Source organism: Hemitrygon akajei, unplaced genomic scaffold (genome assembly GCF_048418815.1).
Source record: "Hemitrygon akajei unplaced genomic scaffold, sHemAka1.3 Scf000189, whole genome shotgun sequence".
NCBI lineage: Eukaryota > Metazoa > Chordata > Chondrichthyes > Myliobatiformes > Dasyatidae > Hemitrygon > Hemitrygon akajei.
In genome coordinates this window covers 347203-419134 of record NW_027332075.1, presented here as the reverse complement: position 1 = coordinate 419134, position 71932 = coordinate 347203, and the positions used below count along the sequence as shown (strand labels likewise).

The following is a 71932-nucleotide window of genomic DNA, read 5'->3' as shown; positions in this document are numbered from 1 at the left end:
GAAACGTTTTGACTAAGCTCCCAAGTGGAATCTTGGCAAATGCCTTGCTAAAGTCCACGTCGGCAGCATCCACTGTCTTGTCTTTTATAAGAACGCTGAGGCTCGACCTACCAGGCACAACGCCATGCTGACCATCCCGGATCAGTCAAAGTCTATCCACATAGTCACAGATCTGGTCCTTTACAATAGCTTTCAATGACTTTCCCACTACTTACATCAGGATTCCCGGCCTCCAATTTCCTGGTTTATTTTTGGAGGTTTTCTGAAGCAGTGGAACAACATTATCTATCTTCCAGTCTTCCGCTCCCTCACATGTCGCTGTGGATGATTTAAGATCTCTGCTCGGGCCCTGCAATTTCTGCGCTTGCCTCCAAACCATGCAGGGGAGGACCTTGTCAGGTCCTGCAGATTCATCGTCCCTAAGACAGCAAAAACTCCTTCTCTCTAATCTGTATGGGGTCCATCTATTACATCAAGTCATTTTACAGTATGGGCGTCCCAGTGCATATGAGAAAAGTTAAATTCACCTCCCATCACAAAGTATGTTTCTACAACAGACTGCAATCTCTCAGCAAATCTGCTCCACTAAATCCCACAGAATGTTGGGTTGTCTGTAATATAGCCCCATTAATGTGGTCGTATCTTTCTTATTCCTCAGTTCTGCCCATAATGCCTCGCCAGAGGAGTTCTCCAGTCTTTCCTGACTGAGCACTGCCGGGACATTTTCCTGCCACCCCTCCCCCATTTCAAACAATGGAAACCCAGAGCAGCCAGTCATGCCCCTCCTGCAACCAAGCCTCACCAATGGCTACAATGTCATAATTCCACGTGTTGATCCATGCCCTGAGACCATCGGCCTTTCCTTCAATACTTCAGGCACTGAAATGTACGCAGCTCAGAACATTATTCGCACCGTGGTTAACCTGCGATTCCTGACTTTGTCTGTGGTCCTAACAACATCTGTCTGAGAAACCTGGATAAGTACATGGATGGTAGGGGATGGAGAGCAGGTCAATGTGTCTTAGCAGACTAATAGTTTGACAGGAAGCCTGGGAACCCAGCACAGCAAAAGGCCCGGTGTTGGATATGATGATTGTGAATCATGTACGGTAAAGCTCCCGGATTGGGATATGGTGATTGATAATAGCGCTTAACGAGATAGAGAGACTGGGAATCGCGACTGTGCCCATGTGGGTTACGGAGATTGGGAACCGTGCATGGTAAAACACCCGCTCGGGGATGGAGACGGGGAACAGTGTGCGGCAAAACTCCCCATGAGGAATCGCGAGACAGGGAACTGTAACCTCACTGTGGATTTGTTCAGTGATGTGTGATAGACCATGACTAACATCCGTGCCTCTGTGAATGGATAAATAGTTTGTCTGATAATTCTGACCAGACTCAGTGCCTCTCTCACTCATCCATGTCTCTCTCACTGTGGTCTCTTCTATATCCCTCTCCCTCTCCCCTCCTAACTCACCACCATTCACCCTCACCCCTGCTTGCTCGTACTCACCTGCTTTCTGCACCGCACACCTTCAGTCCTACCTCGAACCCTTCCTCACCCCTCTTTCATTGGCGGCATTCTCACTCACCTATTTTTCTTCGCCGCTCATCTCAGTCACCCTCCATCTTCACTGCATAGTCCACACGGCACACGCCTGTCAACCATCTTACTCATCCCTCTCTCCTCACCTCCCCAATCACTCAGCCCTTCGTGCACACTACCCTGTCCGTCACCCATCCCACCACACCCCCACGTACTCAACACTCCTCCCTTACTCCCTCTCTCACTTCACAATCCTCAGCCCCTCTCTCTAACTCACACAATGTCACTCCATCTTTACTCCTATCCCTCACACTCTCCCTTGGGTCACACACAGCACCTTATTCCTTCCTCTGTTTCCTCCTCTCTCCCATTTCTTTCAATCTCCACACCTCTCTCCCCTTCTCACTCAACCTTTCACCAACCGCCCACTCCATTTCTCTCCCTTTATCGCTCCCCCTCGCCAGCTCTCTCTCCCATCTCTCTATCTCCCTCTCCCTCCCCTTTTCTCTCTAACCCTCCCCCTCTGAGTTTCTGTCTCCCTGCTGTCTCCCCTTACACTCACTTTCATCTTCATCCTGTTCACACCTCACTCTGCTCCTGCCCCTCACCCTCACCTCGACAGCACTGAAACAATTCGAGGAATCTGTAACTGGGAACGCGGCAGGTTCCAGCTCCGAAGTGATGTCCTTCACATTAAGGGAAGTCGCGATTGGGAGAGCCATGGACTGATTTATTTAAAAGATCTTTGGAGATTTTTTAACCCAACTGCAGACGATGCGAGTCTGAGGTAAACACAAGATGCTGGAAAGTTGCAGCGAACAGGGCAGCAACTGTAAATGGTAACCTCACGGGTTCGAGACACTAGGAAATGTTCTTTAAAACACGTTAAAGTTTCTAACACTCTACCCTGCGGCTGAAATGGTTAAATACAATATATAAAGTGACCTTGTTCACACCCGGAGGAGAGCGAATTGTTAAACTGATTAGATTTTATTTCAGAAAAGAGCCCTTCCCTGTTCTGAGGAATGTGCCCGGACCAGCAGAGCGGGAACGCAGACCCTGAGCTCAGAACAACAACCCGCATCGTCCAGGTCAATGATCTGGTCTCTTCCCCCTTCCTTTCCAATTCCACAGAGGGATCTCGGCCCGAAACATCAAATTATTATTCAGTTTCATAGATGCTACTTGACCTGCTGAGTTCCTCCAAAATCTTGAGTGTGTTCCGTGGGTACGAAAGATCGGCGAGAGGGAGCGTGTGGTGCAGTGGGACGGGCAGTGTGAAACGACTTCAAGCAATCTGCACTTTTGGAATATTCTTGGGGAATTAGGTGTGAATAATTCAACTTTTGATAATTATTCTGGGCCATCATTTAATCAGTCTGTTGTCTGCATTATGGATCGGAGATCGAGGAGTCAAAGAGTCATAGAACAGTACTGCACAGAAACAGCGCTTCGGCGGAGGAATTTAAACTGCCTAATCTCACCGGTCTGAGTGTGAGCCACAGTCCACCATAACCCTACCCACCAAACGATCGCTTAAACAGCGACATCGTTTGCGCATGCACTATCCTTGCTGGCCGCTCCTTCCATAACCGTCTGAGCCAAGAGGTTTCCGCTAATGTTCCTCTTAAACTTTTCATCTTTCACCCTTCACCCATGACCTCTGATTGCAGTTCCAGTGGAGAAAGCTTGCTTGCACTTATCCTACCTATCTGCCTCATAATTTCGAATACCTCGATCAAATATCCTCTCAATCTTCCAACCTATTCAATTTGTCCTTTAACTCAGGTCATTCAGACCCGGCAACATCCAAATAGCTACAGTGTCATGTAGATTGTTGCTTTCGATGACGAAGACCAACCGAGCCAGCACTGATCTCTGCAGCTTTTATTAGTCACAGGCTCCAGTCAGAGAGGTAACCAGATGTTGCTACTCTCCGGTTTCTCCCACCAAGACAATGTCTCACCCAGTTTACTGAATGCCTTGTGACTGGACCGTCTTGAGAGTCCACCCATGCGAGACCTTGGCAATTCCTTTCTAAATTCGATGAAGAATATCTCCACTGGCTTGACTTCATCAACTTTTGTGGTAGCACGCTCAAAAGTATCTATAAGATAGCAGAGGCAAGACCAACCACTTACGACGCCATGCTGACTATCCATAATCAGTCAATGTCCATCAAATAATTCAAATATCCTATCCCTTAGAATAGCTCCCAATATCTTTCCCACTACTGATATCAGACTCACCTGCCTATAACATTCTCACAGAGCTTTAGACCTTTTCTGAAACAGAGGATCCTCTCTAATCCACATAGGATCCAGGACCTCACGACATATACACACTCTGTATCGTTGTCCCGAGTAAATTCAGATGCAGGAAATCCATTTCTTCCATCTCTTCATCTCCCCATTCTCCTTTGGCTGCATGTATGGTTTACTGTTCTGATCCTTCAGAGGACCAATACTGTCCCTTGCAATCCTTTTGTTCTGATCTGTATGATCCGTTAGTACTGGCCTTCACCCAAAGCGTTCATTTAGCACACTTGATTTCTTTCTAAGTGTTAACTTGCATTTCGTACACTCAATCATTACCTATCTGCCCATAACTACTGTGGTGGGTATGGTAAAATCTGTGGTACTGTATGGGTATGGTAAAATACTGCGGTGAAATCATCCTTTTATCGCGTAACCAGAGACTCAACATCTCTCTCTCAAAAAAAGATTCCTCAAACCACTTACCTTTTATTGTGATAGGCACATACATACTTCATACTCTCAAAATTTTACCTTGGTATGTCCCCGCTTATTAGAACGCCTTTTCCAAAAAAATGGCCTGTCCTTTCTACAGTGTCATTTCCGATACCATCAAAATTTTCCCTTCCAAATTCTAATTTGAACCCACGCAGATACCCTTTTCCATATTTGCTTTGAATCTGGTGGCATTGTGATTACGAGATGCAAAGAGTATCCCTACACACCCCTCTCTCCTTGCCGCCCACCTCACTCATTCCTCTCTCCTATGCGTCCCAATCACTCACCATTCTTGCTCACTGCAGTTCTCTGTCACCCTTCCCACTCGCCCGCCTCGTCCACAACCCTTCCTCTCCCTCACCCGACCCTCCTCTTACCCCTCTCCAACTTCTACACTCTCATCCTGCCCCTCCTCCGCCTGCTCACTCCATCAAACCGCACTCTCCTCCTTTCCATCAGCCTCTCCCTCCCCCTTACACTCAAGGTTACAGGAAACATTTAAAAATTACTGACAACGGTAACTGGGAACATAGCCAAGTTAATGTTGCAGTAAGGAATGCCACGGACTAACTATTTGAAGGGATCCTGAAAAAAGCTTGTAGAATACTTGCAGATGATGCGAGTCCGAGGGGAACGTAAAATGCTGGAAACTCGCAGCAAACACTCGCAACACGGTAACGGGTAACGTTGCGGGTTCGAGACCCCAGGTTCTTAAGAAAAATTAATGGTTCTATCGGCCTTCCCTGCAGCAGAAATTGTTAAATACATTATAAAAGTGAATGATTTCACACCTGAATGACAGTGAGTTGTTGAACCGGTTGGATTTGGTTTCAGTAGAAAGGCCGCTCCCTGTTCCGAGGAATGTGCGGGTCCAGCGGATGAAAACACACAGACCCTGAGCTCCGAGTTTCACAGAACAACCACCCGCATCTTCTAAATCAGTCCATGATCTGCCGCCTTCACTCTTCCTTTCCAGTTCCCCACTGAAAGTCTTGGCCCGAAAGTTCGACTTATTTATCAGTTTCAAAGATGCTACCGTTCCTGTTGAGTTCCTCCACAATTTTGTGCGTTACCATGGTTACGAAGATCAGCGTGTGGTGTAGCAAGAAGTGGCAACTTGAAAAGACTTCAGAACATATACTAGTTCTTAGAATATTATTGGGGAATATAATCTGTGAAAAATTAAATTTCTGCTAACTTTTTCTGATCTTTGTTTAATCAACCCGTTTCCTCTGTTTTGAATCAGAGATCATGGAGACATAGGAACGTAGACGGGACTTGAGAAACTGAGTTACAGAGAAAAATAGATAGATAGATAGATAGATACTTTTTTCATCCCCATGGGGAAATTCAACTTTTTTTCCAATGTCCCATACACTTGTTGTAGCAAAACTAATTACATACAATACTTAACTCAGTAAAAAATATGATATGCATCTAAATCACTATCTCAAAAAGCATTAATAATAGCTTTTAAAAAGTTCTTAAGTTCTGGCGGTTGAATTGTAAAGCCTAATGGCATTGGGGAGTATTGACCTCTTCATCCTGTCTGAGGAGCATTGCATCGATAGTAACCTGTCGCTGAAACTGCTTCTCTGTCTCTGGATGGTGCTATGTAGAGGATGTTCAGAGTTATCCATAATTGACCGTAGCCACGACGAGGATGAATGGGTTAGGAATTTATTCCCTGGAGCGTAGGAGAAAGAGGAGTGATTTGACAGAAGTGTATAAAATTATGATGGGTGTAGATAGAATAAACGCAACCAGGCTTTTTCCACTGAGGCCAGGGAGAAAAATAAAACAGAGGTCATGAGTTAAGGATGAAGAGGCAAAAGTTTAAAGGGAACGTGGGGGGGGGGGGGGGCTTCTTCACGCAGAAAGTGGTGGGAGTGTGGAATGAGCTGCCAGATGAAGTGGTGAATGCGGGCTCACATTTGACATTTAAGAAAAACTTGGACAGGTATATGGATTAGAGGGGTTTGGGGGGATATGGCCCAGGTGCAGATCAGTGGGGCTAGGCAACAACATGTTTCGGCACAGCCAAGAAGGGCCAAAAGGCCTGTTTCTGTGCTGTAATGCTCTGTGGTTCAAGAACCACGCCTTTCGGCTCAGCCACTTAAACTGTTTCATTCCTTCGAACTGTACCGAGCCAAAGCCCTCTTTTTCCCTTCCATCCAAACTATCTCTTCATGTTGAAATCGAACTCGCATGGACATGTGTAGCTGGCAGCTCGTTCCACACTCTCACGACCCGCCTAGTGAAGATGGTTCCTCTCATGGACTCCTTAACCTTTTCATCTTCAACCCTTAACCCATGACCTCTTGCTTGTAGCTCCACACAACCTCAGTGGAAACCGACTGCTTGCATTTATGCTATCAACACCCCTCATTTTGACTACCTCTGTGAGAGCTTCTTCATTCAGAGGAATGCAATTCGAATCTATTCAAGAAATGCTTAAATACAATATTAAAGTGATTTTGTTCAGAGTCGAATGAGAGCGAATCGTCGAACAGGCTGGATTTGGTTTCAGCAGAAAGGCCGCTCCCTGTTCTGAAGAATGTGCAGGGCCAGACAGCTACTGACACACATACCTGAGCCCCGATTCTCACAGAAAAACAACCCGCATGTTCCAAATCAATCCATCATCTGGCCTCTTCCCAGATCGGCGAGAGGGAGCGGTTGGAGCAGTGGGCGGGGCAGTTTGTAACCACCTCGAAACATACCCAAAAATATCCGCGAATTTTCTTCGTGAATTTAGGTGGAAAAATTCAACTTCTGATATTTACTTCTGTGTGATCAACCTATGGTCTGTGGCAAATTAGCGACCAAGGAATCAAAGAGTCAGAGTTAAAGTGTCAGTGAAAAGTACAGCACAGAATTAGGCCCTTCGGCCGAGCTTTTTAAACTGCCTACTCCCATCGACCTGTACCGGGACCATACGACCATACCCCTTCCTTCTAAACTATCTCTTAAACGTCGAGATCGAGCTCACATAAACCACTCGTTCCGGCAGCTCATCCCACACTCTCATCACCCTCTGAGTGAAGAAGTTTCACATCGTCCCCCTTTATGTCTGCACCTTACACCGTAACCAAACACGCCTGGTTGTAGACCAGACCCACATGAGCGGACCAGACCTCTTTTATGCATATTTACTTTGAGTCTAATGGCATTCGGATCACTGACTGGAAAGTGTCCCCTACGCAAACGTCTCTCATCGGATCTCTCTCGTTTCCTAAAAACAGATCAAGTATTGCACACTCTCACGTTTCTGACTTCCAGGTTCTGATGTACTAAACTAACCGGAACACATTCGACCAACTCTACTCTCCCCAGTCCTTTTACAGTGTGGGATTCCCAGTCAAAATCTGGAAAGTTAAAATCACCTCTCATCACCTTTTGCTTCGTTCAACAGTTTGCGATCTCTACTAATTCATTCCTCGAAAACCTTTGGACAGGGAACACCTCACTAGGTGAGTTCTCCAGTGATCTGGCAGTCTGGTCGCATTCCCTGGTTATTAAAATTACACCACCTCACCCCCCCCCCATACCTGGCGTGCAGCACTAACATACCTTGCCGCTGGGACATTACTCTCCTTTCAGTTCAGATGCAAGCCGCCTTTTCTGCACCAGTCCCACCGTCACTGAACCTATTCCGAGATATAACAAATGACTCCTCTGTATAATCCTCTATTTCACTTTCATTCAGTGGTGTCGCCTAAACTCCCGTAATCTTTCAGTCAAGTACACCGGCTCTGGCAGCATGTGCGAAGCCCGGAGCATTCTCTGTGTAAGCGAAAGGGAAAAAAAAGCCTTACATCGGAAATCCCTCTACAATTTCCTCCAGTTACCTTAATGTTATATCCCTCGTATTATCCATTAATGGATTAATGGCCGGCAAAACATTGTCGCCGAAGGGCCTGTACTTGTGTTGTATTGTCGTATCTTCTATGATCATCATGACTGGATACAAAGAACACCCTGCAAAAACCTCTGACACCTGACTTGTTTCATGCCCTGGTAGGAGATTAAGCGTTGTTCTCTCTCGTTAGGACTTCTACGTACTTATTACGGAATCTTCCGCTGAACATGTTTGACAAACACTGTCCCACTGGTCCTGTTTCAGTATGGGACTCAGTCAACAGGTGGAAAGCTGAAATCACCTCCTAACACAATCTTACTTTTCCTGCAACAGTCAGCGATCTCTCGACAGATTTTTTCCTCTTCTTCCAGCGGACTGTTGTCTGGTCTATAATGTAGCCCCATAATCACCGTCATACATTCCTTATTCTTCATTTCCACCCTTGAAGCCTCACCGAGACGAGTTCTGACTGTGCACTGCGATGACATTTTCTCAGCCCTGTAATGTCACCCCTCCTCCTGTAATTCCTTCAGATTACTCATGTCTAAAACAGGGAATCCCGAAATGTCGTGATTTCCTGCTTGCTCCCCCTACACCCAATTCTCAACAATGTCTACAATGTCATAATTCAATGTGTTGATTCATTTCCCCAGCCCTTTCTTTAAAGCTTCTTGCTTTTAAATATACGCAGGTCAGGGCACCAGTCGCATCATGCTCAAACTTTTGATTCCTGTCGTTTTCTGGGACGGACTCAATAGGGCGGGTAGGGCTGTTGTTCTTTCATTTAATTGCAAAATCCCTGATCTCACTTTGCAGAACCACCTTCCTATGCATACCGATTTCATTGTATCGATATGGAACAGGACATCGTGCTGCTCACTCACCCACATGATAATCATAGAGAGTGAATGGTGTGCTGAGAAAACAGGATGGAAGGGGAGGAGTGTACAGGCCAGAGAAATGGGTCAGATTCAGCTTTTGGAGCAGAACGTGTAAGTTGCCATTTTCCTGCTCACTATCTCTGATTGGACTGATTAAAAGCCGAAATCCACTGACCCATGACTAGGAGTCAGAGACAGAGCGAGAATCACTCCATACAATCCCATCACACTTCCCTGGTAACATACACTGAGTAACGCTCCCCTCCGCAACGATCCATCACGCACTGTCGGCATTAGACAGAGAGTGCAGCGCCCTCCACACTGTACCAGCACTCACTCCGGGGTCATACACAGAGTGAAGCTCGCCCACACCGTCGCATCACAAACTTCCAGGGTCACATAACCAGCAACGCTCTCTTAATATTATCCCATCACACTCCCGGGGGTCAGACATGTGAATTACCTCCCGCACCATCGCAGCACACTCTACTAGAATCACAAAAAAAGTACGAAACACTCTCCCACCTCCCTTCTCCCCACTCACCAACACCCAGCCTTTCGGCTTTCCAGTAGTCTTGAATTGTGGTGCGTCTCTCGGAGATGGTGTGTGTGTGTGAGCGGATTGTGTGCTGCCGTTAGAGGAAGGAAGGGGAGGAGAGAGGAGGCCAGGGAAAGGGTGGTGAAGTTGCAGACACTGATGCAAGTGGTGTGGAACCATTCGATCGGCCTGTGCCTGTCAAGCTGTGGAAAGGCTCAGATCCTGGTAATAGATATCCGGTGTAACGGGGAGGTGTAACTCCAGACGTCAACTCTCCCTCATACTCCCCAGAATTACCTGTGACAGAGTTCGCTCGGCAAAAGACAGAAGTGCCCGGAGGCTCAAGGTGTGTGTGTGTGTGTGTGTGTGTGTGTGTGTGTGTGTGTGTGTGTGTGTGTGTGTGTGTGTGTGTGTGTGTGTGTGTGTGTGTGTGTGTGTGGTGTGTGTGTGTGTGTGTGTGTGTGTGGTTGTGTGTGTGTGTGTGAATGAATGTATTTTTACTGATATCCTGCATATGAATGCTATCTTTCTATTTATGCATAACACGTACAGTTGACGGCAGAAGGTTACATACACCAGAGCCAAATACATTTAAACTCAGATTTTTTTTACAATTCCTGACATTTAATCCTAGGAAAACATTCCCTTCCTTAGGTCTGTTAGGATCACTACTTTATTTTAAGAATGTGAAATGTCAGAATAATAGTAGAGAGAATGATTTATTACGCGTTTTATTTCTTTTACCACTTTCCCAGTGGGCCAGATGTTTACATACACTTTGTTAGTATTTGGTAGCATTGCCATTAAATAGTTTCACTTGGGTGAAACTTTTTGGGTAGTCTTCCACCGGCTTCTCACAATAAGTTGTTTTGTTCCATTCCTCCAGACCGAGCTGGTGTAACTGGATCAGGTTTGTAGGCCTTCTGCCTCGCACACAATTTTCAGTTCTACCCACAAATTTCTATCGGATTGAGGTGAGCGTTCTGTAATGTCCACTCGAATACCTTGACTTTGTTGTCCTGAAGCAATTTTGCCACAAATTTGAAAACATGCTTGAGGGTCATTGTCCATTTGGAAGACCAATTTTCCACCAAGATTTAACTCCCTGGCTGATGTCTTAAGATGTTGCTTCAACATATCCACATAATTTACCTTCCTCGTGATGCCATATATTTTGTGAAGTTCACCAGTCCCTCCTGTAGCAAAGCACCCCAACAACATGATGCTGCCACCCCCATGCCTAACGTTTGGGATGGTGTTCCTCGGCTTGCAAGTCTCACTGTTTTTCCTCCAAACAGAACGATTGTCATTATGGCCAAATATTTCAATTTCTCTTTCATCATACCAGAGAACATTTCTCCAAAAAGTAAGATCTTTGTCCCCACGTGCACTTGCAAACAGAAGTCTGGATTTTAATGGCGATTTTGGAGCAGTGGCTTCTTCCTTGTTGAGCATCCTTTCAGATTATGTCGATATAGGACTCGTTTTACTGTGGATATAGACACTTGTCTACCTGTTTCCTCCAGCATCTTCACACGGTCTTTTGCTGTTCTAGGATTGATTTGCACTTTTTGCGCCGAAGTACTTTAATCTGCAGGAAACCAGAATGCGTCTCCTTCCTGAGCGGTATGACAGCTGCATGGTCCCATGGTGTTTATACTTGCCTTCGACTGTTTGTTCAGATGATCGAGGGAACCTTCAGGCGTTTGGAATCAGACTTGTGGAGGTCCACATTTTCGATTCTGACGTCTTGACTGCTTTATTTTGTTGTTTGTAAACTTCTGACCCAACTGGAATTGTGATATAGTCAATTAAAAGTGAAATAATCTGTCTGTAAACAATTGCTGGAAGATTTACACATGTCATGCACAAAGCAAATGTTTTCAACGTTTTGCCTAAACTGTAGTAATGCGAATATGAAATCTGTGGAGTGTTTAAACAATAAGTTTTAATGACTTTCACCCGAGGTGTATGTAAACTTGTAACCGACTGGGTGAATTATCGAACCTGATGATCTCCAAAAGCCCAAGCACATCCCTTTCTTAATACCTACAAGCTCAAGTTTTCCAGTCTGCTGCAAGTCATCACTGCTATCACCAAGATCCTTTCGATAGTGAATACTGAAGCAAAGTTTTCATTAAGTACCTTTGTTATTTCCTGCGGTTTCATTCACACCTTTCCACTGTCTCACTTGATATGTCCTATTCTTTTCACGTCTTATCCTCCTGATCCTCATGTACTTGTAGAATGTCTTGGAGTTTTCGTTAATCCTGACCGCCAAAGTTTCAGATGGCCACTTCTGGCTCACCTAATTTCCCTCTTAAGATCCTTCATGCTAGCCTTATAATCATTTAGATATTAGCTAGCCTTCGACACTTTTGTAAATTTCTCTTTTCTTCTTGACAGAGTTTCGCCTCTCCCTGATCTCTTCCGAACGAGACCAGCTGACTCATGGGGGAACAATATCAGGAGATGAACTGGACCCGGAGCCAATATCGACTAAACGTCCTTGAGTTGTATTCGACCCTTGAATCCAGGACAATCGTGAATTCCCTTCGGGACCTCTGCCAGAACACCTGTCTCAGGAACTGTCTCAGGAATACGTGCATCCTGAACAACAACAGCTCTATCCCGAAAGCAAATTATCCTGCCAACTGTTGACCAGCAGGAAAGGTGAGGTAAAATCCCACATTCCCCCGCTCCTACTCTCAAGGAGAGAGAGAGAGAGAGAGAGAGAGAGAAAGAGAGAGAGAGAGAGAGAGAGGAGGAGAGAGAGAGAGAGAGAGAGAGAGAGAGAGAGAGAGAGACAGAGAGAGAGAGAGAGAGAGAGAGAGAGAGAGAAGAGAGAGAGAGAGAGAGAGAGAGAGTGAGAGAGAGAGAGAGACGAGAGAGAGAGTGAGAGAGAGAGAGAGAGAGAGAGAGAGAGAGAGAGGAGAGAGAGAGAGAGGACAAGAACCACTAGACTATCTGAATGGTGTCAAGTTAGGAAAAGGGAAGTACAATGAGATCTAGGTGTCCTTGTTTATCAGACACTGAAAGTATGCATGCAGGTACAGCAGGCAGTGAAGAAAGCTAATGGCATGATGGCCTTCATAACAAGGGGAGTTGAGTATAGGAACAAAGAGGTCCTTCTGCAGTTGCACAGGGCCCTCGTGAGACAACATCTACAGTATTGTGTTTCAGGTTTTGGTCTCCAAATTTGAGGAAGGACATTCTTGCTATTGAGGGAGCGCAGCATAGGTCACGACGTTGATTCCCGGGATTGCGGGACTGTCAGGTGTTGAAAGATTGGAGCGACTGGACTTGTATACATTGGAATTTAGAAGGATGGGAAGGGGAATCTGATTGAAACATATATGATTATTCAGTGATTGGACACGCTAGAGGCAGAAACATTTTCCCGATGATGGGGGAGTGCAGAACCAGAGGCCACAGTTTAAGAATAAGGAGCAGCCCATTTTAGAACGGAGTTCAGGAAAAAAAAATAACCCAGTGAGTTGTGGTTCTATGAAATGCTCTGCCTCAGAAGGCAGCGGAGGCAATTATCTGTATGCTTTCAAGAAAGAGTTAGATTAGAGCTCTTAAAGATAGCGCAGTCAAGGGATATTGGGAGAAGGCAGGGAACAGGGTACTGATTGTGGATGTTCAGCCCTGATCACATTGATTAGCGGGTGCTGGCACGAAGGGACCAATGGCCTACTCCTGCACCTATTGTTTACTTTCTTAGAAGAATAGAGTATAGGAGCAAGGGTGTTTACTTCTAGAAGAATAGAGTATAGGAGCAAGGGTGTGATGTTGAAGCTCTATAAGGCACCGGTAAGATCTCACTTGGAGTGCTGTGTGCAGTTTCAGACTCTTTATTTAATTAAGGATGTGCTGATGTTGGAGAGGGTTCAGAGATATTTCACTAGAGTGAGTCCGGGAATGAGAGGGTAACATTTGAGGAACGTTTGATCGCTGTTGGACTGTACTCCTTGGAGTTTAGAAGAATGAGGGGGGGACCTCATAGAAACATTTCGAATGTTGAAAGTCATGGACAGAGTGGATGTGGCAAAGTTGTTTCCCATAGTGGGGGAGTCTATTACGAGAGGGCATGAATGAAGGATTGAAGGGCGCCCATTCACAACAGAGATGCGAAGAAATTCTTTTAGCCAGAGGGTGTTGAATCTCTGGAATTTGATGTCACTGTAGGCAGTGGAGGCCAAGTCATCGGGTGTAGTTAAGGCAGACATTGATAGGTATCTGAGTAGCCAGGGCTACTGGGCATCAAACGGTTATGGTGAGAAGGTGTGGAAAGTGGGACTAAATGGGTGAATGAATCAGCTCATGATAAATAGCGGAGCACATTCGATGGGCCGAATGGCCGACCTCTGCTCCTGAGTCTTATGGTCTTAGGTGTATCCAGCTGCAGCTTCTAACACTCCGCGTTGAGGAGTTGAAAATGGAAATGGATGAACTCAGGGTCATTAGGGATGCCGAGGGTGCGATAGGAAGGACATATTGGTATAACGTTAACATGCAATGTAATTCCAAAACAATCGAAAACACTTTAACACCCTCCCTCTGCAAAATCCCTCTAAACCCCGTCAAACTTTCTCCCCTACACTACTTCCCGTCTCCGTCACCCATCCCTCAGTTCCAAGCAACCCCATCTCCGTGACCCAAAACTCCTCCTGCACACTTCCCCGTCTCCATTATCCCATACGTACCCATACGCCCCTCCCCGTCTCGGTGATACTCTCCATGTGCTAAACGCTCCCCATCTACGTCGTCCCTCCACTCTCCTGCCACACTGTGACACCGGCAATTGTGGGGAGTATGATGGAGAGATGATGGCTGGTGTATCACCTCCCACCGTACCATGGCTATCGATCACCAGGATCTGAATCTCACCACAAATCTGCATGCACAGGCCGGTCATGTGCTTCCACACCACTTGCATCAGTGTCTGCATTCTCACCCCCCCCCTTTCCCTGGCCTCCTCTCTCCTCCCCTTCCTTCCTCTAACGGCAGCACACAATCCGCTCACACTCACACACCATCTCCGGGAGACACACACAGTTCGAGACTACTGGAAAGACGAAAGGCTGGGTATTGGTGAGTGGGGAGACGGAGGAGGGAGAGGATTTCGTACTTTTTCTCATTCTAGTGAAGTGTACTGCGGTGTTGCGGGAGGTACTTCACATGTCTGACTCCGGGAGTGAGATGAGATAATATTTGGGGAGCTTCGCTGGTTATCTGATCCTGGAAAAGTGTGTTGGGACGGTGTGGACGGATCTTCACTCCGTGTATGACCCCGGAGTGTGTGATGGGACGGTGTGGAGGGAGCTGCACTCTGTGACTGACCTCAGCTGTGTGTGATGGATCATTGCGGAGGGAGCGTTACTCAGAGTATGTTTCCAGGAGTGAGAGATGGGATTGTATGGGGGGATCTCGCTCTGTCTGTGACTCCTGGCCATGGGTCAGTGGATTTCGGGTTTTAAACTAACTCCAAGCAAAGATAGGGAGCAAGAAAATGGTAACTCACATGCTCTGCTCCAACGGCTGCAATTTTTGTGGCCCCACTCTCCTCCACTTCCTTCCTCTTTTCTCAGCACACCATTCCTTCTCTGTGATTCTTAAGTGAGAGTGTGAGCAGCATATATGTACAAATGTAATCGGTATGTCCCGGAAGGTGGTTTTGCAAAGTGAGGTCATGGATTTAGCTTTGAAATTAAAGGACAGGACCACCACCCGTCCCAGTGTGTCCAGACATAGGAAGACAATACAGATTAGTACGTGGTGTAAGCGGGTGGGATCTAAAATTTGGAATCATTGTATTTTTTTCCAAGGAAAGTGGGATCTGCATATAAGAGATGGAATACTGTTTACACCGGAACTGGAGGGGAACTGAGATCCTAGCGGGAAGGTTTGTCAGTACTGTGCATGAGAGTTTTTGGGAGAGTTTCTTAAGTCGAGTTGCAGGGGGGTGCGATTCAGAACTCCAGAGCAAAGAGCGGAGTCGCTATGGAGATAGATGATGTTAAGATCGTAGAAAAAGTCAGATATCAAGAGTTTATACATAATGCGACTGGTGCCCTGAGCTCCGCATATTTTACTGCAGGACGCTTTAAAAAAGGCGGTTGAGCTCAGGGAATGAATCAATACAGTGAACTATGACATTGTAGCCATTGCTGAGAATTGGGTGTAGGAGGAGCAAGCAGGAGAGCACGATATTTCGGGATTCCCTACTTTTAGTCGTGAGAAAGAGGAAGGAATTAAAGGAGGAGGGGTGACATTACTAGGCTGAGAAAATGTCACCGAGGTGGGCAGTCAGGACAGGGAAGACAATTCGTCTAAGTGAGGCTTTATGGGTGGAAATGTCGAATAAGAAATGAATGGCAATGTTACAACATAGAACATAGAATAGTACAGCACTTTAGAGTCCCTTCGGCCCACAATACCGTGCCGACCCTTAAACCATGCCCTCCATATAACCCCCCAGCTTAAATTCTTCCATTTCCCTGTCTAGTAGTCTCTTATATTTCATTAGTGTATCTGCCTCCACCAGTGACTCAGGCAGTGCATTCCACCCACCAATCACTCTCTGAGTAAAAATCACCTTCCTCTAATATCCCCCTTGAACTTCCTATCCCTTACACTAAAGTCATGTCCTCTTGTATTGAGCAGTGGTGCCCTGGGGAAGAGGCGCTGGCTGTCCATTCTATTTATTCCTCTTAATATCTTGTATACCTCTATCATGTCTCCTCTCATCCTCATTCTCTCCAGAGAGTAAAGCCCCAGTTCCCTTAATCTCTGACCATAATGCATACTCTCTAAACCAGGCAGCATCCTGGTAAATCTCCTCTGTACCCTTTCCAGTGCTTCAACATCCTTTCTACAGTGAGGCGACCAGACTGGACACAGTACAGTAAGTGTGGACTAACCAGGATTTTATAGAGATGCATCTTTGCATCGCGACTTTAAAACTCTATCACTCGACTTATGAAAGCTAACACCCCATAGACTTTCTTAACTACCCTAACTACCTGTGAGGCATCGTTCATGGAACTGTAGGCATGTACCACCCCTCCCCCAGAATACGCTACTCCTCCCCACTACCACGCCTCCAGCCATTTACTTTGTACTCTGCCTTGGAGTTCGTCCTTCCAAAGTACCACCTCACACTTCTCCGAGGTGAACGTATCTGCCACTTTTCACTGGGAAATGAATAATCAAGCGTACACGTCCTATTGAAAGGACAGACAGGTGGGCAGAGGGGGTGGGCTGGCTCTGCTGGTGAGGAATGAAATTCAGTCCCTTGCGAGGTGTGACATGGAATCAGGAGATATAGAGTCAGTATGGATAGAACTGAGAAATTGTATGGACAATTTGTCATCACCTTTGTTTCTTATGTTTCTTGCATTGTCGTACACGCACTTTAGCCCTTCTACCTAAATACCTTTACACCCTTTATTCTGTTTCTCTTTCCTGAATTGATAGATCTGGCTTTACTCCATGTACTGTACTTGCAGCTCTCGCATGAGCTTTATCCTTCCCCACCTCACCATCTGCTCTAACACTCTGTTTCCCCTCTCCCCGCAAATCTAGTATAACCCCCCGGTGCAGCACTAGCAAACCTTCCGGCAAGGATGTTAGTCCGCCACCAGTTCAGGTGCAAACCGTCCCGTCGGTACAAGTCCCACCTTCCCTGGGACAAGGCCCAATTGTCCAGAAACATGAAGCCATCCTTCTTGCACAAACTCCTTAGCCATGTATTTAGCTCCATCATCTTCCTATTTCTGGCCTCACTAGCACGTGGCACGGGTAGCGATCCTGAGATTGCAACCCTGGAGATCCTGTCCTGCAACGTTGCACCTAACTACCTAAACACTCTTTGCAGGACCTCCTCCTTCTTCCTATCCACGTCATTTTCCCTACATGGTCCACGACATCCGGCTGTTAACCCTCCCTCTTGAGAATACTGAGAACTCGATCCGAGATATCGCGGACCCTGGCACCAGGGAGTCAACAGAGCATCCGGGATTCTCGATCACTTCCCCAGAAACTCCTATCTCTCCCCCCACCAACCATCGAATCCCCTATCACTACTGCTCTCCTGTTTTCACTCCTTCCCTTCTGAGCTGAGGATCCAGTCTCACTGCCAGAGACGTGACCACTACAAATTGTCCCTGGTAGGTCGTCCCCACCAACAGTATCCAAAACGGTATACTTATTATTGGTGGGAACGGCCGCAGGGATGCTCTGCTCATTCTGTCTATTCCTCTTCCCTCCGCTCACAGTCACCCAGCTACCTGCCTCCTGACATTTAGGGGTGAGTGTCTCCCTGTAACTCCTGTTTATTTCCCCTTTTGCCACCCGAATGCTCTGAAGTTTATCCAGTTCCCTAACTCGGTTTGTCAGGAGCTGTATCTGGATGCACCTTTTGCAGGTGTGATCATCAGGCACATTTGTGCTCGCCCTGACTTCCTACATACTGCTAACGGAGCACTGGACTGCCCTAACTGCTACCTCCATTACCTACTCCTAAAACAATTAGATTAATTGAAGGAGATTACCTGGCCTTACCTCACTGGGAGCAAGCTCGTCCTCAGCATCTGCTCGCCGAAACCTGTGGAGCCAAAACATTCCTACTTTGTCCCCCACTCCGTTAATCTGCTCGCTTTTTAAACTCTTCCACTGCCTCACGGGCCAACTATCACGCGCTTGCGCAGTCGTGCCCCGTTCAAATTGCCGAAGTAATCCTTTGTAGGAGGCGGGATTTATGCACATTTGGGGAGGTATAATATGTTTAGCAATAGACAGCATAACTTTGTCAAGGGCAGGACGTGCCTTGTGAGCTTGATTGAATTTTCAGAGGATGTAACTATACACATTGATGAAGGAAGAACAGTAGATTTAGTGTTAAAGGATTTCGGCAAGGCATTTGATAAGGTACACCGTGCAAGGCTTATTAAGAAAGAAAGGATGCATGGGATCCAAGGGGACATTGCTTTGTGGAACCTGAACTGGCTTGCCCACAGAAGGCAAAGCGTTGTTGTAGAAGGGTCATAATTTCAGAAGGCCTTTAACAAGGTGCCGCACATAAGGCTGCTAAAAAAGATAAAAGCCTATGGAATTACGGGAAAGTTACATACGTGGACAAAGCGTTGTCTGATTGGCAGGAAACAGAGAGTGGGAATAAATGGATCCCATTCTGGTTGGCTGACGGTTACCAATCGTGTTCCACATGGGTCCGTGTGGTGGCCACTTCTTTTTACTCTGTATGTCAACGATTTGGATTAAGGAATAGATGGCTTGTGGCTGAGTTTGCTGATGATACAAAGATAGGTGGAGGGGCCGGTAGTGTTGAGGAAACAGAGTGTCTGCAGGGAGACATGGATAGATTGGGAGAATGGCAAAATAAGTGGCAAAGGAAATACAATGTTGGAAAGTGTACCGTCATGCACTCTGGTAAGAAATAAAGGAACAAAATATTATTTAAATAAGGAGAGCATTCAAAATTCTCAGATGCAACGGGTCTTGGGAGTCCTCGTGCAGGACACCCTTAATGTTAACCAGTGTGAGTCGGTAGTGAAGAATGCGTATGTAATGTTGGCATTTATATCTCGAGGAATAGAGTACAGCAGCAAGGAAGCGATGTTGAGGCTCTGTAAGGTACTGGTAAGACCTCACTTGGAGCACTGTGTGCAGTTTTCGGATCCTTATTTAAAAAAAGGCTGAGCTGACTTTGGAGTGGGTTCAGAGAAGCTTCACTGCAATGATTTCAGGAATGAGAGGGTTAACATATGAGGAGCATTTGACCGCTCTTGGACTGCACTCCTCGGAGTTTAGCAGAATGAGGGGGGAACTGATAGAAACATTTCTAATGTTAATAGGCATAGGCAGAGTGAACGTGGCAAAGTTGATTCCCATGGTGGGGGAGTCTATTACGAGAAGACATGACTTACGGATTGAAGGGCGCCCATTCAGAACAGAGATGCGAAGATTTATTTTTTATCTAGAGGTTGGTGAATCTGTGGAATTTGTTGCCACGGGCGGCAGTGGATTTCAAGTAATTGGGTGTATTTAAGGCAGAGATTGATAGTAATCTAAGTTGCCAGGGCATCAAAGGATAAGGTGAGAATGCGGGGCAGTGGAACTAAATGGGAGAATTGTTTAGCTCATGATAAAATGTCGGAGCAGACGCGATGGGCCGAAACGCCGACTTCTGCTCCGTTATCTTATGGTCTTATGGATGCAAAACTGGGCTGAGAAGTGGCAGATTGCGTTCAACCCAGGCAAGTGGGAGGTTGTTCATTTGAGTAGGTTTAATATAATGTCAGAATATATTTCTAATGGTAAACCTTGCAGTGTGGACGATCAGAGGGATCTTGGAGTCCGAGTCCATCAGACACTCAGAGCGGCTGCGCAGTTTGACGCTGTGTTTAAGAATACGATGCATTCGTAATCATCAACCGTGGAATTGAGTTCAACAGCGAGAGGTAATTTTACACCCTATAGCACACCAGTAAACCCACCCCCCCCCCCCCCACTTGTAAAACTGTGCTCAGTTCTGGTCAACACACTACAGGAATAATGTGGAACCTATAGGAATGGTACAGAGGAGCTTTACAAGGATTTTGCCTGGGTTAGGGAGCATGCCTTCTAGTAATAGTTTCAGTGAACTCGCAGTTCTCTCCTTGCAGCGACGGATGATGTGAGGTGACCTGACAGAGGAGTATAAATGATGAGAGACATTGATCGTGTGGATAGTTAGAGACAACACCACCAACATTACTCTCTTCGGCAAGGTTATTAACAGCTCCTTGTACATTCTCATACAAACCACCATATAGCTGAACGCAATCAAACTGCTCAGAGAGGTGTTCGCGGGTTCCACAGCATCCTCCAATGTAGTCTGCAAACTGGACCTTATTAAAAGCCTTCTTAAATTCCATGAAAGTTACATCTACTATCCGTGCGTGATCTACCTTCCCCGGTCAAATCAGACCGACAATTCTCCCTGCGTCTCACGCCATCTGATACCCCCCTCCCCTTCGATGTTCCACGCTCCCAATCTCCTCCTCTCTTTCCCTCTCTCACCACTCCAGTTCATCTCCGTCTCTCCCAACCTTCCATCTCCCAGGGTGTCCACCATCTGGGATATTCTTAATGGTCAAGTCTATGTTTATTACACTTACCAATGCAAAAAATGGGTCCTACACAATCAAATCAACCGGTCATCTCTCCCTGGGACCCACATCATTATTCTCGACGGATTTACCCTGTTTTACCGAATTGGATTGTAAAAGAACTTATCCCGGGATCAAACAGAAATAAAGACACAAACATCGGTGTACGGTTAACCCTTCAATAGGTGATCCCGTTGCCTTACGACTCCGCCAATATCAGGTTATCTCTTAAATTTATACTGTGAATTTTAGGCAATAGCCAACAGCCAAATATACTCAATGAGCGATTTCAAGAAGCATTTGTTGGATATCAGACAGTCTACGAATGCTTCCGGTCGGTGCACAAAATTAGAACTGCACGTCTGCAGTCAGTTCCTCTTTTACCAAGACAGTGTTGGATAAAAGTTAACACTACCTCATTCTTGGTATGCAATGCTGCTAGCTTTTGTCAGCTCGCACAAGCAAGTTTCAACAAGTTTCTGCATCTTATCCTGTGACCTTCGTGACCTCAATCTTCAGCTAATCCAGCTTGGCAAAAACATTTATTTTTTTTCACATTCAGACAAAGTAACTTATCATGAGAACGTAGGATTTAGAAGCAGAATTAGACCATTTGCCCCATAGAGTCTGCTCCACCATTTAATCGTACCTGATATAATTTACTGCTCAGCCTCAATACCCTCCCTTTTTCCAGTATTCCTTCAAGCCCTGACCAATCAAGAACCTCTGCCATAAATATATAACAAAAGAAAGCTTTGACCTCCACGGCCGCCTGTGCCAAATAAATCCACAAATTCACCACACACTGGCTGAAGAAATGTCTCCTTGTCTCTGTTCTAAAAGGACGAGCCGCTCTTCTAAGTCTTTGTCCTCTGGTCTTCGACTCCCCCACCATAGAAACTATCCTCGCCACACTACCTCGATCAAGGCATTTAAATATTCAATAGATTTCAATGGGATCACTCTTCTTCCGTCTAACTTCCAGTGAGTGCGGGTCTAGAGATATTCAGCACTTCTAATATGACGCCATTCAATCATGGATTCATTTTTGTGAACCTCGTTTGAACCCTCTCCACTTTGAGCACAATCTTTCTAAGATAGGAGGCCCAAAACTGTTCACAATACTCCACGTGAGGCCTCACCAGTGCTTTATAAAGTCTCAGCATCTCACCTTTCCCTTTATATTCGAGTCGAAATGCTGACATGCATTTGCCCTCCTCATCACAGACTCAACCTGAGAAGGTTAGAACACCGGCACAACATTGTGGGCTGAGGGGCCGGGAATGTGCTGGAGATTTCATTCTTCAACCTGCAAATTATCCTTTAAGGAATCCCGCACAAGGGCCTTAAAGTCCCCGTGAATCTCTGATTTGTTTTCCTTCTGTTTTCTCTCCATTTAGAAAATAGCAAACCCTTTCATTTTCTCCCAAACTGCATGACCATGCATATTTGAATACAGCAGTACATCTGCCATTACGTTGCCCTGTCCAAGTCCTTCTGTAGCCTGTCTACTTCCTCAAAACTACCTGCCACTCCACTTATCCACATATCGTCTGCAAACTGTGGAGCCGCGTTCATAGAGCCACACACAATATCTCCAAACAAGATCCCTCTGCTCATTGATACGGTCTTCTCTTTAATAGTGTGCTGTATCTTTCTATTTGCGCGGGTTGAACTCATCTGCCATTTCTCCAACCATATCTGCAAGGGAATTCAGCAGAGCAGCAATGGCTTTCGTTTCTAGGAAAAGATCAGGAAGGTGCAGGACATGTGTGTTCCAAAAATAAAGAAGTTCTCAGAGTTCAGGAAATATCCAATTCTGGCCGAAAAGGGAACTCAAAGCTCCTGCAAAAGCTAAAGAAAGGGCTTACAAGAAAATAAAAATTAGTGGGAATGAAATCATCGGTTCGGCTCCCGGCTTCATCCGGGTGATGGTAGCCGCCGTCCCGAGAAACTTACGAAATCTCGTTTGGGTGGACGTTGTACGATGTTTACAAAGAGTACACAATATGCTGGTAAACAATTCAGCTTTATAATTTGTATATATGGTTTGTAAAGCGACATGTAAAAGGGGCACATTCTCATGAAACAGTCTAATGTGCAAACGTTGGAGCTCACAGTGTCGTCCATTTGCTCCCGTCGTGCTTTTGCGAGCTTAGCCGACCTTCGGATCCACTCTCCTCAGACAACTCCGTCCAGAGGTCATAGAAACATAGAAACACATAATTCCTACAGCACAATAGAGGCACATCGGCCCACAAACTCTGTGATCATGTCCTTATCATTGAAATTCTCCAGGGTTACCCATTGCCCTCTATTTTTCCCTGAGCTACATTTAGCTGCCCACGAGACTGTTAAAAGAGCCTATCGTACCGGACTCCACCAACATCGCCGGAAGAGCATTCCGCGCACTTAACACTCTCTCCGGACCCATGAATTCCCCTCTGTACCTACTGCCAAGCACCTTAAATCATTGCCCTCTAGAGCTAACCATTTCAGCCCTGGGAAAAACCCTCTGACTATCCACAAGATCAAAGCCTCTAATCATCTGTTGCACCTTATCAGGTCGTCTCTCATCCTCCGTCGTTCCAAGGAAAAATGGCTGGGATCACTCAACTTATCCTCATAAGGCATGCTCCCGAAACCAGGGAACTTCCTTGCAAATCTCCTCTGCATCTTTTCCATCGTTTCCACATTCTTCCTGTAGTGAGGCGATCAGAACTGAACACAGTCCTCCAGGTAGCGTCTGGCCAGGGTCCTATAAATTTGCAACATTGGCTCTCGGCTTCTAAACTCAGTCTCACGATGTATGAAGGTCAATACTGTGTACGCTTTCTTAACCTCAGATACAACCTGTGCAGCTGCCTTGAGTGTCCTATGGACTGGAAAGGCAAGATCCCTCTGATCCAACACACTGCCAAGTGTCTTACCATTAATACCATATTCTGCCATCATATTTGACCACAAAAGTAACAGCCTTACTATTACCTGAGTTAAATTCCATCTGCCACTTCTCCGACCAGATTTGCATCCTATGAATGTCTCGCTGTAAGCTCTGACAGACCTCATAATTGGGGGTATCTACAACTCCCCGAACCTTTGTATCATCCTCAAATTTAAGAACCACAGCTCCAGATCCCCATCCAAATCATTCATGCAATCACGTAGAGTTGAGGTCCAAGAACAGATCATCGAGGAACTCCACTGTTCACCGGCTCCCATGCAGAATATGACACGACTGCAACCTCTCTTTGCCTTCTGTGGGCAAGCCAGTTCTGGATACACAAAGCAATGTCTCCGTGGGCCACATGTCTCCTTACATGGGATACATTATCAAATGTGTAGTTAACCCACAAAAGGAGAGGTTGCAATTAATTTGCTATTGGGAAATAAACCACTCGGAGAGATTTTTGGAGATAGTGATCATAATTCTATCTCCTTTACAACAGCATTGGAGAGAGATAAGAATAGACAAGTTAGCAACTCTTTTTGTTGGAGTAAGAGGAAGTATCAGGCTATCGGAAAGGAACCTGCAAGCTTTAATTGGATACAGATGTTCTCAAATAAAAGTAGGGCAGAAATGAGCAAATGTTCAGGGGTTATTTGTGTGGAGTTCTGCATAGGTACGTTCTAATGTGACGAGGAAGTTATGGTAGGGCACAGGAACCGTGGTGTACAAAGGCTGTACAAAACCTAGTCAAGAAGAAAACAAAAGCTTACAAAAGTCTAAGAGAGATAGGTAATGCTAGAGATCTGGAAGATTATGAGACTAACAGGAAGGAGTTTAAGAAGGATATTAGGAGAGCCAGAAGGGGCCATGAGAAATTCTTGGCGAGCAGGATTAAGGAAAACCCCGAGGCTTTCCTCAAGTATGTGAAGAGTAATAGGATAAGATGAGAAAGAATAGGACCTATCAAGTGTGACAGGCTGAAAATGTATATGAAACCGGAGGAAATGGCAGAAACTTAAATAATATTTTGCTTCGAGTATTCACTGTGGAGTAAGGATCTGGGTGATAGTATCAATCACTTGCAGCATGTTGATATTAAGAAAGAGGGTGAGCTGGAGATTTTGGAAAGCATCAAGTTGGTAAGTCGCCGGGACCGGATGAGATGTACCCCAGGCTACTGTGGAGGCGAGGGAGGAGATTACTGAGAACCTGGCGATGATCTTTGCAACATCAAGGGGGACGGGAGAGGTTCCAGCGGATTGGAGGTTTTCGGATGTTGTTCCTTTATTCCAGAAAGGGTTCGAGATAGCTCAGGGAATTATAGACCAGTGAGTCTTAACTCAGTGGTTAGTAATTGGATGGAGAAAATTCTGAGAGGCATGATTTATTAACATGTGGAGAGATTTAATATGATTGGGAATAGTCAGCATGGTTTTGTCAAGGGCAGGCCGTGCCTTACGAGCCTGATCATTTTTTTGAGGATATGACTAAACACATTGATGAAGGAAGAGCATTAGATGTAGTGTATATAAATTTCCGCAAGGCATTTGATAAGGTACCCCATGCAAGGCTTATTCAGAAAGAAAGGAGCATTGGGAATGTAAGGAAGTATGGAATCCAGGGTGGAAGGAGAAGTGAAGGAATGTGAGTTGGATGAGGAAATATATGGGAAGTGGAGGAAATAAAGCCGTTAAGGTCGGATACAGAAAGAAGGTGTAGAGGAGAGAGGAAGTGGAGAGGGAAGGTGCGTGATAGGGAAGTCGTTGAGGTGGGGAAGGTGAGTGGGGCAGAGGGAGCCAGTGCCTGGCGAGGGTGGGAGAAGGAAGAGATTGATTGAGGGAAACTAAAGGAAGAGGAAGAGTGGGAGAGGGAAGGAGGAATGTGTGGTGGGAGAGAACAGGAAGCTCGGAGGTAGGATGGGAGGAAGGGTGGAGAAGGGACGGGGAAGATGGGATGAAGGAGAAGAAGGCGGACATTCGGAAGGGAGGGAAATACAGAAAGCATCTGTGAGTATGTAAGCACATCTGCGTGTCCGGGTGACAGGAGTGTTGGTCGTGGAGAGAAGAAAAAGAGAGGGGAAGATGTGGGAGGGTGTGGAATAAGATAATGGGGAAGAGGAAAAAGTGGGGCAAAGGTGGACAAGAGGAGGTAGGAAAAGAGCAAGGGCTGAAGAGGGGAGGAAGATGGGATAGAAAGAGATAGAATAGGCGGAGGGAAAATAGAGAATGAAAAGGGGAGCGTGGGGGAAGCTTGTCGAAGAAGAGACACAGAATTCCACGGAATAAGGAGGGAGAGAGAAAGTGCGCCACTGGACGAGAAAGCGAGGAAAGCCTATGAAGGGACCGTGTTCCTTCCGCCCTCTTCACTGTACTTACCCCTTTTCTCGCTGCCTTCTCCCCAGTCTATCCATTGTCACCCAGATCTCTATCTCTACCCGACCCCGAATCCTCCCCTCTTTCTCCCCACTCACACTACTCTTCCCCCAACCACTCTCATTTCTCACGACCACCCTCTGCAACACCCTCAATCTCTCTGCTCCCCGCACTTCCTCCCCCTGCTCTCGGTTCCTCAGTTCATCAGCTCTTCATCCGGCGTTGCTTGGTACCGGCCTAACCCACTTGTTAACACAGGCTTCCTCTGACTACGGTTGATTCCCCCTGAGCTCAGAGACGCAGAGACTCCTCGGCAGGATGGACCAGAGCGTGAGCTACATGACTGTGAAGTTGGGAAAAAATGACTCACGGTCTCCTTCCCGAGGTGAGTGCGGCAAAGAGACAGGCGACTGATCTGTTCTGCAGCTTATCCTGGTGTGTGTGATCAGGCTTATGGAGGGAGTTTCACACTGTCTGCCCGGGAGTGCGTGATGAGTGACTCTGTGTTTGACTCTGGGAGTATGTGACGTGACAGTGTGGAGGGAGATTCACACTGTGTCTGAACCCGGGAGTTTGTGATGGACGGTTTGGAGGGAGATTCACTCTGTGTCTGATCCCGGGAGTGTGTGATGGGACGGTGTGGTCGGAGCTTCACTCTGTGTCTGAACCCCGGGAGGGTGTGATGAGACGGTTTATAGGGAGCCTTATTCTGTCGCTGACACTCGCTGTTTTGTCCCCAGCTGAACCTGATATATCGTACGCGGAAGTTAATTTCAAGACCCCCTCGGCGCCCCGGGTCCGGGCTGATCGAGGTCAGTTTCATCTTTGTTGGTTTCACCCTGTTTAGCTGATACGTCGAATCCTGTCGAGAGATCTCAGGGCAAACGTGACTACTGATTCCCTGTTTGAGCATAAGACGGATTGAACACGTGGGAGAGATGATGCAGGGGGTGAACTTTGTGGGAGGGACGGTGGTGAGGCTGCTGTGAGGAGTGAGCTCCCTTGGAGGGGCGGTGTAGAAGGAGCGCCGTGGGACGGTTTCAGGAGAGTGGGCTGTGAGAAGGGTCGGTGAGGAGAGATAGCACGGGATGTGCCGATGAGGAGCGAGCGCTGTGGGATGGGGTTGCGGAGGTGAGTGAGCGCCGTGTTAGTGTGGTGAGGAGGGAACGCGGTATAAATCCATAACCGCTCTCTCACTTTTCTTAACTCCACTCACATTTCTTTCTTTCCACTTCTCTCCCCTTCCTCACCTCCTTACACCCTCTCCGCTCTCCCTCTTCCCCTGCTCCGTCTCCCCGTTTTCCCCACTGTCTCCCACTGTCACGTTCTCTTCGCCCTCTCTCATTGCTCTCTCTCCGTCGCGTCTCTCCTCTATCACAGTCACCGTCGCTACCACTCTCGGTCTCCCCATGGCGCTCTTTCCCTCTCTCTCTTTCACCACCGTCTCATCTTTCCCAGTTCGCCCCTACCGGTCTTCCAACCTCCCTCTCTTCCTAAATGTGCCGCTCAACTCCCGTCAAGCCCTCTCCTCCTCTTTATCCACGGCTCTCTTCCTTTCTCCGACGCTTCTCTTCTCGCACTTCTCTCTCTCAAATTCTCTTCTTCTCTCTTCCCCATCCCTCTTGCACTTTTTCCTCCCCTCACTCTCCATTCTCAATACCACTCTCTTTCGCCCTCTCTCACATCTCTCCCTGCCATCTCACTGTTCCCGACTCTCTCCTCTGTACCCCGCGTCTCCGCCTCTCTCACCCCGTTCTCCCTCTCCATTCTTTCTGTTACATCTTCCCCCCATCGCCGCTGTCGCTACCTCACCCTCTCTGCCCATCGCCCTCTGCTGCCTCCTGTATCTCTCCTCTCTCTACACCTCTCCCTCATCCTTTGTCTCTTCTCAAACCCCTCCCTCTTCTCTCTCTTCCCAACACCCTACTCCATTCTCTACCGCTCTCACTCTCTCACTTATCTGCTCTCTCTCTCTCCCAGACGGTCTGAACTCCACCTACTCAGATCTGAACTTTCGGAGAAAGGAACCCCGCATCGATGAGGGCGAAGGTCCTCCCATTGCCCCGGGATGCGGCGGGTTGTCAAACATTACACAGACAGGTCAGAGTTCACAGCGCTGACGTCAATCTGGATGGGTCACGTGTCATACTCCCAAGTGTCCAAGTTTCTAATGCATCTGCTTCGAACACTTCCTCTGTCAGCTCGTCCCATGGGCTGACCACAGTCTGGGTAAAGAAAGCTTGTCACTCAGGCCATCCACTATCTCCCTCCCTCCTCCATCTTCCACACTCCGGATCTCCCCCACCCCCCCCCCCACTCACTGCTCCTTTCTTACTCCGTCTCGCCCTCCATTCCTCTCTTCATTCTCCCGGAGTGATCTACCATCTGGGATCTTGTGACAGTATTCCTCGTATAGGAAGTCCCTATCTATCACTTCTGGTACACTGCCCTAATCAGCCATCCTGATTTCTTACTCCAAAGATGGAAATCTCACTTGTTCTCTCTGTGGACACTCTACATTTCCTGCTGTCTCCGTGAAACAGCCAGTATAACCCTAGACCCCGACCCAACCCAGCCGGACACCCTCCCATCGGAGACAAAGATACGAAAGCACGTCCCACCAGTCCCAAGGACGGCTTCGGCCCCGTTTTTATTGGATTATCGAAACACCTCCCCCCCCCCCCCACCCAGGACTGTGTGGAAGGAGCTTCACTCTGTGTCTGACCCCAGTGTCTGACCCCATGGATTGTGCATTGGGACGGTGCGGAGGGAGCTTCACTCTTTGCCTCACCCCGGGAGTGTGTGATGGGACAGTGTGAAGGGAGATTCACTCTGTGTCTGACACCAGGAGAATGTGATGGGACGGTGCACTGGGAGCTTCACTTTGTGTCTGACCCTCAGTCTTCTGTTCCCAGTTGCATCTGATGTATCGTATGCCGAAGTTAATTTCAAGACCCCCTCGGCACCCCGGGTCCGGACAGATCGAGGTCAGTTTCATCTTTTTTAGTTTGTCCCTGTTTAGGTGACGTGTCCAATCCTGTCCAGAGATCTCAGGGCAAACGTACAGTTGACCCTAATGATTCCCTGTTGCAGAATAACACGGAGGGAACGCGTGAGAGATGCGAAGAAGGGGGAACTCTCTTTGATGGTCTCTTTTCTCTATCCATCCCTCTCTCCCGCTCCCCGTCGCTCTCCCCTCCCCCCGCCGCTCTTTACACTCTCACTGAAATTCTCTCGTTCTCGCTACCACATCTAGCTCCCACATCTCTGTTCATTCACTCTGCCTGCGCCCCTCGTGGTTTTATACAACTCTGTAAGGTCGCCCCTGCGCTCCAAGGAATAAAGTCCCGACCTGCCCGACCTTTCTCCATGCCTCACTCATCCGAGTCCAACATCCCCGTAAACCTTCCAGCACAGTGGCCTTTTCCTATATCAGGGCGACCGACACTGAACAAGAGCGGCGTCACTGTACATCTGGAACGTGACCTCCCGACTCCTGTTCCATCATCTTCCAGAGCAATGTACCATCTGAGACCTTGTTAAAGTCTAGGTAGATTACATCTACTCCACCTGCCTGATCTGTCCCTCCCGTTTCAAATTTGCCCGACAACTCTCTCTGCGTCTGATGGTCCGTACAGAGCGTGCGCCCGAGAGGTAGAGTTCTAGGATGGAGTGCGCAGGGAGTGCTGAGGGAGGGGCAATGAGGAGCAAGTGGTGTGGGGCAGGGGTGGTGGAGCTGAGTTAGCTCCGTGTCAGAGTGCTGAGAAGGGAGGACTGTGGATGACGCTGAGAAGGAGCGCGGTATAAAACCTTAACCCCTCTCTCCCTTTCCTAACCCACTCTCTTTTCCCTCTTTCACCTTCTCTCACCCCGTCTTCTTTCTCGCTCCCTCCCCGTCCCTCCATCACACTATTTCCCCTACTGTCTCCAACTGTCCCGGTCTCTTCGCCCTCTCTCATTGCCCCCTCTCTCTCCCGTCTCTCTTCTATCCTGTCACCGTCTTTACCTCTCTCGATCTCCATGTCGCACTCTATCGCGCTCGTTCAGCTCACTCTTATACCACCGTCAACACCGTCCGTTCTTCCCACCTCTCTCTGTCCCTGTTTTCCGCTCATCTCCCCTCCACGCCTTTTCTTTCTCTATATCCACCCCTCTCTCGATTTTCTAACCGCACTCACTTTTCTCTTGTTCTCGCTACCACATCTGGTTCCCAAATCTCTGTTCATTCACCCTGCCTGCGCCCCTCGTGGTTTTATACAACTCTGTAAGGTCGCCCCTGCGCTCCAAGGAATGAAGTCCCGACCTGCCCGACCTCTCTCCATGACTCACTGTCCCGAGTCCAACATCCTCGTAAACCTTCCAGCACAGTGGCCTTTCCTATATCAGGGCGACCAACATTGAACAAGAGCGGCGTTACTGTACATTCGCAACGTGGCCTCCCGACTCCTGTACCATCATCTTCCAGTGCAGTGTACCATCTGAGACCTTGTTAAAGTCCAGGTAGATTACATCTACTCCCCGTGCCTGATCTGTCCTTCCCGAGCAAATTAGCCCGGCAACTCTCCCTGGGTCTCAGGCCATCCAGTATCTGTCTTCCTCCTCCATCTTCCACCTTCCAGATCTCCCCCCACCTCACTCTCTCACCGCTCCTTTCGTTCTCCGTCTCTCCCTCCCTTCCACTCTTCCATCTCCCAGAGAGATCTACCATCTGGGAACTTGTGACAGTGTACACTTTATCAATCAATCAAGACAAACAGGTCCTCCGCAATCAAATCGGTCAGTCTAATCTCCCCTGGCCCCACCCCCTTATACAGAGCAGCCCAACAATAGCTCATTTAATTCCCTATCCATCACGTCTGGTACACTGCCCTGACCAGCCGCCCTGCTGTCTTACTCCAAAGATGGAAATCTGACATGTTCTCTCCGTGGACACTGTTTACATTTCCTGCTGTCTCCGTGAAGCATCCGGCATAACCATAGGCCCCCACCCAAACCAGTCGGACTCCCTCCCATCGGGAAGTAAGGTACAAAAGCACGCCCCACCAGACTCATGGAAGGCTTCTTCCCCCTTTTTAGCCATCCAGGAGTCCCATGAAAGGCCCTATCGGTTCCTCCTCCACTACCGCCACCTGCAGCCTATTCCATGCACTCACCACTCTCTGAGTAAAATGACAACAACTTCCTACTGACATCACCTTTGTACCAAGCAGCTTAAAGCATGTCCTCTCGTGTGAGCCACTTCAGTCCTGCGACAAAACCTCTGACTCCAAAACGATCAATGCCTCTCATCAACTTGTACACCTCTATCAGGTCACCTCCCATCCTTCGTCGCTCCGAGGAGAAAAGGCCGAGTTCACTCAACCTATTCTCGTAAGGCATGCTCCCCAATCCAGACAGCGTCCTTGTAAATCTCATCTGCACCCTTTCTATGGCTCTACATCCTTACTATAGTGAGTCGACCAGAACTGAGCGCAGTACTCCAAGTGGGGTCTGACCAGGGTCCTATATAGCTGCAACATCACCTCTCAGTTCCTAAATCAATTCCACGATTGATGAAGGCCAACACACCATCCGCCTTCTTAACCACAGAGTCAACCCGCGCAGCTGCTTTGAGCTCGGACCCTAAGATGCCTTTTATTCGCCACATTGCCAAGTGTCTCACCAGTAATACTATTGTCTGCCATCGTATTTGACTGATAAAAAAGAACCGCTTCACACTTAACTGGATTCAAATCCATCTGCCACTTCGAGGCCCCGTTTTGCATCCTATCAATGTCCTGCTGCAATCTCTGACAGCCCTCCAACTATCCACAACACCCACAAGCATTGTGTCATCAGCAAACCAACCCGACAACTTCATTCAGTTCATTTATAAAAGTCAAGAAAAATAAGGGCCCCAGTACAGATCCCTGATGCACTCCACTGGTGACCAACTTCTGTGCAGAATATGACCCGTCTACAATCACTCTTTGCCTTCCGTGGGCAAGCCAGTTGTTGATCCACAAAGCAATATCCGCTTGGATCCCATCCCTCCTTAATTTCTCAGTAAGCCTTGCACGGGGTATCTTATAAAATGCTTTGCTGAAGACCACATTCACGACATCCACTGCTCTTCCTTAATCACCTTCTTCTTCCTTTAGTCTCCCCACAAGAATTCAATCTGTCTCGTAAGGCACGATCTGCCTTTCACAAAGCCATACTGACCACTCTTAAACATATTATACCTCTCCAAATGTTCATAAATCCTGCCTCTCACGATCTTCTCCATCAACTTACCAACCGCTGAGGTAAGTCTTTCTGGTCTATAATTTCCTGGGCAATGTCCTCTCACTTTCTTTAATAAAGGAACAACATCCGCAATCATCCGGAACCTCTCACGTTTCCATTGATGATGCAGAGATCATCGCCAGAGCTTCAGCAATCTCTTCCCTCGCCTCCCACAGTAGCCTGGGGTATATTTCGTCTGGTACCGGTGACGTATCCAGTTTGATGCTTTCCAAAAGCTCCATTACTTCATCTTTCTTAACATCTACATTCTCAGGCTTTTCAGTCTGTTGCAAGTCATCACTACAGTCACTAAGATACCGAAGTAAAGTATTCATTAAATAGCTCCTATTGTCTTAATAATTATTTATTGTGATCTTATGATCACATGGTATCTCCACAGCTGCGCAAGAACGGGAGTTGAAAGTGAAGATCGGAAATAGACCGTACCGTCTGATCTGCCTGCTCTGCCTAGTTACAGCCGCCCTCATCGTGATAGTGGCCGGACTCTCGATCCATGGTGAGTGGAACGGTCTGCGGATGGAGTCAGGCCGTAAATTAAGAAACTGGAATATATTGAGATTGTAAAACACAACAGTGAAACCAAAACCCCCCTTACCGTAACACCGATGGAAGATGGCTGCATACATGAGGTTTAGGAAGCGAGAATCATACGAGTCTATTGAGGAAAATGGGGCAGTAAGAAAAAAGATGAAGAAGGGGTTGTGGACAGAAAGAAGGGAGCAAGAGAAGGCCCTGGCGAGTAGGGTAAAGGAAAACCCCAAGGCATTCTTCAATTATGTGAAGAACAAAAGGATGATAGGAGTGAAGGTAGGACCGATTAGAGATAAAAGTGGGAAGATGTGTCTGGAGGCTGTTGAAGTGAGCGAGGTCCTCATGAATACTTCTCTCCGGCATTCACCAATGAGAGGGAGCTTGATGACGGTGAGGACAATATGAGGGTGTTCAATGTTCTGGAGTAAGCTGATATTAACGGAGAGGAGGTGTTGGACTTCTTAAAATACATTACGACGGATAAGTCCCCGGGGCCTGACGAAATATTCCCCAGGCCTGCTCCACGAGGGGAAAGAAGAGATTGCTGAGACTCTAGCTAGAATCGTTATGTCCTCGTTGTCCACGGGAATGGTATGGTAGGATTGGAGGGAGGCGAATATTGTCCTCTTGTTCAAATAAGTTAGTAGGGATAGTCCGAGTAATTATAGCCCGGTGAGCCTTATGTCTATTTTGAGAAAGCTGTTGGAAACGATTCTTCGAGATAGAATCTATGGACATTTAGAGAATCATGGTCTGATCAGGGACAGTCAGCATGACTTTGTGAAGGGCAGATCGTATCTAACAAGCCTGATAGAACCCTTTGAGGAGGTGGTAGACAGACTGACTGACATACGTTATTGATCACGAGGGAAATTGGGTTTCGTTATAGCCGCACCAACCAAGAAATGTGAAGAAATAAGCAATATACAACAATAACTAATTAAATAATAAGTTAATCATGCCAAGTGGAAGTAAGCCCAGGACCAGCCTATTGGCTCAGGGTGTCTGACACTCCGAGGGATGAGTTGTAAAGTTTGATCGCCGCAAGTAGGAATGACTTCCTATGACGCTCAGTTTTACATCTCGGTGGAGTGAGTCTCTGGCTGAATGTACTCCTGTGCCTAACCAGTACATTGTGGAGTGGATGGAAGACATTGTCCAAGAGGGCATGCAACTTGGACGGCATCCACTTTTCAGACACCACCGTCAGAGAGTCCAGTTCCACCCCCACAACATCACTGGCCTTACGAATGAGTTCGTTGATTCTGTTGGTGTCTGCTACCCTCAGCCTGCTGCCCCAGCACACAACAGCAAACATGATAGCACTGGCCACCACAGCCTCGAGGAGCATCGTAAGCATCGTCCGGCAGATGTTAAAGGACCTCAGTCTCCTCAGGAAATAGAGACGTCTCTGCCCCTTGTTGTAGACAGCCTCAGTGTATCGTGACCAGTCCCGTTTATTGTCCATTCGTATCCCCAGGTATCTGTAATCCTCCACCATGTCCACACTGACCCCTTGGATGGAAACAGGGGTCACCGGTGCCTTAGCCCTCCTCAGGTCCACCACCAGCCCCTTAGTCTTTTTGATAAGTCAGATAGATGGGGGTAATGCAGTGGATGTGATATACATGGAATTTAGTCCGGCATTTGACAAGGTTCCGCACGGTAGAGCTTATTTAGAAAGTCAGAAGGCATGGGGTCCAGGGACGCTTGGCCAGGTGGATTCACAATTGGCTTGCCTGGAGAAAGCAGAGTGTCGTGATTGAGGACTACACTCGGATTGGAGGGCCGTGACTGGTGGTATTCCTCAAGGATAGGCTCTAGTACCTCTGTTTTTCGTGATTTTACTAACGACATGGACGTAGGTGTAGAAGGGCTGGTTGGCAAGTTTGGAGACGGCACAAAGGTTGGTGGTCTTGTGGATAGTGTTGAGGATTATCGAAAATTTCAGAGAGACATTGATAGGATGCAGTTGTGGGCTGAGAAGTGGCAGATGGAATTCAACCCGGAGAAGTGTGAGGTGGTACATTTTGGAAGGACAAACTCCAAGGTAGAGTACAAAGTAAATGGCAGGATTCTTGGTAGTGTGGCGGAGCAGAGGGATCTGGGGGTACATCTCCACAGATCCCTGAAAGTTGCCTCACTGGTAGATAGGGTAGTTAAGAACGTTTACGGTTGTTAGCTTTCCTAAGTCGAGGGACAGAGTTTAAGAGTTACGGAGCAATGATGCAGCTCTATAAAACTCTGGTTAGGCCACACTTGGAGTGCTGTGTCCAGTTCTGGTCGCCTCACGATAGGGAGGTTGTGGAAGCGTTAGAAAGGGAACAGAGGAGATTTACCGGGATGCCTCCTGGTTTAGAGAGTATGGATTATGATCAAAGATTAAGGGAGCAAGGACTTTACACTTTGAAGAGAAGGAGGATGGGAGGAGACATGATAAAGGTATACAAGATGTTAAGAGGAATAGACAGAGTGGACAGCCAGCGCCTCTTCCCTAGGGCACCACTGCTCAGTACAAAAGGCTTTAAGGTAAGGAGAGGGAAATTCAAGGGGGATACTCTTTTGGAAGAAGACAGCGAGGCTTTGAGAGGAAGAGCGGCGGCGGCCATTTTCAAATTGCTTCTCGGATCGGGGTTCTGTGAGGCGGGACTGCGCAGGCGCGTGAAGGAGGCCTGGGAAGGAGGGAAGATATAAAAAGAACGCAGCCTTCAGTAGCGGGCAGCTTCGTTTGCGGGCAACGGAGTGAGCCGGGAGCAGAGTGTAGGGCTTGGGCTCAGATGGCTTAGGCAGAAGAGGGCACAGTAGGCTTACCTTTTAGTTCTCCTTGTTATTTTCAGTTATTCGGGAAGTATGAGTGTGAGGGCAGCTTGTTGTTCTCGGTGTCGGATGTGGGAGATCCTGGAGTCTCCGAGCCTCCCGGACGTCCACATCTGCGCCAGGTGTGTCGAACTGCAGCTCCTGAGGGACCGAGTTAGGGAACTGGAGCTGCAACTCGATGACCTTCGCCTGGTCAGGGAGAGTGAGGAGGTGATAGAGAGGAGTTGCAGGCAGGTGGTCACTCCGGGGCCACGGGAGGCGGATAGGTGGGTCACGGTCAGGAACGGGAAGAGGGAGGTACTACAGAGTACCCCAGTGGCTGTACCCCTTGACAATAAGTACTCATGTTTGAGTACTGTTGGGGGGGGGGGGGGACAGCCTACCTGGAGGAAGTGACAGTGGCCGGGCCTCCGGCACAGAGGACGGCCCTGTAGCTCAGAAGGGTAGGGATAGAAGAAATAGGACCAAAGTAATAGGGGACTCGATAGTCAGGGGTTCAGACAGGCGGTTCTGTGGAGGTGATCGAGAGTCCTGGATGGTAGTTTGCCAACCTGGTGCCAGGGTTCGGGACGTTTCTGATCGCGTCCAAGATATCCTGAATTGGGAGGGTGAGGAGCCAGAGGTCGTGGTACATGTAGGTACCAATGACATAGGTAGGAAAGGGGAAGAGGTCCTGAAACAAGAGTATAGGGAGTTAGGAAGGCAGTTAAGAAGAATGACCGCAAAGGTAGTAATCTCGGGTTTACTGCCTGGGCCACGCGACAGTGAGAGTAGGAATGGAATTAGGAGGAGGATGAATGCGTGGCTGAGGGATTGGAGCAGGGGGCAGGGATCCAAGTTTCTGGATCATTGGGACCTCTTCTGCGGCAGGCGTGACCTGTTCAAGAAGGACGGGTTACACTTGAATCCTGAGGGGACCAATATCCTAGCGGGGAGGTTTGCTAGGGCTACAGGGCAGACTTTAAACTAGTAAGATGGGAGGGGGCGGAAATCAATTTGAGGAAACTATGGGAGAGGAGGTTAGTTCACCAGTAGAGCAAGTAAGTAGACAGTGTGTGAGGGAGGAAAGGCAGGTGATGGAGAAGGGATGCGCTCAGACCGAAGTTGTAGGGGAGAAGAAAGAAAAGGATAATAAATTTGAATGCATTGCTAGGGATTAAAAGAGAGGAGGAGGTGGAGAGTATCTTAAATGTATCTATTTTAATGCTAGGAGCATTGTAAGAAAGGTGGATGAGCTTAAAGTGTGGATTGATACCTGGAATTATGATGTTGTAGCTATTAGTGAAACATGGTTGCAGGAAGGGTGTGATTGGCAACTAAATATTCCTGGATTTAGTTGCTTCAGGTGTGATAGAGTAGGAGGGGCCAGAGGAGGAGGTGTAGCATTGCTTGTCCGAGAAAATCTTATGGAGGTGCTTTGGAAGGATAGATTACAGAGCTCCTCTAGGGAGGTTATTTGGGTGGAATTGAGGAATGGGAAAGGTGTAGTAACACTGATAGGAGTGTATTATAGGCCACCTAATGGGGAGCGTGAGTTGGAAGAGCAAATGTGTAAGGAGATAGCAGATATTTGTAGTAAACACAAGGTGGTGATTGTGGGAGATTTTAATTTTCCACACATAGATTGGGAAGCTCATTCTGTAAAAGGGCTGGATGGTTTAGAGTTTGTGAAATGTGTGCAGGATAGTTTTTTGCAACAATACATAGAAGTACCGACTAGAGATGGGGCAGTGTTGGATCTCCTGTTAGGGAATGCGATAGGTCAGCTGACAGATGTATGTGTTGGGGAGCACTTCGTGTCCAGTGATCACAATAGCATTAGCTTCAATATAATTATGGAGAAGGACAGGACTGGACCTAGAGTGGAGATTTTTGATTGGAGAAAGGTTAACTTTGAGGAGATGCGCAGGGATTTAGAGAGAGTGGATTGGGTCAAGTTGTTTTATGGGAAGGATGTAATAGAGAAATGGAGGTCATTTAAGGGTGAAATTATGAGGGTACAGAATCTTTATGTTCCTGTTCGGTTGAAAGGAAAGGTGAAAGGTTTGAAAGCGCCATGGTTTTCAAGGGATATTAGAAACTTGGTTCGAAAAAAGAGGGATGTCTACAATAGATATAGGCAGCATGGAGTAAAGGAATTGCTCGAGGAATATAAAGAATGTAAAAGGAAACTTAAGAAAGAGATTAGAAAAGCTAAAAGAAGTTACGAGTTTGGTTTGGCAAATAAGGTGGAAGTAAATCCGAAAGGCTTCTACAGTTATATTAAAAGCAAGAGGATAGTGAGGGATAAAATTGGTCCCTTAGAGAATCAGGGTGGTCAGCTATGTGTGGAGCCGAGGGAGATGGGAGAGATTTTGAACGATTTCTTCTCTTCGGTATTCACTAAGGAGAAGGATATTGAATGGTGTAAGGTGTGGGAAACAAGTAAGGAAGTTATGGAACCTATGACAATTAAAGAGGTGGAAGTACTGGCGCTTTTAAGAAATTTAAAAGTGGATAAATCTCCGGGTCCTGACCGGATATTCCCCAGGACCTTGAGGGAAGTTTGTGTAGAGATAGCAGGAGCTCTGACGGAGATCTTTCAGATGTCATTAGAAACGGTGATTGTGCCGGAGGATTGGCGTATTGCTCATGTGGCTCCATTGTTTAAAAAGGGTTCTAGAAGTAAGCCTGGCAATTATAGACCTGTCAGTTTGACATCAGTGGTGGGTAAATTAATGGAAAGTATTCTTAGAGATAGTATTTATAATTATCTGGATAGACAGGATCTGATTAGGAGAAGCCAGCATGGATTTGTGCGTGGAAGGTCATGTTTGACAAACCTTATTGAATTTTTTGAAGTAGTTACGAGGAATGTTGACGAGGGTAAGGCAGTGGATGTAGTCTATATGGACTTCAGCAAGGCCTTTGACAAAGTTCCACATGGAAGGTTAGTTAAGAAGGTTCAGTCGTTAGGTATTAATGCTGGAGTAATAAAATGGATTCAACAGTGGCTAGATGGGAGATGCCAGAGAGTAGTGGTGGATAACTGTTTATCGGGATGGAGGCCGGTGACTAGCGGGGTGCCTCAGGGATCTATTTTGGGCCCAATGTTGTTTGTAATATACATAAATGATCTGGATGATGGGGTGGTAAACTGGATTAGTAAGTATGCTGATGATACTAAGGTAGGAGGTGTTGTGGATAATGAGGTGGGTTTTCAAAGCTTGCAGGGAGATTTATGCCGGTTAGAAGAAAGGGCTGAACATTGGCAGATGGAGTTTAATGCTGAGAGGTGTGAGGTTCTACATTTTGGCAGGAATAATCCAAATAGAACATACAGGGTAAATGGTAGGGCATTGAGGAATGCAGTGGAACAGAGAGATCTAGGAATAACAGTGCATAGTTCCCTGAAGGTGGAGTCTCATGTAGATAGGGTTGTGAAGAAGGCTTTTGGAACGCTGGCCTTTCTAAATCAGAGCATTGAGTGCAGAAGTCGGGATGTAATGTTAAAATTGTACAAGGCATTGGTAAGGCCAAATTTAGAATATTGTGTACAGTTCTGGTCACCGAATTATAGGAAAGATATCAATAAATTAGAGAGAGTGCAGAGACGATTTATTAGGATGTTACCTGGGTTTCAGCACTTAAGTTGCAGAGAAAGGTTGAACAAGTTAGGTCTCTATTCATTGGAGCGTAGAAGGTTGAGGGGGGATTTGATCGAGGTATTTAAAATGTTGAGAGGGATAGATAGAGTTGACGTGAATAGGCTGTTTCCATTGAGAGTAGGGGAGATTCAAACGAGAGGACATGATTTGAGAGTTAGGGGGCAAAAGTTTAAGGGAAACACGAGGGGGTATTTCTTTACTCAGAGAGTGATAGCTGTGTGGAATGAGCTTCCTGTAGAAGTAGTAGAGGCCAGTTCAGTTGTGTCATTTAAGGTAAAATTGGGTAGGTGTATGGACAGGACAGGAGTGGAGGGTTATGGGTGAGTGCGGGTAGGTGGGACTAGGTGAGATTAAGAGTTCGGCACGGACTAGGAGGGCCGGAATGACCTGTTTCCGTGCTGTGATTGTTATATGGTTAATTTTGTGAAGAACTAAACGATGACAGGAGTAAAGTCAGGACCGATTAGAGATAAAAGTGGGAAAATGTGCCTGGAGATTGTGGAAGTTAGCTAGATCATCAAAGAATACATCTCTTCGGTATTCACCAATGAGAAGGAACTTGATGACGGTGAGGACAATATGAGAGAGTTTGACATTCTGGAGCATGTTGATATTAGGGGAGAGAAGCTGTTGCAGTTGTTAAAATACATTTCGACGGACCAATCCCCGGGGCCTGACGGAATAATCCCCAGGCTGCTTCACGAAGGGAGGGAAGAGATTGCTGAGCCTCTGGCTAGGATCGTTATGTCCTCGTTGTCTACGGGAATGTTAACGGAGGATTGGAGAGAGGCGATTATTTTCCTCTTGTTAAAATAATTTAGTCGGGATAGTCCGAGTAATTTTAGCCAATTGAGCCTTACGTCTGTTTTGGGAAAGCTGTTGGAAATGATTCTTAGAGATAGAATCAATGGGCATTTAGAGAATCATGGTCTGAACAGGAACAGTCAGCATGGCTTTGTGAATGGCAGATCGTGTCTAACAAGCCTGATTGGATTATTTGAGGAGGTGACCAGGCATATAGAGGAGGGTTGTGCAGTGGATGTGATATACATGGAATTTAGTAAGGCATTTGGCAAGGTTCCACGCGGTAGGCTTATTTAGAAAGTCAGAAGGCATGGGATCCAGGGAGGTTTGGCCAGGTGGATTCAGGAATTGGCTTGCCTACAGAAGACATATGGTTGTGGTGTAGGAAGTACATTCAGATTGGAGGGTTGTGACTAGTGGTGTCCCAAAAGGATCTGTTCTGGGTCTTCTACTTTTCGTGATTTTTATAAATGACCTGGATGTGGGGGTAGAAGTGTGCATTGGCAAGTTTGAAGGCGCCACAGAGATTGGTGGTATTGTAGATAGTGTAGAGGATTATCGAAGATTGCAGAGAAACATTGATAAGATGCAGAAGTGGGCTGAAAAGTGGTAGATGGAGTTCAACCCGGAGAAGTGTGAGGAGAAGTGTGAGTTTGGAAGGACAAACTCCACGGCAGAGTACAAAGTAAATGGCAGGATACTTGGCAGTGCGGAGGAGCATAGGGATCTGGGGGTACACAGATCCCTGAAAGTTACCTCACAGGTAGATAGAGCAGTTCGGAAAGTTTTTGGGGTGTTAGCTTTCAAAAGTCGATGGAGAAAGTTTAAGAGACGCGATGTAATGATGCAGCTCTATAAAACCCTGGTTAAGCCACACTTGGAGTGCTGAGCCCAGTTCTGATCTCCTCACTATAGGACAAGGTTCGACACGGTAGAGCTTATTTAGAAAGTCAGAAAGCATGAGATCCAGGGACGCTTGGCCAGGTGGATTCAAAAGTGGCTTGCCTGGAGAAAGCAGAGTGCCGTGGCGGAGGGAGTACATTCGGATTGGAGTTCCGTGACTAGTGATGTACCACAAGGATCGGTTCTAGTACCTCTGCATTTCGTTATTTTATTAACGACATGGATGTGGGGGTAGAAGGGTGGGTTGGAAAGTGTGGAGACGGCACAAAGTTTGGTGGTCTTTTGAATAGTGTTAAGGATTGTTGAAGATTGCAGAGAGACAATGATAAGATGCAATATTGCGCTGAGAAGTAGCAGATGGAATTTAACCCGCAGAAGTGTGAGTTGGTACACTTTGGAAGGACAAACTCCAAGGCAGAGTACAAAGTAAATGGCAGGATACTTGGATACTTGGTAGTGTGGAGGAGCAGAGGGATCTGGGGGTACATGTCCACAGAACCCTGAAAGTTGCCTCACAGGTAGATAGTGCAGTTAAGAACGCTTATTGTTGTTTGATTTCATAAGTCGAGGAATAGAGTTTAAGAGTCGTGAGGTAATGATGCAGCTCCATAAAACTCTGGTGAGGCCACACCTGGAGTACTGTGTCCAGTTCTGATCTCCTCAATGTAGGAAGGTTGTGGAAGCATTAGAAAGGGTACAGAGGAGATTTACCAGGCTGTTGCCTGGTTTAGAGAGTATGCATTATGATCAGAGATGAAGGGAGCTAGGGCTTTACTCTTTGTTGGAGAGAAGGACGATGAGAAGAGACAAGATAGATGTATACAAGACATAAAGAGAAATAGAGTGGACAGCCAGCACCTCTTCCCCAGGGCACCACTGCTCAATACAAGAGGACATGGGGTTAAGGTAAGGGATGGTAAGGTTCAAGGGGGATATTAGAGGAAGTTATTTTACTCAGAGAGTGGTTGGTGCTCTTCCTGAGTCAGTGGTGGAGGCAGATACACGAGTGATATTTAATATTTAATAGCATACTAGACAGGTATATGGAGGGGTTTAAGGTGGTGGGTTACATGGGAGGCAGCTTTGAAGGGGTCGGCACAAAATTTTGGGCCGAAGGGCCATAAGTGTGCTGTACTATGCTATGTTCTATAACACGGATGCACCCCAAACCGTGATTAAAAAATACATTCTTTATCGTAACAGAATCAAGACTCTTGCTGACACAGACACGCCATTCACCATAACATCGACAATGCTGTTACAGTAGCACGGTCACGACCTTCACCGAGACACAGATACACTCCAGACCACGACACTGACCTGACCGTCGCTGTGACACAAACGATACTGACGCAGACCTCTATTGTAACGTCAACAAAACCTCAGCTTGACACATTCGACGCCTCTCACTGTGCCACTATCACCACCTTCACTGTGACACCCTTCACCGTGACTCTGACACAACGTTCCCTGTGACCCGCTCGGTAGCGTGACGCTGACTCACGTGTCACTGCAAACGCTAAACATCCTTCACCATCTCTCTCAGTATCACAGATTCGTCAGTCTGTCACCTGCGACCGAAGCTGTCATGAGATAAACTCAACCGTTGAATCCAAGGCTTCTCTGTTCAACTCTAATCTATCCGATCTTAACCGACTGCACAACGATCTCCGTCACCAGTTCACTGAGGTGGAAACGAAGTACAGATCTGTCAACGAAACCAAGGCTCAAATCTGTGAATTGTTGACCAGCAGAAGAGGTGAGGCATCATCCCCCTCTTTCACCCGCTCCTCATCACAGGGCAGGCATGGAGAGAGGAAGCGTCACTCTGTGCTTGGCATCGGAAGTGTGTGAAGAGATGGTGTGGAGGGTGATTAACTGTCTGTTTGACACAGTGAGTGTGTGATGGGGCTGCATGGAGGGAGTTTCCCTCTGTCACTGAATCCAGGAGAGTGTGATGGGACGTTGTGGATGTGAATTCACTCTGTGTCTGAACACGGGATTGTGAGACGTAACATTACAGCTTCACGGTATGTCTCACTCCGGGAATGTCTGGTGGGACAGTATGGATTCAGCTTCACTCTGTGTCTGATAGCGGGATTGTGTGATGGGACAGTGCCCAGAGAGATTCACCCAATGTCTGACGCTTGATATGTGTTATGGCACCGTGGCGAGAGGGTTTCACTCTGAATCCGGGACTGTGCGACTTTGATCCAGGGAGGGTGTGATGCGATGGTGTGGAGGGAGATTCGCTCTGTGTCTCACACGGGGAGGGTGTGGAGGGAGCCTCACTCTGTGTCTGACCCCGGGAGTGTGTGATGGGTCGGTATGGAAGGAGATTCACTCTGTACCTGACCCCGGGAGTGGGTGATGGGACGGTATGGTAGGAGATTCACTCTGTGTCTGACCCCGGGAGTGTGTGATGGGACGGTGTAGAGGGAGTTTCACTCTGTCTCTGACCCCGGGAGTGTGTGATGGGACGGTGTGGAGGGAGATTCACTCTGTGTCTGACCCCGGGAGTGTGTGATGGGACGGTGTGGAGGGAGATTCTCTCTGTGTCTGACCCCGGGAGTGCGTGATGGGACGGTGTGGAGGGAGATTCACTCTGTGTCTGACCCCTGGAGTGTGTGATGGGACGGTGTAGAGGGAGATTCACTCTGTGTCTGACCCCGGGAGTGTGTGATGGGACGGTGTGGAGGGAGATTCACTCTGTGTCTGACCCCGGGAGTGTGTGATGGGACGGTGTGGAGGGAGATTCTCTCTGTGTCTGACCCCTGGAGTGTGTGATGGGACGGTGTGGAGGGTGATTCACTCTGTGTCTGACCCCTGGAGTGTGTGATGGGACGGTGTGGAGGGAGATTCTCTCTGTGTCTGACCCCTGGAGTGTGTGATGTGACGGTGTGGTGAAGCTCCGCTCTGTGTCTGACCCCGGGAGTGTGTGATGGGACGGTGTGGAGGGAGATTCACTCTGTGTCTGACCCCGGGAGTGTGTGATGGGGCGATGTGGAGGGAGATTCACTCTGTGTCTGACCCCGGGATTGTGTGCTGGCACGTTGTGGAGGGAGATTCACTCTGTCTGACCCCGGGAGTGTGTGCTGGGACGTGCCGGTGCCGAAGCGCTTTATCTCTCTATCCCCCCACATCTCTCTCTAGGGATCCCTTTTCTATGTCTGTCTTCCGTTGGATGTAATGGACGGTACGCAGGGAGACTCACTGTTCCTTGTTCCTCATTTCCAGAACAAGGGTGTTACCAGGATTGGATCAGAAATGAAAACCGGTCTTATTTTATATCCACGTTTAACACTTCCTTCGATGAAGCGAAGCAGTATTGTTCGAACTCTTATTCTAAACTTCTTGAAATAAATTCAGCAGAAGAAGAGGTACGTCTCAGATCGATGGAAGATATATCTACACCAGAGGGAAGCTCCCTCCACACCGTTTGATCGCTCACTTCCGGGGTCAGACACAGAGTGAAGCTCCCTCCATCTAATCCCAGCACACACTCCCGGTGCAGAAACTGAGTGAATCTCCCTCCATACGGTCTCATCACACTCTCCCGGGGTCAGACGCAGAGTGAGGCTCCCTCCATACGGTCTCATCACACACGCCTGGGGTCAGACGCAGAGTGAGGCTCTCCTCACACCGTCCCATCACACACTCCCGGGGTCAGAATCAGAGTGAATCTCCCTCCACTCCGTGCCATCTTATTCTACTGTGGTGAGGCATGGAATTAAGCTTCCACAACACCATCCCTTCAAATCTCCTGGGGTCAGTCATTAAGGAACGCTCCTTAAATTTAGCTCGAATTCAATCGTTAATGATAGCGATTTAATTTCACAGAAATTTGTGGTGAAAGCTGTACGCGACCAAGGCATTTCATACTGGATTGGAAAATGCAAAGACGGGTGAGATTTGGGATCTTGCAAGTTTCTGAGATGAAAGTGGGTCGTCGGATTGATACAGGCTGCGAGAAGCGAGTGGGCAGTGGATTTATTTTGGGGACTGGCACAGGCTGCGGGAAGGTTGTGTGCAGTGATATTAGTTTGTGGTCACACACGAGTTGCTAAAGGGAGTGGACATTGGTATGAGCTTGCTGACTGACCAGGGCTGTGGGGAGAGAGTGGGCAGTCGTGGCATTTTGGAGACAGAGAAAGTTCTGCGGTGAGAGAATGGGCAATTGGATTAAAATTACCATAACCATATAACTATACAACAATTACAGCACGGAAACAGGCCATTCCGGCCCTTCTAGACCATGCCGAAAGCTTACTCACACCTAGTCCCACCTACCTGCACTCAGCCGATAAACCTCCATTCAAATCCTGTCCAAAAACCTAACTTTTTTTTAAATGACAAAATCAAACGAGTCTACTACTTCTACTGGAAGCTCGTTCCACACAGCTACCACTCTCTGAGTAAAGAAATACCCCCTCGTGTTGCCCCAAAACTTTTGCCTACTCATGTCCCCTTGTTTGAATCTCCCGACTCTCAATGGAAAAAAGGCTACATCAACTCTATCTAACGCACTCATAATTTTGAATACCTCTATCAATACCCCTCTCACCCTTCTAAGCTCCAAGGAATAAAGACCTAACTTGTTCAACCTTTCTCTGTAACTTAGGTGCTGAAACCCAGCAAACGTTCCAGTAAATCTCGTCTGCACTCTATCTATTTTATTGACATCTTTCCTACAATTCGGTGACAGAACTGTACACAAAACTCCAAACTTGGTCTCACCAATGCCTAGTACAATTTTGACATTACATCACAACTCCAATACACATTGCTGTGATTTATAAAGGCCAGCATACTAAAAGCTTTCTTCACCACCCTATCCATATGAAATTCCACCTTCAGGGAACTATGCACCATAATTTCAAGATCACTCTGTTCTACAGATTTCCACAATGCCCTACCAATTTCAATCTATGTCCTACTTTGATGAGTGCTACCAAAATGTAACACCTCACACATAAGTATTGAACTCCATCTGCCATCACTCAGCCCACTCTTCTAACTGGCCTAAATCTCTCTGCAAGCTTTGAAAACTTACTTCATTCTCCACAACAGCACCTATGTTAGTATCATCTGCATATTTACTAATCCAATTTACCACCCAATCATCCAGATCATTAATGGATATGACACACAACATTAGACCCAGTACAAATCCCTGAGGCACACCACTAGTCACCGGCCTCCAACCTGACAAACGGTTATCCACCAGTACTCTCTGGCATCTCCCATCCAGCCACTGTTGAATCCATTTTACTACTTCAATATTTATACCGAACGATTGATCCTTTCTAACTAACCTTCTGTGCGGAACCTAGTCAAAGGCCTATATAGACAATATCTACTGTTTTACCTTCGTCAACTTTCCTAGTAACCTCTTCAAAAAACTCATTAAGAATTGTCAAACATGACCTTCAACGCACAAATCTATTTTAACTGCGCCTGATCAGACCTTGAATACACAGATAATTATATATCATCTCTAAGAATACTTCCCATTAATTTACCCACCACTGACGTCAAACTGACATGCCTATAATTGTTAGGTTTACTCTTAGATTCCTTTTTAAACAATGGAACCACATGAGCAATTCGCCAATCCTCCGGCACCATCCCCGTTTCTAATGACATTTGAAATATTGCTGTCAGAACCCCTGTTATGACTGTTCCCTGTTAGGGAACACTAACTTCCCTCAGAGTCCTAGGGATATCTTTTCAGGACCCGAAGTCTTATCCACATTTTTATTCTTTAAAAGCTCCAGTACTTCCTCTACTTTAATCATCATAGTTTCTATAACTACCCTACTTGTTTGCATTATACAGTACAATATCCTTCTCCTTAGTGAATACCGATGAAAATAAATTGTTTAAAATCTCCCGCATCTCTTTTGGATCCACACATGGCTGTCCATTCTGATTCTCTAACGGAACAATTTTATCCCTCACTATCCTTTTGCTATTAATATAATTGTAGAAACCCACTGGATGTATTTTCACCTTACTTGCCAAAGCAACCGCATATCTTTTTTTAGCTTACTAATTTCTTTCTTAAGATTCTTTTTACATTCTTTATATTCCTCGAGCACCTCATTTACTCCATGCTGCCTATATTTGTTGTAGATCGCGCACTTTTTCCGAACCAAGTTTCCAATATCGCTTAAAAAACATGGCTCTCTCAAACTTTTAACCTTTCCTTTCAATCTAACAGGAACATAAAGATTCTGTACCCTCAAATTTTCACCTTTAAATGACCTCCATTTCTCTATTATGTCCTTCCTATAAAGCAAATTTTCCCAATCCGCTCTTTCTAAATCCATTCGCATCTCCTCAAAGAGAGCTTTTCTCCAATCAAAAATCTCAACCCTGGGTCCAGTCCTATCTTTCTTCATAATTATATTGAAAGTAATGTTTTTTTGATCACTGGACCCGAAGTGATCCCCAAATCATGCCTCCGTCACCTGACCCATCTCACTCCCTAACAGCAGATCCAACACTGCCCGTTCTCTAGTTGATACCTCCATGTATTGCTGCAAAAAGCAATCATGTATACATTTTAACAGAATCGGCTTCCCAGTCTATGTGTAGATCATTAAAATCTCCCAAAATCACAACCTTGTGCTTACTACAAATATCTGCTATCTCCTTACAAATTTGTTTCTCCAATTCTCGCTCCTTATTAGGTGGTCTATAATTGTTACTACACCTTTTCCATTCTTCAATTCCACCCAGATAGCCTCCGTAGACGAACCCTCCAATATTTCCTGCCTAACCACAGCTGTAAAATTTTCTCTGACAAGCAATGCCACACCTCCTAATCTTGCCCCTCCAATTCATTCACACCAGAAGCAACGACATCTCCGAATATTTAGTTGCCAATCACACCCCTCCTGCAACAATGTTTCAGTAATTGCTACAACATCATATTTCCAGGAACTAATCCATGCTCTAAGCTCATCTACCTTTCTTACAATGCTTCTAACATTAAAATAGATGCACTTAAGAAACTCTCCAGCTCTTCCGGTCTGTTTATCCCTAAAGATGCAAACAACTTTATTATCTTTTTTTCCTACTCCCCTACATCTTCGGTCTGAGTGCATCCCTTCTCTATTACCTGCCTATCCTTCCTCACACACTGTCTACAAGCTTTCTCTATTTGTGAACTACCCTCCTCTCTCCTAGTCTCTTCAAATTGAATCCCACCCCCAGCCATCCCAGTTTAAAGTCTCCCCAGGAGCCATAGCAAATCTCCCGGCCAGGATATTAGCCGGCCTAGGATTCAAATGTACCCTGTCCTTTTTGTACAGGGCAAGCCTGCCGCAAAAGAGGTCTCAGTGATCCAGAACTTGAATCACTGCCCCCTGTTCCAATCCTTCAACCACGCTTTTATCCGCCACCTCATTCCATTTCTAATCTCACTGTCACGTGGCACAGACAGAAATCCCGAAATTACTACATTTGAGGTCCTTCATCTCAATCCCCTTCCTAAATCCCTATTATCTCCTTTCAGGAGCACTTCCCTTTTCCTACCTATGTCATTGATACCCATATATACCACGGTCTCTGGCTCCTCACACTCCCACTTCAGGATATCCTGGTCACGATCAGAAACATCCCGGACCCTGGCACCAGGGAGTCAAACTACCATCCGGGTTTCTCCTAACTGCGTCAACCAGAATCGCCTATCTAACCCCGTAACTACAGTCCCCTATTACTGCTTCCTTCCTCTTCCTTTCCCTACCCTTCTGAGCTACAGGGCCAGACTTTGTGCCGGTGGCGCGGCCACTGTCGTTTCCCCTAGGTAGGTTGACCCCCCCCCATCCCAACAGTACTCAAACAGGAGTACATATTGTCAAGGGGTACAGCTACTGGGGTATTCTCTATTACCAGACTCTTTCCGTTCCCTCCTCTAACTGTGACCCACCTGGCTGCCTCCGTGGCCCTGATGTGACCTCCTGCCTGTAACTCATCTCTATCATCTTCTCCCTCTCCCTGACCAGACGGAGGTCATCGAGCTGCAGCTCCAGTTCCCTAACACGGTCCCTTAGGAGCTGCAGCTCTGCGCACATGGCGCAGTGAACACATCCGGGAGGCTAGGAGACTCCAGGACCTCCCATATCCGACACCGAGAACAACAAACCGCATTCACGTTCGTAATTTCCCCCTTTCCTCAAATAACAGGAAAAATTAAAAGCTAAACCTACCTTGCCTCGCCCGTTTCCATCTAAGGCCTTTGAGGCAAAGCCCTTAAGCCGTCACTCTGCTCCTGGCTCACTCCGCTGTCTGCAAATCGACGCTGCCCGCTGTATACGGCTGTGATCCTTTTAAATCTTCCCCCCTTCACTGCCCAACGACACACACCTGCTTCTCTTGACTCCGACCAGAAGAAAATAAAATCAAAATGGCTCCCGCTGCACTCACGTTCTGATCCTCAGACTTCCTTCTGCAAATGTGGGAACTGACATGGGCTCTGGGAAGAGAGTGCGAAGTCGAAGCTCTTTTGGGAACTGACCCAGGTTGTGGGAGAGAGTGAGGCAGTGGGAGCACTTTGGGGCCTAGCACATGTCTGTGAGCGGAGAATGAGGGAGGGGTGTACTTTGGTGACAGACACAGATCTGAGCTGAGAGAATGGTTCAGTGTGAGTACTCTGGGGACTGAAACACCTCCGTGGGGAGAGCATGGGAAGCGGGAGATGTTTTGGTGATTGACACAGGTCTTTAAGAAGAGGGTTGAGCAGTGGGATGATTTCGGCGACCGGCACGGGGCTGTGGGGAGAGAGTCAGGCAGTGGGTGTAGTTTGGACTGACACTGATCTGTGGGTTGGGAGTGGTGAGTGTGAGTACTTAGGCAGAAAACACAGGCCTGTGGGGAGACAGAAAAGAAGTGGGAGCATTTTGAGGACTGACATGGGGCTTTGGGAGACACTGGCGCTGTGGGAATATTTTGGGGACTGACACGGGCCTGTGAGGAGAAGGTTGGATACTGTTATTATTCTGGTCTCTGACACCGATCTGCAGGTAGAGGGTGGGGCAAGGGATTACTTTGGTGACTGACACAGGGTTGCATGGAGAGAGTGGGTCAGTGGGAGTATTCTGGAGACAGACACAGGGATGTGCTGGGAAAGTGGGGTTGTGGGAGATGTTGGGGTGCCACAGGTAAATGGCGAGGGAGGGTATCAGTGGCTTTGGAGACTGACTGCCAGAGGTGCGTTGAAATTGTTTGCCCCTCTTTGATAGGAAAGTGGCTTCGAATGTCCTGTACCGGATGAGCGGTGGGGACCCCGAATGCGCTGTATGTACATATTACAGTGAGCTTAAACATTGCCATGATGTTCGTACGCGCTTCGTCTGTGAGAAGTCTGCACCTTTGTGTCCGGATATTTCTGAAAAGATCCGGGATCTCTGTCAGTAACCAGTGGGACCGACCTGAATATAATGATAAAACCCTCTTTCTCCCCCATTTCCCTTAACCACTCACACTACCCCTTCCGCGCCGCTGCCCCTCACCCTTACCCTATTCTCCTCTTTCCTTCTATCACAATCTTACTCACCATCTTGCCCTCTCTTTACCCTCGTCCCTATAAAGTCACTCTTCCATCCCTCTCCACTCCCGCCTCCTTGTTTCATGCATATTTTCCTCACACGCTTTCTTACCACCCTCTCCCCCAATTCCCCCTTCTGTTCCCGGTTTCTCCCTCGATTCTCTACTCTGCTTCTACCCACTCTCCCCATCCCACTGTCTCTATTTTATCTAACCCAACTCGCTTCCGGCTTCTGTCTTTAGCGACTCTCACCGCAATCATGTGTGTTAATGTTCTCGATACCCCAGTCCTGGGGAAATAGAGTGCACGCGTTCGCCTGATCTGTGTCCCTCGTGGTTTTGTACACCTCTGTAAGGTCAGCAAAAAGTCTCAGAATTCCCAACCTTGCTCCATAACTCAGTCCCTCCTGTCCCGGCAGCATCCTCGGAAATCTCCCTCTGCAATCTTCCCAGTTCGTTGAGATTTTTCTTAGAGCAAGGCAAGCAGAACTGAACTCCATACTCCAAGTGCGGCCTGACCGACGTCATCTGCAACTGCAACGTCACCTCCGACTCCCGTACTCAGTGTCCTGACTGATGAAGGCCAGCGTGTCAAATGTCCTGTCCACCTGTATCGCATCTTTTCTACCGGATTCACGGTGTGTTTTTTAATCTGTGACTTAGACCATCGGAGATTTGTTCTTTTGATGTATCAGTAGGGCGCAAATATGTAAAATTAATGTCAAATGCAAAAAGCTAATAAATACCGCAAAAATGTGGCGTTGGTGCTGATACGTTCAAGAATATGCTGGCGGAGGGGAAGAAGGTGTTCCTGGTTCATTGAGTTTTCAGTCTCCTGTTCGTCATCAACCCTACTTCCCAGCCGACCATCCTCGTCACCGTCATCTATGACTTCCCCAACAGTCCTCCCCGTTTCCGCCATCCCCGTCTTCTTCTACATACCCTGCCTCCATCACCCATCCTTCCGCTACACACCGTTCCGGCTCCGTTATCTCGTCCTTCCCCAACTCCACTCCCCATCTTCCTGTACCGCTTCATCCCCTGACGGTCCTCCACGGTACCATTAACCCTCTCCCTTATCTACACGCCTCCCTCTCTCTCTGTTTATATGGAAAGGGGGAGAGGTAACGTATGTTTTTACACCACCCAGCGCCTTTCCACCGGATATCCATCTCTTGGTTCTGAGTCTCTGCCTTGTTCTCTGTGAACAGGCCGATCCTTTGTTTCGACAACACTTCATCCCAGTGACTAATATTTCACCACCATGTCCGTGCTCCCACCAAAACAAGCCCCTCTTCCAATTCTCTCCTGTTTCCTGCACATCCACTGAACAGAAACACTCGCACATTCTCAGAGCTGGCACACAATTTAAAACTGCTCGAACGGCGGAGTTCTGGGGATTAGTGAGAGGGAAGGAGCTTCGGAACATGGGAATTTCTGAACGGACCCGGGGGAGTAAGCTTCAGTGTGTGTCTAAACCCGGGTGTGTGCGATAGGACGGTCCGGAGAAAGCGTCACCCAGTGTCTAACTTCAGGAGCGCGTGACGGGACGGTGTGGAGAGATTTTCACTCAGTGTTTGAATCTGTGTGTACGTGTGTGTGTCATGATCCGGATTCGAGGGAAAGATTGGCGGGAATTGGATGTGAGTGGAAATCAGAGAGTTTATCTCTTTGAATCTTCAAAGAGGAGAGTCTTGGGTGAGGGAAGGCACATAAGTGTTGGTTGACTTGTTTTCAGTTTTATTATTGTTTTTTTATAATTATATTCGCAAAGTCAGAACAGTAGCAATGTGGCAGGAGAGTTAAGTAGTCCTTTACGAGATGTGGGAAGGCATGGGGACCTCCAGAACCGCTGACATCTTCACCTGTCAGAAGGTCATCCAGCTGCACCTTCTAACACTCTGCGTTAGAGAGTTGGAACTGGAACTGGAAGAACTCGGGATCATTCGGGAAGCCAAGGGGAGATAAGGAGGAAATATAGAGATGTATTTACATACAATGTGCAGAACACAGGAAACTGGGTGACAGACAGGAAGGTGAAAGGTGTTAATCAGCCCGACCCAGTGCAGAGACCTCTTGTGGACAACCCGCTCAATAACAGGTAGTCCACTTTGGATACTTCTGGATGGGAGGAGAGAGGTGCAAATAACCAAGCAGGTTAAAGTCTCACCGGTCAGGTCTCTAAAACAGACTATGGTTCTGTGGCTGAGCAGGAAAGGGGGTAAAATGTGGCCAGCTGTATCGATAGGGTTCTCTTTGTTAGGGGAACGGAAACAAAATGGTACTGTGGACGAGAACGAGATCCCTCGATGGTATGCGGTCGTTATCATCGCCAGTAAGATGGCGTTATCATCGCCATCGTTATCATGTAAGAAAAGGGAGCGGGCTCTTCAAACTTAGAACGAACATACAGTTTAAAATGTGGCTAAAGAGTTAGGGCTGGAACGAGGACTTCAGATATGTGCATCTCTGGGCTCTCTTCCTCGGAAAGTGCGGCCTCTACAGACGAGACAGTTTTATTTCATTTCAAGGAAATTCAATTTAAGTTTAATTTCAATTCCATCACACATGAATGCCCATGAATACAGACAGGACCAAGCGGCAAAATACAACACCAACTATCACACGAGGCACAGAGCACACTTGTGTGTAAAATTTAAAGATAGCAAGCATATGTAGGATATCAGTAAAATACTTCAACGCATTATGTACACACGCGCGCGCGCGCGCACACACACACACACACACATGCATACACGCGTGCACGCGCCCGCGCGTAAGCGTATATATAAGCAGCTTGAAGTTCTAGGCACTATGAAAGCAACCGAAATCTACAAACTACAACAACTGAGCTTGTCTTCTGCCGAGCGACCACCGGGGGTAGCACAGAGTCCTGCCGGGAGGTTGCGCCACATCACCCCACGTTGTGCAGCTCCTTCATTTTCTCCGCCATCGAGCAACTTTCTCAGTTTACACCTGAACAGGAGAGGAACTAATTCCCCAGCGGGAAGGCTTGCCATTAAAAAAGGGGTCGTTGTGGTTTATTTTAAGCTAGATTTGCAGGGGGATGATAACCAGAATGTTTGAACAGATAGTGGAGTCTTTGTTGGCGTAGATGTTGTCAAGACCTCAGACAAAGTCAGCAAGCAAACGTTTGAGCCTGCTGGGGCTCATGTTCTGAGTTGCGTACGTTTCACTGCAGGAAGTATTGTACGAAAGGCAGATGTGGCCAACGACCGGAAGCATGATAGTTTAGCCATTAGTAAGGCTTCGTTGCAGGAGCGGCTGTTCTGTTAGCTCAACCTTCCAGTTTTCCGCTGTTTTATTCGTGCTAATGAATATATAATTTAGGCTGAGGCGAGGCTTTAAAGGTGGAAGTGGGGAATAAGAAAGGTATGAACTCGTTCATGGGGCTACATTATCGACCACCGAACAGTCCTGGGGATTTAGAGGAACAGATCGGTGGAGTGTTCATTGTCTGTTGTAAGAGACATCAGTTTGTGACATTGTGTGATTTTAACATTCTTGGTATTGACTGTGAACCTCAGACCACTGGCATAGTCTTCTTAATCAGTTAAGAAAGTTTCCTGAATCAGTGGATAGAAAGTCCCAATGAGAGAATGCAATCCCTGATCTCATCCTATCGAATAGGACACGCCAGGGGACAGAAGTTTGTGTCGGTGATCACTTTGCATCTAGTGATGGTAACGCCATTAGATACAATGTAATTATGGAAAAGGATAGGTGCAACCTCGAGTTAAATTTCTTTTTGAGGTTTATAACAATACGAGACGCAAGTAGACCAGATAGCTTGTATCTGTTACCCCCAGGGTGGAAATGTCTTATATCACAGAACCTGCATTCACGTGAGAAGAAGTAGGTTCAAAGGAGATGAGTTTGGCAAGTTTTAGTTTTCACAGAGATTGGGGGGGGGGGTGATTGGAACGTGCTGGCAGCGCTGGCGGTGGAGGGAGATCCATAGAGGCGTTTAAGTGGCTCTTTAACAGGCACGTTGGTGTGCAGGGAATGGAGGGAGACGGATGTTGTGTCGGCAGAAGAAATTCAGTTTAATTGGTATATCACAACTCTCGGACCGAAGGGTCTGCTCTGTTGTGTGATTTACGTTCTCTGCTCTGTAGAAAGAGCAGTGTGATTTGAGCTCATCGGGTGGGAATTGCTGGGGGCTGGGTAGAACAAGGAATTTGACGATTTGTCTACAATCAGAAGGAACGATCAATTCACAGACGGCATAGGCTGTCCATAGAGGCGTTTAACTGACTCGTTAAAAGGCACGTGGGTGTGCAGGGAATGGAGGAAGAAGGACATGGTGTCGACAGAAGGAATTCAGTTTAATCGTATAAAATAACCTTTGAACTGAAGCGTCTGTTCTGCTCTGTGGAAAGAGAAGGGAGTGTTTTCTATTCATCGGATGGGAAGCGAGGTGGTATGCGTAGAACAAGGAACTCGACAATTTATCGACAAACAGAGGGAACGACCAATTCTCGGACGGCATTGGCCGTGAAAAAGTCACTCACCGACACGATCTTCAAAGGGACACTGAAAAACCCCTTACAGTGTTTCTGTGTCACCGACACAACCCTCGTCGTGATGCCAACACGCCCCTCATCGTGACTCCCACACACTGACAGACCCTGCACTGCCACAAGGAAACTTCCTCGCTGTGTGCATAACACCCACCCTCCACAGAACCTCTCCCCGAATCCGTCACACATTCCCTCCACTACATCACTCCCGTCTCCATCACCCGTCCTCTCTTACGATCTGCCCCGTCTCCGTGACACAGTCTCCACCCTAACCACATTCTCCATCTGTGTCATCCCAAACATTCATTACGCTCCTCCCCGTCCGCCTGACCCACCCCATCACTTAAACCCGAACCCGTCTTCGTCACCCTCTCCTTCACCTGCATTACTCCCTGTCTCTGTGACACACTCCTCACACAACACCGATTCACTTTCCGTCAGCCCCCTTCCCTTACAGGCTACCACGTCTCCGTGACCTATTCCATCCCCTGCACACGTCCCGTCTCCGTTATCCCCTAACTTCCTCGGGCACCTCCCACGTCTTCCTTCGTTCCTCAATCCCCTAAAACTATCCCCATCTCTGTCACCGACCCATTAGCCTCCCTTACTGCGTTCACAGGCAATTGTGACTATGAGAGAGAAATAGTGTCTGTTACTACACTTCCCGCCTTCCACTGGATATCTATCACCAGGTCCTGAGCATATCCACAAGTATGCCTGCACAGGCTGCCGTGTGGTCCCAGCACCACTTGAATCAGTGACAGAAATCTCACCTCACTTACCCTCACCTCCCCTCTCCTTTCCTTCTTTCCTCTTCGATCAGCGCTCCATCCAGTCACACACACACCGCCTCCGAGAGTCACACATAATTCGGGAGTACTGGAACGCCGAAGATCCGGGTTTTGGTGAGAGAGGAGACCGGGGAGGGGATGGAGTGAGCCCGTCTCCAGCAGCCGTCCGTCCCCTACAGACCATGCCATCTTCTGTATCTCCTCCTTCCCCATCTCCTCCCCCCGTCTCCCTGACCCGCTCCGTCCCCTACACTCTCCACCTTTCAATCAACCCTGTGGCTCCTCTACACGCCTCGGTTCATCTGGAAATCTGGGGAGGACGGGGGAGAGGTGACGTCTGGTGTTACAACACCCAACCCCCTCCTCCGGATGTCGATCTCCCGGTTCTGATCCTGTTCACTGCTCTGTGTGGACAGGTCTGTCTTGCGGTTCCACACCACTTTCTCCCAGTGACCACTGTCTCAACACCATGTCCCTACTCCCTCCTCTCAACCTCTCCCACTTCTCTGCTCTTCACTGCTCACCATCTGAACACAAACAAACGCACAGTCTCCGAGACAGACACACAATGAAGGACGACTAGAACGACGGAGTGCTGGGGCTGGTGAGAGGAAAGCAGCTTCTGAACTCCGGAGTGTGCGAAGGGACCGGGGGGAGGAAGCTTCAATCTGTGCCTGACCCCGGGTCTGGGTGATGGGACGTTGTGGGGTGAATTTCATTCATTGTTTGAATCTGTATCCGTGTGATGAACCGGAGCAGAGGAGGCTTACCTCGGAGTAAAGGGGTGGGCAATCGCAGCAGCCATTGTTACAGTAAACCGTACTGGAGTGAAAGAAAGAGGGCTTATCAGTTTGATGCCATAAAGAAGAGCGTCTCGGGTGAGAAAAGGCACAAAACTGTTGGTAGATTTGTTTCCAGTTTGTTTATTTCTTCGTATTTAACTGCAGTTAGAAAGAGAATTAAGCATTTCTGGCAGGGGAGTTGACTGCTTGCCTTGCCGGTTGTGGGACGGCATGGAGACCTCCAGAGTCCGTCACAGCTTCACCTGTAAGAAGGTCATCTAGCAGCACCGTCTATCACTCTGCGTTACAAAGTTACAATTGGAAATGGATGAACTCGGGATCATTCGGGAAGCTGAGCGGCTGATAGGGAGGACATATAGAGAGGTATTTACACTCAAGGTGTAGGATACAGCAATCTGGGTGACGGACAGGAAGGTGAAAGGGCTTAAACAACCAGAGCCAGTGCAGAGACCCCTTGTGGCCAAACCGCTCAATAACAAGTAGACCACTTTGAATACTTCTGGATGGGAGGAGACAGGTACAAATGATCAAGCAGGGGAAAGTCTCACTGGTCAGGTCTCTGGCACTGACTATGGTTCTGTGGCTCAGCAGGGAATAAGAGATGAAACTTGGCGAGTTCTATCGATAGAGTGTCCTTTGTTAGGGGAACAGAAAAGAGGTACTGTGGATGAGAACGAGATTTCTCGATGGTACGTGGTCCCCTGATTTACAAGGATTGGGGAGCATGGATTATGAGGTTGAATGAGCTCGACCTTTTCTCCTTGCACCGACGGGCGATGAATCGTGAACCGATCGAGCTGTAAAAAATGTAAAGGGGATTTCTTCTTTTTCTTTGTTACTGTGTATGTAATCAAAATGGCTTCTTTGTTTTGTTAAACGTAGGAATGATTCTTTGTTGCGAGAGAGTGCTGGAAGCTTGTTTCGGTTAAAATTTACTGATAACGAGAATTGTATTCCTTTGTAAACCAATTGGGATTAATATTGTTCTTTCTTCTGAGACTGTAAGCTATTGTTGGGGGGATTTTGGGGAGATCGGCGCGAGGGGCTGAGCGAGAGAGGACGCAATGCTGTAAACGGGGCGAGGAACGGATCCCCAAGGGTGGGGGGGTCCGAGGCCAGGAGGTACCCCGAGGAGAGGAGACGAAGCTAGATGTGCTTGGTTGCCCACTTCGGGTGGTCCTAAGCTGCGAGTCGAGGAGTTCGGAGGGGATCGAATGGTGGCTAGAAGACTTCAGTAATTGAGCTCCAACGGTTGAGCACGAAGTGGTTTGGACTTTGATAAGTTTGCCGCCTTTTCTTTATTTATTTTTTCTTCATATACATTGTATCGTTTTTAATCACTTGGTTATAGTGACCTTTATAAATTGTACTCATTTAATCGCATATGGTGTACTGTCGGTTTTTGGGTGAGGCGGGGACATTACACAGCATCCACACCAGCTGATTACCCAGTTTGGCGGGGCCGAAGGCTGCTCCCACTAGACGAGAACGAGCTGAGCGATCCTGAGGCGACTCAGGGTGTTACATTGTGGGGTGCTCGTCCGGGATTGAATTCTGTGGAAGCTGTGTGATCGCCCTCTTTAAATTATGTCTGTGGCGATGAGCTGGCGTGCGATTGCTGGTTATCTCTGCATGTGTGTTGGGTGGGGTGGCTGCTGTTGGTGCCTCAGAGGGCGTTGTTCGAGTTCCGACCAGTGTTGACGAAATGGTGGTGGGGCCATGGGTTATCCGTACTGTTCCGAGAGTGAGGAGTGACAGGTTGGGATGTTTCAGCAGTGGTGGGCTCCGCCCGGTTGTTGGCATAATGTCCAGCCCTAAAGGGGCGGAGGCGTGGGGGAGCGGACCTCTCAGTTGTTGGGTGAGTGGCAGTGCTTGGCTGAGGGAAAGCGACAGGAATTGGTTCGAAGTTTGAGTTGGCGTTGTTAGAACTGTCGGGTACAATTACCTCGGGGTGACAGCTGTCAGTTATGTGGAAGTGTGGGAAAATGCGTGTGGTTCGACTGGAAGTCAAATGCCGCAGCTGGGGGGACTTATCATATCCGGGGCAGGAGATTGGTGGAAAGTTTTCAGGGTATCCCTTTTGGATAGGGGGGGCAGATAAATTGCTTGCGGTGCCAGGGGGATCTGTCAAGGGGATCAGCTCCTCCCTCAGTTGTTCAGTTGATCCGAGAGGTGTCGGGAAACTCAGAGGAGGTCCAGTGGGGGAACAGCTTGGGGTCTCTGGGGGAGCACGTTCCCAGCAATGTACCAAGGAACTCCCGAAAGGAACAGACCCTATTCCTGAAGGCTTAGAGGGAACAAGCGCACAGGTGTTGTTACGGATGGATGGAAGTCAAGTTAAAGCCATCCTCGACACCGGGGCGCCGGTTAAGCTGCTGTACAGTTTGTTTTATAACCGTTATTGGAAGCATTTACCCTTGACGACATTGAGGGCACTGGAGATTTGGGGTACCAGTGCCGGTGATTCTCTAGACGACGGTTGTTGGTCAGTGAAAATGGAGTTCTTAGAGGCAAATGTGGGGGTGACTGAGGTTCGTGAATCGTTAATGGTGATGTGTCCGGATACTGTTGAGACGGGCAACGTTTCGGTTCTGGAGAGAACCAATATCCTGCTGGCGCGCTTGGGGGCCTGCCCGGAGGCGGCGGCTGAGAGCCATTTGGAGGCATTGTCGATGCCCCCAGAGTTTCGAGCTACTTGTGCGGACGTGTGTAGCAGCATTGGGCCAATACCGAATTCAAACAAGAACCGGTGGTGGTACGGCCTGGGGGAAGTATCTGAGGGTGAGACCCTCTTAGTGGACGCTGCGAAATACCACGAGGGAGGGGATTTGACCGCTGAAGACACCTCAGTGAGAGAGAGGGTGCGACGACTGGCCCCTGAAGCCGTGGAAGACGTAGGCAGCGTGCGCGTGGATTATATTGCGCTGAAGAGGCGCACTGTCAGTGACCAGAATATGGCCCCGAGGGCCGAAGAGGCGATGGCCTGTCTGAGTCGTGCGAAGTGGTTTAAGGTGCTGGATCTGAGGAGTAGATGTTGCCAGATCCCGATGAGTGGAGCCCACAAGGAGAACACGGCCGTTATAAGTTCCCTAGGATTCTTGCGGTCCGAAAAGATGCCACAGGGCATATCCGGAGCCCTTGCAACCTTCCCGCGGGGCATGTGGAAGACAATAGGTGCAGAAGTAGACCATTCGGCCCATAGGTGATGTGGAGGTGTTTGGAGTTTGGCGGATGTGGATGATCTCCTGGTATTTGGATTTGCCTCGGGAGAATATGAAGTGAGGTCGTTGCAGGAGCGGCTGAGAACTACAGAGTTAAAGTGTTTTCTGGACACGTACCAGGTCTGGCGAAGGTCGCAGCTCGTGAATGACTGTCTCTACGGAATCAAGTGTGAAATGAAGACGGAGAGACTGGAGAGAGTGACCTGGAACCAGTGGGAAAACTTATACGTTGGAGAAAATGAAGAAAGTTGTCTGACTGACGGCAACAGAAATCCGAGAGCCCAGAAAGGGGAGTTTGAGGAGGTGAAGCAATTGCGGACAGATCTCGGCAGAGGGAAGCGGAAGCTGGAAGGAAACCTGAAGATGACCATCGACGGTCTAAATGAAGTGGAAAACCTGAAAGTTGGCCTGAAATAAGTCATGAGGAAGAAAAAGCTGGAGAGACGGGCAGTGAATACTGAACTGGACGCTGACCAATCTTTAACTGCTGCTTTTCAGGTCGAGGTGGATGAAACTGTTGGAGTAACTGCGTCCCAGATTGAGATGGCCGGGACGCGTGAGTCAGAACTGCTGAGCCTGTGGCGAGAGTTGTTGGGGCCAGAGAAGAAGCCGATCTCTCGATTGCAGGAGTATGAAGAGACCGCAGGAGCAGTGCAGGCCACGTGTTTCCGGTTGGAGAAGATCAGACAGCAGCTGCCGATCGCAGAAATGAGGAAGAATACGGATTCGAAGGATGATGTGCTGGATGTTTGGTACATGCTGCCTTTTGATGACTTTCCCTCGATTGAGGAAGAGACCTTTGGCCCTTCTCCCACTGAGTCAGGTGTAGTGGGAAGGGTTAGCTGTGTGCAGTGGGGGCATGAGTGAGAGGTTGAGAGAGGAGTTGGTAGCGGGCCCGAGGTATCCCCAGTTGTGTCCGAGCCTGAAGAGTTTAGGTAAGGGTGTAGGGAGGTCTCAGAAGGGTTGGGGAACTCCCTAATAGTTGGCCTATGTAGCGCCTGAGGAACAGGGCGTGCGGTTTACTGTGTGGGGAGGAGATGTCACTGTTTGTGCTTGGGTTATGGTGTGTTGGCAGGAAAGGTGGCGAGTTATTTAATAGTCATGAGGACATGACTTTCATTTGCTGGGGGGAGAGTGTGAAGGAGGGTTTCTTCTTTTTCTTTGTTACTGCTTATGTTAATCAAAATGGCTTATTTGTTTAAAGTAGGAATGCTTCTTTGTTGCGAGAGAGTGCTGGAAGCTTGTTTGGGTTAAAATTTACTGATAACGAAAATTGTATTCCTTTGTTAACCAATTGGGATTAATGTTGTTCTTTCTTCTGAGTCTGTAAGCTGTTGTTGGCGGGATTTTGGAGAGGTCGGCGCAAGGGGGTGAGAGAGAGGACGTGATGCTGTAAACTGGGCGAGGAATGGAACCCAACCGGGGGTCCGAGGCCAGGAGGTACCCCGAGGAGAGGAGATGAAGATAGATGTGCTTGGTTGACCACTTCGGGTGGTCCTAAGCTGCGAGTCGAGGAGTTCGGAGGGGATCGAATGGTGGCTAGAAGACTTCAGTAATTGAGCTCCAACGGTTGAGCACGAAGTGGTTTGGACTTTGATAAGTTTGCCGCCTTTTCTTTATTTATTTTTTCTTCATATACATTGTATCGTTTTTAATCACTTGGTTATAGTGACCTTTATAAATTGTACTCATTTAATCGCATATGGTGTACTGTCGGTTTTTGGGTGAGGCGGGGACATTACACAGCATCCACACCAGCTGATTACCCAGTTTGGCGGGGCCGAAGGCTGCTCCCACTAGACGAGAACGAGCTGAGCGATCCTGAGGCGACTCAGGGTGTTACATTTTGGGTGCTCGTCCGGGATTGAATTCTGTGGAAGCTGTGTGATCGCCCTCTTTAAATTATGTCTGTGGCGATGAGCTAGTGTGCGATTGCTGGTTATCGCTGCATGTGTGTTGGGTGGGGTGGCTGCTGTTGGTGCCTCAGAGGGCGTTGTTCGAGTTCCGACCAGTGTTGACGAAATGGTGGTGGGGCCATGGGTTATCCGTACTGTTCCGAGAGTGAGGAGTGACAGGTTGGGATGTTTCAGCAGTGGTGGGCTCCGCCCGGTTGTTGGCATAATGTCCAGCCCTAAAGGGGCGGAGGCATAGGCAGAGCGGACCTCTCAGTTGTTGGGTGAGTGGCAGTGCTTGGCTGAGGGAAAGCGACAGGAATTGATTGGAAGATTGAGTAGGCGGGCTAGTGGCGTTGTTAGAACTGTCGGGTACAATTTTCCTTGGGTGACAGCTGTCAGTTATGTGGAAGTCTGGGAAAATGCGTGTGGTTCGACTGGAAGTAACATGCCGCAGCTGGGGGTCTTATCATATCCGGGGCAGGAGATTGGTGGAAGGTTTTTAGGGTATCCCTTTTGGTTAGGAGGGCAGATAAATTGCCTGCGGTGCCAGGGTGATCTGTGAAGGGGATCAGCTCCTCCCTCTGTTGTTCAGCCGATCCGACAGGTGTCAGGAAACAGAGGAGGCCCAGTGGGGGAACGGCTTGGGGTCTCTGGGGGAGCACGTTCCCAGCAATGTACCAAGGAACTCCCGAAAGGAACAGACCTTATTCCTGAAGGCTTAGAGGGACCAAGCGCACAGGTGTTGTTATGGATGGATGGAAGTCAAGTTAAAGCCATTCTCGGCACCGGGGCGCCGGTTAAGTTGCTGTACAGTTTGTTTTATAACCGTCATTGGAAGCATTTACCCTTGACGACATTGAGGGCACTGGAGATTTGGGGTACCAATGCCGGTGATTATCTAGACGACGGTTGGTGTTCAGTGAAAATGGAGTTCTTAGAGGCAAATGTGGAGGTGACTAAGGTTCGTGAATCGTTAATGCTGATGTGTCCGGACACTATTGAGACGGGCAGCGTTTAGGTTCTGTGTAGCAGCATTGGGCCAGTACCGAATTCAAACAAGAGCCGGTGGTGGTACGGCCTGAGGGAAGTATCTGAGGGTGAGACCCTCTTAGTGGACGCTGCGAAATACCACGAGGGAGGGGATTTGACTGCTGAAGACACCTCGGTGAGAGAGAGGTTGCGACGACTGGCCCCTGAAGCCGTGGAAGACGTAGGCAGCGTGTGTGTGGATTATATTGCGCTGAAGAGGCGCACTGTCATTGACCAGAATACGGCCCTGAGGGCCGAAGAGGCGATGGCCTGTATGAGTGGTGCGAAGTGGTTTAAGATGCTGGATCTGAGGAGTGGATGTTACCAGATCCCGATGAGTGGGGCCCACAAGTAGAAGACGGCCGTTATAAGTTCCCGATGAGTCTTCCGGTCCGAACAGATGCCACAAGGCATATCCGGAGCCCTTACAACCTTCCCGCGGGGCATGTGGAAGACCATGGGGGATGTGGAGGTGTTTGGAGTTTTGGCGTATGTGGATGATCTCTTGGTATTTGGATTTGCCTCAGGAGAATATGAAGTGAGGTCGTTGCAGGAGCGGCTGAGAACTACAGGGTTTTCTGGACACGTGCCAGGGCTGGCGAAGGTCGCAGCTCGTGAGTGACTGTCTCTACGGAATCAAGTTTGAAATGAAGACGGAGAGACTGGAGAAAGTGACCTGGAACCAGTGGGAAAACCTATACGTTGGAGAAAACGAAAAAAGTTGTCTGACTGACGGCAACAGCAAACCAAGAGCGCAGAAAGGGGAGTTTGAGGAGGTGAAGCAATTGCGGACGGATCTCGGCAGAGGGAAGCGGAAGTTTGAAGGGAACCTGAAGATGACCATCGACAGTTCAAATGAAGTGCAAAACCTGAAAGTTGATCTGGAAGAAGTCATGAGGAAGAAAAAAACTGGAGAGAAGTGCAGTGAATACTGAACTGGAAGCTGACCAATCTTTAACTGCTGCTTTTCAGGTCGGGTTGGAAGAAGCTGTTGGAGTAACTGCGTCCCAGATTGAGATGGCCGGGTCGTGTGAGTCAGAACTGCTGGGCCTATGGCGAGAGTTGCAGGGGCCAGAGAAAAAGCTGATATCTCAATTGCAGGAGGCTGAAGAGACCGCAGGAACAGTGCAGGCCACGTGTTTCCGGTTGGAGAAGATCAGACATCAGCTACCGATCGCAGAAATGAGGAAGAATACGGATTCGAAGGATGATGTTCTGGATGTTTGGTACATGCTGCCATTTGATGCTTTCCCTCGATTGAGGAAGATAACTTTGGCCCTTCTCCCACTGAGTCAGGTGTGGTGGGGAGGGTTAGCTGTGTGCAGTGTGGGGCATGAGTGAGAGGTTGAGAGAGGAGTTGGTAGCGGGCCCGAGGTATCCCCAGTTGTGTCCGAGCCTGAAGGGTTTTGGTGAGGGGTACGGAGGTCTCAGAAGGATTAGTGAACTCCCAGATAGTTGGCATATGTAGCGCATGAGGAACAGGGCGTGAGGTTTACTGTGTGGGGAGGAGATGTCACTGTTTGTGCTTGGGTTACGGTGTGTTGGCAGGAAAGGTGGCGAGTTATTTAATAGTCATGAGGACATGACTTATTTGGTGGGGGGAGAGTGTAAAGGGGGTTTCTTCTTTTTTTCTTTGTTACTGCTTATGTTAATCAAAATGGCTTCTTTGTTTGTTAAAAGTAGGAATGCTTCCTTGTTGCGAGAGAGTGCTGGAAGCTTGCTTGGGCTAAAATTTACTGATAACGAGAATTGTATTCCTTTGTAAACCAATTGGGATTAATGTTGTTCTTTCTTCTGAGTCTGTAAGCTATTGTTGGCGGGATTTTGTGGAGATCGGCGCGACGGGCTGAGAGAGAGAGGACGCAATGCTGTAAACGGGGCGAGGAACGGACCCCCAAGGGTGGGGTCCGGGTCCAGGAGATACCCCGAGGAGAGGAGACGAAGCTAGATGTGCTTGGTTGCCCACTTCAGATGGTCCTAAGCTGCGAGTCGAGGAGTTCGGAGGGGATCGAATGGTGGCCAGAAGACTTCAGTAATTGAGCTCCAACGGTTGTGCACGATGTGGTTTGGACTTTGTAAGTTTGGCGCCTTTTCTTTATTTTTTTGTCTTCATATACACTGTATCGTTTTTAATCACTTGGTTATAGTAACCTTTATAAATTGTACTCATTTCATCACATATGGTGTACTGTCTGTTTTTGGGCGAGGCGGGGACATCACACAGCATCCACACCAGCTGAGTACCCAGTTTGGCGGGGCCGAAGGCTGCTCCCCCTAGACGAGAACGAGCTGAGCGAGCCTGAGGCGACCCAGGGGGTTACATTGTGGGGTGCTCGTCCGGGATTGAATTCTGTGGAAGCTGTGAGATCGCCTTCTTTAAATTATGTCTGTGGCGATGAGCTAGTGTGCGATTGCTGGTTATCTCTGCATGTGTGTTGGGTGGGGTGGCTGCTGTTGGTGCCCCAAAGGGCGTTGTTCGAGTTCTGACTAGCGTTGACGACTAGCGGTGGCGGGACCATGGGCTGTCCGTACTGTTCGGAGAGTGAGGAATGACAGTTTGGGATGTTTCAGCAGTGGTGGGCTCCGCCCGGTTGTTGGCATAATGGCCAGCCCTAAAGGGGCGGAGGCGTGGGGGAGCGGACCTCTCAGTTGTTGGGTGAGTGGCAGTGCTTGGCTGAGGGAAAGCGACAGGAATTGGTTCGAAGTTTGAGTTGGCGTTGTTAGAACTGTCGGGTACAATTACCTCGGGGTGACAGCTGTCAGTTATGTGGAAGTGTGGGAAAATGCGTGTGGTTCGACTGGAAGTCAAATGCCGCAGCTGGGGGGACTTATCATATCCGGGGCAGGAGATTGGTGGAAAGTTTTCAGGGTATCCCTTTTGGATAGGGGGGGCAGATAAATTGCTTGCGGTGCCAGGGGGATCTGTCAAGGGGATCAGCTCCTCCCTCAGTTGTTCAGTTGATCCGAGAGGTGTCGGGAAACTCAGAGGAGGTCCAGTGGGGGAACGGCTTGGGGTCTCTGGGGGAGCACGTTCCCAGCAATGTACCAAGGAACTCCCGAAAGGAACAGACCCTATTCCTGAAGGCTTAGAGGGAACAAGCGCACAGGTGTTGTTACGGATGGATGGAAGTCAAGTTAAAGCCATCCTCGACACCGGGGCGCCGGTTAAGCTGCTGTACAGTTTGTTTTATAACCGTTATTGGAAGCATTTACCCTTGACGACATTGAGGGCACTGGAGATTTGGGGTACCAGTGCCGGTGATTCTCTAGACGACGGTTGTTGGTCAGTGAAAATGGAGTTCTTAGAGGCAAATGTGGGGGTTACTGAGGTTCGTGAATCGTTAATGGTGATGTGTCCGGATACTGTTGAGACGGGCAACGTTTCGGTTCTGGAGAGAACCAATATCCTGCTGGCGCGCTTGGGGGCCTGCCCGGAGGCGGCGGCTGAGAGCCATTTGGAGGCATTGTCGATGCCCCCAGAGTTTCGAGCTACTTGTGCGGACGTGTGTAGCAGCATTGGGCCAATACCGAATTCAAACAAGAACCGGTGGTGGTACGGCCTGGGGGAAGTATCTGAGGGTGAGACCCTCTTAGTGGACGCTGCGAAATACCACGAGGGAGGGGATTTGACCGCTGAAGACACCTCAGTGAGAGAGAGGGTGCGACGACTGGCCCCTGAAGCCGTGGAAGACGTAGGCAGCGTGCGCGTGGATTATATTGCGCTGAAGAGGCGCACTGTCAGTGACCAGAATATGGCCCCGAGGGCCGAAGAGGCGATGGCCTGTCTGAGTCGTGCGAAGTGGTTTAAGGTGCTGGATCTGAGGAGTAGATGTTGCCAGATCCCGATGAGTGGAGCCCACAAGGAGAACACGGCCGTTATAAGTTCCCTAGGATTCTTGCGGTCCGAAAAGATGCCACAGGGCATATCCGGAGCCCTTGCAACCTTCCCGCGGGGCATGTGGAAGACAATAGGTGCAGAAGTAGACCATTCGGCCCATAGGTGATGTGGAGGTGTTTGGAGTTTGGCGGATGTGGATGATCTCCTGGTATTTGGATTTGCCTCGGGAGAATATGAAGTGAGGTCGTTGCAGGAGCGGCTGAGAACTACAGAGTTAAAGTGTTTTCTGGACACGTACCAGGTCTGGCGAAGGTCGCAGCTCGTGAATGACTGTCTCTACGGAATCAAGTGTGAAATGAAGACGGAGAGACTGGAGAGAGTGACCTGGAACCAGTGGGAAAACTTATACGTTGGAGAAAATGAAGAAAGTTGTCTGACTGACGGCAACAGAAATCCGAGAGCCCAGAAAGGGGAGTTTGAGGAGGTGAAGCAATTGCGGACAGATCTCGGCAGAGGGAAGCGGAAGCTGGAAGGAAACCTGAAGATGACCATCGACGGTCTAAATGAAGTGGAAAACCTGAAAGTTGGCCTGAAATAAGTCATGAGGAAGAAAAAGCTGGAGAGAAGGGCAGTGAATACTGAACTGGAGGCTGACCATCTTTCACTGCTGCTTTTCAGGTCGAGGTGGAAGAAGCTGTTGGAGTAACTGCGTCCCAGATTGAGATGGCCGGAACGCGTGAGTCAGAACTGCTGAGCCTGTGGCGAGAGTTGTTGGGGCCAGAGAAGAAGCCGATCTCTCGATTGCAGGAGTATGAAGAGACCGCAGGAGCAGTGCAGGCCACGTGTTTCCGGTTGGAGAAGATCAGACAGCAGCTGCCGATCGCAGAAATGAGGAAGAATACGGATTCGAAGGATGATGTGCTGGATGTTTGGTACATGCTGCCTTTTGATGACTTTCCCTCGATTGAGGAAGAGACCTTTGGCCCTTCTCCCACTGAGTCAGGTGTAGTGGGAAGGGTTAGCTGTGTGCAGTGGGGGCATGAGTGAGAGGTTGAGAGAGGAGTTGGTAGCGGGCCCGAGGTATCCCCAGTTGTGTCCGAGCCTGAAGAGTTTAGGTAAGGGTGTAGGGAGGTCTCAGAAGGGTTGGGGAACTCCCTAATAGTTGGCCTATGTAGCGCCTGAGGAACAGGGCGTGCGGTTTACTGTGTGGGGAGGAGATGTCACTGTTTGTGCTTGGGTTATGGTGTGTTGGCAGGAAAGGTGGCGAGTTATTTAATAGTCATGAGGACATGACTTTCATTTGCTGGGGGGAGAGTGTGAAGGAGGGTTTCTTCTTTTTCTTTGTTACTGCTTATGTTAATCAAAATGGCTTATTTGTTTAAAGTAGGAATGCTTCTTTGTTGCGAGAGAGTGCTGGAAGCTTGTTTGGGTTAAAATTTACTGATAACGAAAATTGTATTCCTTTGTTAACCAATTGGGATTAATGTTGTTCTTTCTTCTGAGTCTGTAAGCTGTTGTTGGCGGGATTTTGGAGAGGTCGGCGCAAGGGGGTGAGAGAGAGGACGTGATGCTGTAAACTGGGCGAGGAATGGAACCCAACCGGGGGTCCGAGGCCAGGAGGTACCCCGAGGAGAGGAGATGAAGATAGATGTGCTTGGTTGACCACTTCGGGTGGTCCTAAGCTGCGAGTCGAGGAGTTCGGAGGGGATCGAATGGTGGCTAGAAGACTTCAGTAATTGAGCTCCAACGGTTGAGCACGAAGTGGTTTGGACTTTGATAAGTTTGCCGCCTTTTCTTTATTTATTTTTTCTTCATATACATTGTATCGTTTTTAATCACTTGGTTATAGTGACCTTTATAAATTGTACTCATTTAATCGCATATGGTGTACTGTCGGTTTTTGGGTGAGGCGGGGACATTACACAGCATCCACACCAGCTGATTACCCAGTTTGGCGGGGCCGAAGGCTGCTCCCACTAGACGAGAACGAGCTGAGCGATCCTGAGGCGACTCAGGGTGTTACATTGTGGGGTGCTCGTCCGGGATTGAATTCTGTGGAAGCTGTGTGATCGCCCTCTTTAAATTATGTCTGTGGCGATGAGCTGGTGTGCGATTGCTGGTTATCGCTGCATGTGTGTTGGGTGGGGTGGCTGCTGTTGGTGCCTCAGAGGGCGTTGTTCGAGTTCCGACCAGTGTTGACGAAATGGTGGTGGGGCCATGGGTTATCCGTACTGTTCCGAGAGTGAGGAGTGACAGGTTGGGATGTTTCAGCAGTGGTGGGCTCCGCCCGGTTGTTGGCATAATGTCCAGCCCTAAAGGGGCGGAGGCATAGGCAGAGCGGACCTCTCAGTTGTTGGGTGAGTGGCAGTGCTTGGCTGAGGGAAAGCGACAGGAATTGATTGGAAGATTGAGTAGGCGGGCTAGTGGCGTTGTTAGAACTGTCGGGTACAATTTTCCTTGGGTGACAGCTGTCAGTTATGTGGAAGTCTGGGAAAATGCGTGTGGTTCGACTGGAAGTCAAATGCCGCAGCTGGGGGTCTTATCATATCCGGGGCAGGAGATTGGTGGAAGGTTTTTAGGGTATCCCTTTTGGTTAGGAGGGCAGATAAATTGCCTGCGGTGCCAGGGTGATCTGTGAAGGGGATCAGCTCCTCCCTCTGTTGTTCAGCCGATCCGACAGGTGTCAGGAAACTTAGAGGAGGCCCAGTGGGGGAACGGCTTGGGGTCTCTGGGGGAGCACGTTCCCAGCAATGTACCAAGGAACTCCCGAAAGGAACAGACCTTATTCCTGAAGGCTTAGAGGGACCAAGCGCACAGGTGTTGTTATGGATGGATGGAAGTCAAGTTAAAGCCATTCTCGGCACCGGGGCGCCGGTTAAGTTGCTGTACAGTTTGTTTTATAACCGTCATTGGAAGCATTTACCCTTGACGACATTGAGGGCACTGGAGATTTGGGGTACCAATGCCGGTGATTATCTAGACGACGGTTGGTGTTCAGTGAAAATGGAGTTCTTAGAGGCAAATGTGGAGGTGACTAAGGTTCGTGAATTGTTAATGCTGATGTGTCCGGACACTATTGAGACGGGCAGCGTTTAGGTTCTGTGTAGCAGCATTGGGCCAGTACCGAATTCAAACAAGAGCCGGTGGTGGTACGGCCTGAGGGAAGTATCTGAGGGTGAGACCCTCTTAGTGGACGCTGCGAAATACCACGAGGGAGGGGATTTGACTGCTGAAGACACCTCGGTGAGAGAGAGGTTGCGACGACTGGCCCCTGAAGCCGTGGAAGACGTAGGCAGCGTGTGTGTGGATTATATTGCGCTGAAGAGGCGCACTGTCATTGACCAGAATACGGCCCTGAGGGCCGAAGAGGCGATGGCCTGTATGAGTGGTGCGAAGTGGTTTAAGATGCTGGATCTGAGGAGTGGATGTTACCAGATCCCGATGAGTGGGGCCCACAAGTAGAAGACGGCCGTTATAAGTTCCCGATGAGTCTTCCGGTCCGAACAGATGCCACAAGGCATATCCGGAGCCCTTACAACCTTCCCGCGGGGCATGTGGAAGACCATGGGGGATGTGGAGGTGTTTGGAGTTTTGGCGTATGTGGATGATCTCTTGGTATTTGGATTTGCCTCAGGAGAATATGAAGTGAGGTCGTTGCAGGAGCGGCTGAGAACTACAGGGTTTTCTGGACACGTGCCAGGGCTGGCGAAGGTCGCAGCTCGTGAGTGACTGTCTCTACGGAATCAAGTTTGAAATGAAGACGGAGAGACTGGAGAAAGTGACCTGGAACCAGTGGGAAAACCTATACGTTGGAGAAAACGAAAAAAGTTGTCTGACTGACGGCAACAGCAAACCAAGAGCGCAGAAAGGGGAGTTTGAGGAGGTGAAGCAATTGCGGACGGATCTCGGCAGAGGGAAGCGGAAGTTTGAAGGGAACCTGAAGATGACCATCGACAGTTCAAATGAAGTGCAAAACCTGAAAGTTGATCTGGAAGAAGTCATGAGGAAGAAAAAAACTGGAGAGAAGTGCAGTGAATACTGAACTGGAAGCTGACCAATCTTTAACTGCTGCTTTTCAGGTCGGGTTGGAAGAAGCTGTTGGAGTAACTGCGTCCCAGATTGAGATGGCCGGGACGTGTGAGTCAGAACTGCTGGGCCTATGGCGAGAGTTGCAGGGGCCAGAGAAAAAGCTGATATCTCAATTGCAGGAGGCTGAAGAGACCGCAGGAACAGTGCAGGCCACGTGTTTCCGGTTGGAGAAGATCAGACATCAGCTACCGATCGCAGAAATGAGGAAGAATACGGATTCGAAGGATGATGTTCTGGATGTTTGGTACATGCTGCCATTTGATGCTTTCCCTCGATTGAGGAAGATAACTTTGGCCCTTCTCCCACTGAGTCAGGTGTGGTGGGGAGGGTTAGCTGTGTGCAGGGTGGGGCATGAGTGAGAGGTTGAGAGAGGAGTTGGTAGCGGGCCCGAGGTATCCCCAGTTGTGTCCGAGCCTGAAGGGTTTTGGTGAGGGGTACGGAGGTCTCAGAAGGATTAGTGAACTCCCAGATAGTTGGCATATGTAGCGCATGAGGAACAGGGCGTGAGGTTTACTGTGTGGGGAGGAGATGTCACTGTTTGTGCTTGGGTTACGGTGTGTTGGCAGGAAAGGTGGCGAGTTATTTAATAGTCATGAGGACATGACTTATTTGGTGGGGGGAGAGTGTAAAGGGGGTTTCTTCTTTTTTTCTTTGTTACTGCTTATGTTAATCAAAATGGCTTCTTTGTTTGTTAAAAGTAGGAATGCTTCCTTGTTGCGAGAGAGTGCTGGAAGCTTGCTTGGGCTAAAATTTACTGATAACGAGAATTGTATTCCTTTGTAAACCAATTGGGATTAATGTTGTTCTTTCTTCTGAGTCTGTAAGCTATTGTTGGCGGGATTTTGTGGAGATCGGCGCGACGGGCTGAGAGAGAGAGGACGCAATGCTGTAAACGGGGCGAGGAACGGACCCCCAAGGGTGGGGTCCGGGTCCAGGAGATACCCCGAGGAGAGGAGACGAAGCTAGATGTGCTTGGTTGCCCACTTCAGATGGTCCTAAGCTGCGAGTCGAGGAGTTCGGAGGGGATCGAATGGTGGCCAGAAGACTTCAGTAATTGAGCTCCAACGGTTGTGCACGAAGTGGTTTGGACTTTGTAAGTTT

The 71932-nt window shown here is 48.2% G+C and overlaps 1 protein-coding gene across 1 annotated transcript; it reads left to right on the top strand.

The window, feature by feature from the left end:
• The first annotated feature begins 12019 nt into the window (after positions 1-12019).
• On the top strand, positions 12020-50492 carry LOC140724337 (uncharacterized). The gene is made up of 10 exons (XM_073038790.1): positions 12020-12256; positions 26338-26464; positions 26820-26891; positions 28060-28179; positions 28995-29066; positions 32747-32863; positions 42616-42828; positions 44307-44449; positions 44910-44974; positions 50318-50492. Exons 2-10 carry the CDS (start codon positions 26398-26400, stop codon positions 50490-50492), a joined length of 1044 nt encoding a protein of 347 aa, XP_072894891.1. The 5' UTR covers positions 12020-12256; positions 26338-26397.
• Positions 50493-71932: the final 21440 nt, after the last annotated feature.

What these genes read in the sequence shown, in the direction of transcription:
- LOC140724337 (XM_073038790.1), top strand. Translation starts at nt 26,398, where the DNA reads ATGGACCAGAGCGTGAGCTACATGACTGTGAAGTTGGGAAAAAATGAC. An exon ending in CCGGGTCCGGGCTGATCGAG is followed by an intron (nt 26,892 to 28,059) that starts GTCAGTTTCATC and finishes TCTCTCTCCCAG; the next exon opens with ACGGTCTGAACTCCACCTAC. An exon ending in CCGGGTCCGGACAGATCGAG is followed by an intron (nt 29,067 to 32,746) that starts GTCAGTTTCATC and finishes GTATCTCCACAG; the next exon opens with CTGCGCAAGAACGGGAGTTG.